Consider the following 72,089-nt stretch of genomic DNA (forward strand, 5'->3'; position numbering starts at 1 on the left):
GAAAGAGAAGAAAATAGTAGATGAGAAGAGTGAACAGACTAAATAACTAAACTTTTGGTACCTGGTAAATTGCTAGCAAGATGATAGTCTTGCTTTTTTAAAACAGGACCTTTGATGCAAGATGTGCAAAATTTGGATCTTCTGCCCCAGTGCATCTCCAGAAAAATGCTATTTATCATAAACTACTAAGAACATGTTTACATTGCTGCACATAGTGTGCCCAGACTGTTCCTCTCGCTGGTACCCATTGCTGACTGCTTTGCAGACCCACCCTCGTCATGTCTTTTCCTATCATCTGAAGTCTGTTCACATGAGAGGGGAACTTGGGATAATAGATGCAGAACCACAGTCAATTGCAGTCAAGTGCCTTCACAGAATGCAGGTTTTGGTGTCACTAAGCACAGAAGGAGGTGCGTAGTGGGGCTCTGGAGATGACAGGGACATTTGCACTCAGAAGTGCATTCCTGATCTGAACTGAAATGCTGACAACATAAGAACACCCACTGAATGCAGGTTTGTAGAAGAAAGAGACTGTTTCAGGCTGTGGACCTTACTGAGGAGCAAGAAGTAATAATTATAGAATCATAGAATCACAGAATGGTTTAGGTTGGAAGTGACCTTGAGAGATCATCTGCCTTGGGAAGTGACATCCTTCACTAGATCAAGTTGCTCAAAGCCCCATTCATCCTGACTTTGAACACTCTAGGCAGCCTGTTCCATTGTCTCACCACAGAGACTTGTAAATCACACAGACCACGTTTGATTACACATGCTGGGCAGTTATTCTGTTTTTAACTCTTCCTTCACATATGGTATGTTATTCTGATTTATCTCATGAAACCTGTGGGACTTAGCTAACTACAAAAGCCTGATTTCTTTATTTGAATCCTAACTACCTCTTTGCATCTTATGACAACTTGCATTTTATTTAAATGTCTATTAACATCTTTTTCATTGTCTTCCATTTCCAGCTTTTCAGTTTCATGATGTTTCCTTTTGTTTCTCATTTATGAGGCAGATTGAACTGAATTTTCTGGTCTAACTTCTCTGTGTTGATACTAATTTTGGATATTTTCTCCATTATCTTCCATAAGACAATATCAAAAGGAAGTTTGAAGCTCTTGCTGCTTATGCTGCATTTGAAATGGACTTGTTTCCCTGATTGAATTGATTGTACTGTATTTCCATCATTCTTTTCAATGAAATAGCATTCAGAATAGTTTTTGAACACTTCCATTGCATGGCCAGCTTAATTCTCTGAAAGTCTTTGCTAGTATTTCCTACTGAGCCCTTCCTGAGACTGTATAAAATAACTCATTTTCAGTCTTGTTTGGTATTTATTATTGAGCTGATCTTTGCTTTCCTAAGTGTGTGTGGAGGAAGATGGAGTTCCTTAAACTATGCTTGTTGCACTGGAGGCTGTACAGTAACAGCCATTGCCAGCTGACTGCCAATACCAGAACTGGCTTCCAATACCAGCCAGACTGATTTCAGAACTTATTGGCAGCAAAATATTGCTTGCTAAATTGCAAGATGTGTATGTAATTCTAAATGGTTAGTGACTAGACATGTAAATGAGATGCTGAAGTTATGATGCTGTTGCCCAGACATTGTTGCCAGAGACATTGTCTTTTCAGTTTTGTTTTTCCTCCAGTTTCAAAGCCATTTAAAGGTATCTATGTAATGTAGTCATAGAAGAGTTATTTTTCTTTTTTTCCTTTAGAGTTTAAGGAAGGTTGGACTTTATCTTTCTTGGTTCTCTACAAAGCCATAGAAGGGATGATGTGCTACATATGAGATCAAACAAATCGTGTGGGATACTATTTTTTGTGGAAGATTTTAATTCTGATGGAATTTCAGTTGCTTTTGCAAGTTATTTGTAGCAGTTCCCCTTCTTGCCATTAAAATTTGTCTAACCTTCTTGTCCACACAGGCAGCGACAAACATTTGACATTTAAATCAGCAGACCAAGTACCTATTAACTCCATAATACGGGAGCAATTGTCAAAGCAGTTGCAGCATCCCACCACTGGAGCCCATCAAGGAAAAGGCCCTTGTACTCAGATCATAGGCCAGAATGTTGCCAGTCAATACCCATGCATTTTCCTGACATCTGAATCAAGTTACAGTCCTGTAAGAGGTGCACACAGAAAGACGAACCTCTTTAATTATACATGCAAATTGGGATCCAGCAATGTCTTTGAGGTTCTATATTGCAAGCCATGTTTTTCTGAGGCTGTCAGCAGCTTTTCAGTTCAACACAGCAGCAATCTAATTAAAATGGCCATCAAAGCAGAGCTGAACTGCATTAAATGGTTCCTGTTAATGTCATATTTAATTTAGTGTTTCAGCGTTGAAGATGTTCATTACTGTCCTTTGCTAGGTTTTGAACTTCTGGACAACAAGCTTGGTAAATGTTATTTACATCTCAAGAAATATAAAGGCTGAACTGCTTGCATATCTTATAACTTAGCTGTCTTCTCACTCTCTACTTGATGTGTTGCAGTTGTGTTGCCACTTACCACTTTGTTGCTCTTCCAGAGGATCCTGAGAAACTGTGAAGGGGTGGGAGAGGGAGAGAATTGCAACAAGGGAAAATGATGCCAGCTTTCACCCTTGCTTTTTTTCTCCCTCCTTCACACTTTTTTTTTTTTTTTGTCTTATTGCAGAAGTCAATCTCTTCTGTTTTATAGACATGATGGGATGGCTGGACCTACCCATGGACCAGCAAGCAGTTTTCTTGCTGCTGGACACTAAAATTAAGGAAGGCTACATTGTAATTTTTGATAGAAATAGCCTGCTACTTCTAGAGGTCAGCTGAGATAGGGAGGGAATGTTCACCTTTGGGCACTGCAGAATTACCTTGCCATTCTTGGAGCTGTTCCTTCTTGGGGAATAGTCAATAATGAAGAAGGAACCTGACACTAGAACCCACACATACACAGAAGAGGGAGAAAAACAAAGATATTCAAAAAGGGTATCATTACCTTCTTTTCCCCTTTGCAGATGGCTGTATTTTTATTTTAAAGCTTAGATAACAATTTTGTTAGATGGACACGAGTGTGACAAATTTTGGTGTCTGTGGTGATCCAGGAAAGACGTCAGATACTGTATCAACATGACAACTGAAGAAAAACTGATTATTTTGGACAGAAATCCTAGAAACATATTTTCATTGTCCATGAAAATGACTTCTTTCTTTCACATGTCTAAATATAGTCCCCACCTAAACACAATGTTAATCAAACTAGCACCAGAAAGATTTAAATAAATTGGAGGAATTCCAGTTATGGAGAGGTGCAACAACAAAGCTCTTCTATAGAGGCTTGATTGGAGACTTTAATATAGCCACACACCAAGAAATATGTTACTAGAAGGGAATCAAACTAAATGTCTGAAGAACACAAACACAGTATAAAAGCAAGTTATAACACAGTATAACAGTCAAGTGGTTTCCCATCTGAAGGAATTGGATGAAGCTCAGTAAAGACTCAGATGAATGTTAGAAGGTAATATTTCACAGTTTGGGTACACTACATTGTCAGAATCTGTTACTCCATAAAAATCACCCAGAGTAAGACTAATCTCATTATTTCAAACAGGAGTGGAAAAAAAAAAAAAAAAAAAAAGCAAATATACAACAACAACAACAAAACCATGGCTTTCAAAAACTACATGTGTTTCTCTGAAATGGAATGAGCCTTTAATGTTGAGCAATTCAAATTTTTTATCATGACTGGGATTATATGGAATCAGTAGTTCACTGAGACTGTTTACTAAAAGAAACAAAGATTTGCTTAACTCTGATGAATCAGTTCACTTTAATATCCTAGCACAGCAAGTCAGCCTTGTAATAAGTGCAGTTTGCCTTTCCAGAACATTGAGTTTAAATGTGAACAACCCTTGGACATTTTGGCTATGTCTATACCAGTAATTGAAACAAGAATATTCCTAGAGGCTGTCATTCAATCATTTACACTATAAAATTGTTAGAGTGGCACCTTATAGCTTTAGGTCCAAAGCACAAGCATTGCTATTTTTGTTGTTTTTTTTTTTTATTATTATTTTTAGGGTGGGGAGGAGAGAGGACTGCAAAATTTTCCATGGGAGTTTGTCAGTTCAGATGAACCATTTGCAAGTATTTTGCTAGCCAAAGCAAAGGAATTGTTGCTTTCTGGCTGAATAGATCTACTGAAAGTGTTTTGTTTATTTTTATTTTTTATTTTTTCCAAGCTGCTTCAACAAACTTAGGTTAGAAGAGAGGAAGGTATTTTCTTTATTTGTGTTCATGGTAGATCTCAGAAAATTCCTGTCAGGATTCTGCAACCAAATGAAAGAAGAAATCAAAGCTGATTTTTCTCTTCATCTGATTTGATTCTCCTCTTCTGTATTCAGCTTTTTTTTCCCCCCCCTTGCCAGAAACATGTTGTTTTTTGTTTGTTTGTTTCTTTTCTCTGAACTCATTGATTAATCAGTACATTGGAGTACAATGGATTCACCCCAAATTATCCTTAGAAACAATCATTTTAGCTCCCTGCAAAAAATATCCTTCCATTTTCAGTTATAGTGTGATAATGTTCTGGAGAAATAATAAGCACACTGACTGACTAGACTATGCATTGGTTTCCATTTGTTTAGTGGTATGTTTACCTTATTTAAAACTTGATTTCAATGGGGAAAAAATAAGTTTTCCTGTCTGTAATCACAAACAACTTCAGTGAAATATCAGTACAGAAAAAGAGAGAAGTAAATGTAAGTCTCTTTTCCCTTCACAGTTTGTTTGCTTCCTGCTGTTTTTCAGTTTGCTTTTTTCTTAATCTTGTCATCTTTGGATGTGTTTGTCAAACACATATGTTCTGTAGAATTCTCTGAAATATATCATAGTTCAGATGATGCCATCCTTTTATGATTTTCTGTATGTATTTTCCCCTATTTATTTATTTATTTGCTTGTTTTTGACATGCTCCAGATAAATGACTAGTTTCTGGTCAGGTGTAGAAGAAGAAGCGGTCCCCAGTGGCATCCCATTCCAATACATCTGTCAGGAAAACTACTTTTTTGGTCAGGAAACAGTCAGAATTGGATGGCTAGTAAAAACAGATGGAAAGTAGAATTAAACTACTCTTAATGATTATCCTGTTGCAAAATCATTTCCTGGACATGTTGGGGTAATCATATTACTTCAGTTTCTTATTCTAGAGGCAGAGCAGTTGAATGCCGTAGTAGTAACGCAGTCAAGCTATGGTCAGATCCTGTCCCCAGGGTATCATAATAAGAAGGTCAGGAATGATATTTCTCACTGCAGGTAAGTAGGCAGCCAGGATTAGTGAATGAATGCAACAAGGCCCAGAAATTTCAATAATCCACTTTTCTGATATTTTTTTCTATATTTAATGCTAGGGAAAAAATAAGTTCCAACTTATCACTACCTACCAACCTTCTATTTAGCCTTCCTTAGCTCACTACAAGACATCTGCCCCACTGGGTTATTTATTCCATCTTCTTAATACATTTTTTTTAAAGACAAGACTCCTTGAATCCAGTGACTTCATTGATAAATCTGACACTTCTCTGCCCTTTGATGACTTTCTTTAGACGTATTACTGAGATAAGAGTAGCAAATATGTTAGAAAAATACAGGCAAGACTTCCTGCAAGAGATAAAGTAAGCACCGAAAAAACTATGCTGAATGCATATGTGCTGAATGCATATTCTATGTGTTTAGGTGTACAATGAAGGAAAACACAATACGGCTGAAATATTATTTAAAGTGTTATGTTGTTGTAATACAACAAAGAATTAAGTGGGAGTAATGAGACTATATTGCTGGGTGGGCTGAAGACAGGGGGCAGTAATGGAAACCAGAGCAATGTGCCCCCCTTCTACCAGTTACTGGTTACAAGGATTATTTTGCACTGCTTCTTACATCTTTTTTTTTTCTGAGGGTTTCCACATACTTTATAAACATACACAAATCAAGCTTCATAGGCGAATGGCTGTCTGTACTGTAGCCATATATATAATCTAAATGTTTTCCTTACATATGTCAAAGCAAGTTCCACAGAAACTGGCACTTTTGACACCATTTAATTTAATACTTTCCTACTCACCCAAGGAAGGGGCTTTGGTAGGTAAGAGCTCTCCTAGACCTTGGGGGTGTGGGGGGATATTGGACTCCTGAGAGTGACAATCAGTGTGCATTTGGCAGCACATAACCTGCCCTTCTGTTGTGACAGTTTCTTTGATTGTTAAATTTGGTGTGCTTGTAGGGTTGTTATTTTTTTGTGGTCATCTGAGTTTGAGATGGGATCCAGGTAGCCTGATACTCAGATGATAAAATCTCCAGCTCTCTTGAGCCTTTTCCTTTCCCTAAATAAAGCAAGAGAAGTGATGTACCCAACCTCAATGAACTGCTACTAAAAAAAAAAAAAAAAAAAAAAGGCATTTTAAACTGCGATACTCACACTCATTTGTTTTATAGTCCTACCTAATTAACCTCACACTGCTGAGTCAAGATTTTGACCAGAGCACTACCCAGTTACTGTCTGAGGGCTGTGATGTAATTAAGCATTAAGGCCCAAATTACTAGCATTGGAATGCTAGTGGAGCATGTCTTAAACTGACTGCGTGGCATGAAACCTAATAATACACATCCAGACATGGCTTATTGATGGCACATGCCTGGAAAACAGCTTCTAGAAGCTATTTTTCCCTGTGAATATAATTAGCTGAACAAAACACACACGGATAATTAGATGCTGTTACCACACAGACACAGTTAAAAAAGCTTACTGTTCAGATTTTCATGCGCCACCAATACATGTGCTGGAATCTAGTGAACATGAGTGAAGGTCACCAGAAGTCCTGCCACCAGCTTTCTTTCAATAGTGAGTACCCAAAGACACAACATCACTTGTGCTATGGAGATCCTCAAGTGACAAAACCTGTGTATCACCAGGGTGCAAAACCCAGCACCCTCAGAGTTCTCCTTGCCAGTTCCAATAGCCTAAAGCTGCTTGAAATGGGAGTAATTATCTGTAATAAGATACTGTTCTTCTCAAAGTAATTATGGTATTTCATACCAATATATGAAAGTTTTAATGAATGTCTCCCATAGTGCTAGTAAATTCCCAGCCTACTGGGTTTATACACTGCTGGAAACTTGTGTATAATTTTACATCTATTTCTTCTATAATTATTATAATTACAAATTATTTCCTGCTCTATGATTATGGGACTATTTTCCATTAGATCTGAAATAAATATGAATAATTACATAATTCCTCATTTTCCCATATAGTAAAATAATATTCTTTCTTAATAAAATTTGGAAGCTTCTTAGATAACATCTTGATTTAAGGTACTACTCACAGAGGGTTTTGGTTTTGTTTGTTTTAACTACTTAAAAAAAAAAAAAAAAGGCTGTCTTAGAAAACACAGCTGGAAGTAGAAACAGCCATTTCCAACCCCCCACTAGCATGTAACAGGGTAGTAATCCTACAAGAAACAGTAGTCTGTAGTTAATTTCCCATGGCTGCCTGAAGGGACTCATGGCCACCTCTGCTCTTCCCCTTGAGCAGGACTAGCCAAACTGGGAGAAGAAAGGTTCTTTTGGTGGAAGATAGGTCACTTCTGTGGCTAGGCTGGGAACTTTGGTACTGGGAGTTGGGAGGAGAAGGCTTTAGGATAGGATCTTCCACTAAGCTTCTGGGTATGGCTCTTATGAAGGAGACAGAGGTTTTGCTCCTTGCCCTTACCTCTGGCCATATGTGTTTTTTGTATTGAACGGTTACAGGATCAGATAGACAAACACATAGGAAAGGGCAGAAGAAAAGTGGAAAACAAATGCACTTGCTAGAGCATGATAAAACCTGCTTCTTTTATAGAAGAGTAATTCAAGGCATAATATTTAGAAAGTCAGTCTCTCTTCTCCTTTGTCTCAAACTGAGAAGTATCAGTATCAGAAGAAAATAATTTGCAAGGAGAACAGAAAATTGAAACTACAAAGAGTGAGAATACAAACAGGAAAAACTGAAATGCAACCAGCTTCAAGAGAGCTATCTAGCATTACTAAGGAAAATATTTAAGAACTTCATGCCCAATAATTCATATGACTGGAAACAGGGATTTCATCAGTAAAATAGTCCAGCTTAGTCTAGCTTTTGAATAAATTATATTAAAGTTGCATATATTCTGCCTCTTAAAACAGTAGATTTAAGGTGGAAGGAAAAATGTTAAATAACACAGTGGGAATAATATTTACATTATGAATGCATTTAATTACAGCAAAGTTGGAAATTATGCACCGAGTTTGGGAACTGACTTAATTCACAGGGCAGTGAACACAATTTAATTTATGAATTAGGATTGTTTGCAACGATGAATTAAGAAATTAGAGGCATTCACAATGGAGTGTGTGGTAGAGGGAACAGAACTAAGTGCTTCATAGTGTGGGAAGCAGAGAAGGAAAGGGGGAGGAAGACAACGGGAAAGAGTGCAAGAGCAAAAGAGGAAAAAGAGGGGCAAGAAGAGCTGTGGGGAAAAAGGCCCTAGGGAGCTAAGTAGGTATGGGTACCTACTTAGTACCATGGGTATGTGTGGTAGACTCTGTTAGGTCTGCACATGAAAATTCGTTAATGTTGAGAACTTATGGTATTTACTATCTGTTTCAGATTTGCTGTAATACCATTCAGAATACCTCTCTATACCAGGCAGGTATTGCTTCAGGTAAATGGCACACAGGGAAACCCCACTGATACGTGCTTCCTCTGAGATGAAAAGTGAAATGGGAGCTGACCGCAAGGGCAATGTAAATGTTTCCCTGGCACTACAGTGACTAAGGTAGGGAATCCTCTGTTGGGTGACTACAGCTCCCAGTATGTAGGTGGTGGTGTAGCTGCAGTACTGCAAACTGTAAAATATTGCCTCAGTTTCGACAAAAGAAGTAAAAATATATTTTGTTTATTTAATCTTCCCAGTGCATCTCAGAAGCCCTGAACTATGTGCTTGAATCCTTTATTGGTTCTGCAACAGAAGTGAACTTGCCACACTGACATACAGACAGCTGCAAGAAGGTAGGTGTTTTGCTATTTTCATAACACATAAAATGGTCTAGAAAGCTAGACATCTTGTTCAGCATTTCTGAAGGTTTCATGAGTACTCTTCAGTAAAAAAATGACTGCTCAGCCTACTACTAAATCATAGAAATGTGCTTATTTTGCTTGTTCAGTATGGAACATGCACAGATTTTTTCTCCCTCCTGTTTTTGCACAGGCTAGGTAGCCATCTAACCACATATATGGGAAATGGAGGATTAAAGGATACAGCTCTGGTAGCACATGCACAGAACTAGCATGACCGTTTGTATTTGTGAACATGGTTACCTGCAAATACATTGTGAAATGCATATTCAAAGCATTGAACCAAATGCCTTATGCCATCACAAGGCTCTGTTTAGTTGCAAAACCTCTGTCCTGCAGGACCTGACAGTGGAAGAGCCTGCATTTTTCTCTTTCAGAGAATCTCAGCTTTGATACTGAAGAGCTACTGCTTAGGTTCTAAGCATCTGGGTATTTCCCCCTCAATAGTCCCTTGGCTTCTCTGCTGCTGTGTTAAACACAGTGTTGGATTCATTGTGACAGAAATGGATTAAAATCAACATCTTTCACATATGGTACTGATAGCCTACAGTTATTTCATGACAATGAATTTCAGTCACTATGCAGGAACTGTAGTGTTTTGAGACTAACTTTCAAGAGGCTGGAAAATGCATTCACTTTGTCAATCCTTTGAACACCCGCTACTGCCACCACTAAATTGTGTTAGAGATGGGCCCTGAGTTCATATCAAAATTAGAGGCTTTTCCTACTATAGGTTGTATTGGTGGGTTGAGCTAGATATAGTCTGTACTTGTGGATTGGAAAGAGAATTTTCACAATAGGAAATGTTAGGGTACTGCTGAAATAGACAGCTCTCTGAAAGATGCTTCTGATTCACCTTTCTTAATGCAAATAGACTGAGAACATATCTGCTCATTTTCCATTTATAGCAAAATGAAGGTAATTTGTAGCCAGGTGAAACAGAATCTGGGGAGAGATTTCATACAGTACTTACCCTGAAATGCTAAATTTTTGTTTCAAATGTGGAAGATTTCAATAACACAAGGCATTTATAAATTGTGTTGTTTTTGTGCTAGTGTGTTTTGCTGCAGCTGTGCCTTTGTGATTTCAATATTTCATTCAGCTACAAGAAACAGAAAAGGGATCACACACTGAAAAATACCTATAGCATCCATCCAAATTTCTGTTTTCTCAATGCCCTTTGTATTGCAAATGCCAGTTTGTTTGTTTTTGTTTTTTTTTTTTCCTCAGGTGGAAGCATTTAGGGTGTTTATGAAGGTCATGTTTTGGGCTAGCCTTTATCTAAGTTACCTCCAGTTATTCCATCTATATTAAGCATCGGTGGTATGTTTTTATTCTTTTTCTCTTTACATTTGTTCAGTGCAGAGTTCTCTTCACTTTTTCATCCATTCAAGACATCAACTTCTTAGGCCAAGGAGGGATTTTGCTGAAATTGAGTTTGGGGGCATTTCTGAAGTGCTCTAGGGTATTAAACCAATAGAATAATTTAAGCAGTCACATCCTTGTTCTGAGGGCATGCTTACCATTGAATTGCTTTGAGTTATCATATCTTTGCACAGCTTTTGCCATCATATTATTTTGACAGACTTTTCAGGAACTTTCCCCTAAGAATTTTCTTTCAAAATATTCAGTGCTTCCTATGGCTAAAATGAGATTTAAAGAAGCAGACCTGATTTTAGTAGCAAAGTTTCATTGGGATGAGATTATGTGTAGCTATGTGCCTCCATTTCAACAACTGTCACTTTCCAGGCTAGTAATGGAAATGGGGAAGGTTTGCTTGTTTGTTTTATTTTTTTAACAGCAATGGAAGTTGTGTGTTGAGTGTCCAAGAATAGAAGGAGGTGTGGGTACAAAGGCTAAGTGGATGGGTTTTGGAGAACTCTATAGAGCAGAATGAAACAGATTTGCTGTCCCATCCAGCCTGGCCTTTTGGGAACTGCCCCTGGAGTAAGCTATCCTTAAAATCACACATAGAATTTGTCTTGAAGTGTGTTATTTGGAGCAGGTGAATGATGTGTAGGCAAGCTGTTGATAAGCAATAGGAATGATGCAGGGACCAATGCTTCAGTGCACTCTCTTGTCATATTTTATTTAGTAGTAAGCCAAGATGCCTACAAAATCAAATAACACAGTAATATGAAAATATTACTGGCACTTATGAGCATTCTTTCCAATGCCAAAGGCTTTAACTAACCCAGTAATAAGTACAGCTTCCTATGCTACAGGTTGCAAAGCCGGAACCCTGACTACAGCTCTGACCTTAAACTACAGACACTCCCTGCAAACAAGTTTGATTAAAGGGCTTGTCCCTAATCTTACACCTATTTTTTTTTCTGTCTTTTCAGGATGTGTAGAACTATTCTCTAAATTGGATGGTTGAAGTTGTCTATTTTACAGTCCCTAACCTTAATTGCATTCCTGGAACTGGCTCTGAGGGGTTCAAAGCCTACTGTAAAACAGACAATAATGTCCAATCCCAATTTGTTCTTTTCTCTGTTTTGGACATTTTTGTGATTCTTAATCATTGAAATGTAACCACAATTCTAACTTAAACTTGTATCTTTGGGTAAAAAATCTTCTACTGGAAGACAGTGGCAATAACTGTGTGAATTGTTCTTTTTGTCTTTGGAAACTCTGAAGAATCTTAAATAAGCTTTTTGAGTGTTTAGACTTTTTCAATACTAACTTTATTCCAACCATAATACTTAACTTATCATAGCCAGGGGACCAAAAAAATGAAAATGAAGTAAAAGTCCTTATCAGAATGAGCACATCTCTGTATTCTGTAGGCTGGGAACAATCCAGGAATAAAATAGGATCCTTAGGCTTTAGATTTCTTAACTGTAACCCATAGACCTAAGCTTAGTTATAGACAATGCACTGATATTAATGATAAAAGAGAACAATAGCCTACAGTAGCCTTAGCCTACAATGCTAATCTTAATTATATGATGTCTCTAATCCTACAAGAATTAACAAAAAATACCAATTCCGAGTCACAAATCTGCTCCTGTCTAACAGGACAATAGAGAATCAAACAGTGAGGGAAATCATATTTTGAAATAGAATAGAATTGAATGTCCTGGATAGGCACCAGCCTTCTTATAATCTTCAGAGATCTTACAGGATTCAGAAAGAAACAGAGCAATGGATAGAAAAGTAATAGTCTTAAGAACTGAAATGATTGTTGAATTTACAGGGCTTTGAGTGGGTAAAGTGGTAGACTTCTGTCTTTTGGAGATTAGTTGTGTGTGTGTATTCCAGGTTAGCTAAGTATGCAATTGCGTTTATCATTAAAATTGTAAACTTAAAGCTGAAAAACAAACAAACAAACAAAAACAGAAATACTGGATCATGCCAGGCCATGATGTTACAAAGCCAGATAGGGTTAATATAAACCACCCTCCTTGCTCTTGTTGAAGAACAGGGACTAGATCCATAGATACATGTTTATAAGTTTTGTTATAAAATACACATTCTAATATATTTAATATTATGTAATACATGCTGTATTGGGTTTACGTGGCAAGGTTTTGGTAGTGGGGTCTGCAGGGGTAGCCTCTGTGAGAAGTATCCAGCAGCTGCCCCATGTTAGATCAGGGCCAGTTTCAGCTGGCTCCAAAGGGACCTGCCGCTGGCCAGCGCTGAGCCAATAAACAATGCTGTTTGTGCCTCTGTGAGAGCAGTTTTAAGAAAGGGGAAATAAAACCTGCTGCACAACAGCAGCTGGGAGAATGCAAAGTGAGAACCAGCCCTGCAGATCCCAAGGTCAGTGCAGCGGGAGGGCAGGAGGTGCTCCAAGCACGCAGCAGCAGTTTCCCTTTCCCCTGTGGCCTGTGGAGAGGCCCCTGGTGGAGCAGGCTGTCCCCCTGCAGCCCATGGGTCCCACACGGAGCAGATCTCCACGCTGCAGCCCGTGGAGGAGCCCCCGGTGGAGCAGGTGGATGTGGCCTGGAGGAGGCTGCGGCCCATGGAGAGCCCCCGCAGGAGCAGGCCCCGGGCCGGAGCTGCAGCCCGTGGAGAGGAGCCCACGCAGGAGCAGGGGGTCTGGGGGGAGCTGCCGCCCGTGGGGGACCCGTGCTGGAGCAGTTTGCTCCTGGGGGATGGACCCCGTGGTACGGAGCCGTGTGGGAGCAGTTCCTGAAGAGCTGCTGCCTGTGGGCAGCCCCCGCAGGCTCAGTTCGGGCAGGACGGCATCCCGTGGGAGGGACCCCACGGGGAGCAGGGGCAGGGAGGGACCGTGAAGGCGCAGCAGAGGAGAAGCACTATACTCTGACCACAGCCGCCATGCCCCATTCCTCTACACCGTTCAGGGGGAGGAGACTGAAGAGGGTTGTTGGGAAGAAGGTGTTTTTAGTTTGCTTTAAGTTTCTCACTGCTCTAGCTCATTAGTAATAAGTAATAGATTACATTAATCTCCCTATGCTGAGTCTGTTTTGCCTGTGATGATAATCATAGAGTGATCTCCCTGTCCTTATCTCAACCCTTGGGCCCTTTTCATATATTTTCTCTTCTTTTCTCTTTGAGGAGGGGGAGTGAGAGAGTGGCATGTGGTGGAGCTCAGCTGCCCAGCTGGGTAAAACACATGCCTGTGTTATGTGTATTATATATATGTGTGTATATATATATATATATATATAAAACACATATATACATATAACATGTATATATATAAAGTACATATATAGCATTAGGACTACCAAAAAAAAAAAAAAAGCAGAAGCAGTAGCCCCGAGGTCCCACTTTAAATTCTCAGATTCTCCAGAACAAATTTCTGCAAGTCCTGCAGCAGCTTTAGATTTACTAATGTTGAGTCCAGCGTTAACCTTTTCCTGAACTTTAGACTGGAAAATGAGAGAAAGGCAATGGAAAACAAACTAAATCTCTCAGTTTTTCTTACTCTGCAAGTCTGTCCAAATACAAGGGATATTCAGGCTATTCATTTTCTATATCCACTTCTGTCCTTAAAAAATGATGTCTCTTGCCTGAAATCTTAAAAAATATCTCTGACTCCACCTTTACCAGCACTCTCCAACGCCCACCGAGTTCAGCAGAGTTCTTCAGGCTTTACAGATTTCCTAATCCTAACCCCATTCCTAACCCTAACCTGAAATTTGGATTGAGGATCATTTCCAGTGGCAGAGTAACAAAGTAAGGCTTTGTCTTAAAATGATGCACAGTTTAAGACAACTGATCTTACACTGATGCTTAACAAGTCTGCTGAAATACAGCAATAAATGTGGCTGTGGGTGCCACTAGTTTCCTAGTGCAAATCCTAAATCTAAAATTGTGTGTAACCAAGACTCCACTGTTCACACCAGAACATAAACCCGTGCTTGCTACTGATTACCAGCGTTCTTCATAACTCCTTGCATCAGGCTGAATGGGGTCTGCAGTATGGATTCCTGAAGCTTTAGATTTCCTAATGCTCTCCCTAAATTGATCCTGAAGCTCTAAGTAAAATCATAATGTGGATAGGATTGTTTTCTAAAAATTTCAAATTATCTTGATATCTAAAAATCATGAAAACCATTCACCAGGATCCTTCTTTTGAGTCCCCTCAAGGCAGGAGAAGGACAGACTGGATTTCTCCCATGTTTTGTATAATGAAAGTTTGGCTTAGTGGTTTGGCCAGAATTAGGATTCAGGAAAATAGGGTCATGTTCCCAGTATATTGCTGGATTATTAGGGTTCTTTTGGGGTTGGAGAAATAACTAAGACTTATTGCATACTTGTATAATTTCTTCAATATTCAGAGTAATAAAATTTAGGTGAATATTTTTTTAATCTGTCCTGTGGAGGTGATTGACTTTATTAACAAAATTCCCACATAGCTGCAGATGACAGATTAATAAACTGATATATTTTTAAAATTAGATCAAAATATGAAAGTAGCCAAATACATATTTATGTTCAGTGTCAGCAATTCAAATTGCTTTGACCCCAGCAAGGATAAACATCAGAGGGAGAGAAAGGATTCATCTTTTTCACAGCCTTTTTCTTTCTTTGTAATGGAGGTGTGCAGCTGTATCACCAGCCTGGGTATGACTTGCTGATGTTCTGTGCTTTTATTCTTAAAACTTCAAATCTCTTACAAATGAGGGTTTTTCTACTCATTCCTTTGTTTTTCTACTTTGCTACTCTTCTTTTCCAGAACATACCTTCTTCCATGCAGAGGTTCTTTTATTCACTTTCTTTGGATAGAGAAGCGGGCAAATGCTGCCTCGAAGGATTTAGTAGCATCTCATTTTCCTTTGACAAATGCTTTTGCATTGGCTTTCTCTTGTCAGGGAGTGTGTTGAACAGAAACTTCATTTACTGCCTGACAGCAATGATCACGTATGTCATTCTGAGCAATGGGGACAGACAGTGTTTAGAAAGAGAGAAAAATCAATGATTTCCAGGGGTGGGGGGCTCCCTCCTTTTACAAACCCCTCTTCAGTAAAATCTAAAACCATATTATGTTACCGGCAGCAATATTAATACTGCTTTTAATAATTCATTTGTGGGTTGCAATTTAAATTACTGTAACTTTTACAATATAAAATCATATGCAACCATTGGTTGTTCCTTGATGCCTTTGAATCAATAATTTAAAAGTACTTTTAAGGCTTTAATTGAGCCTCAGGGTTAAATAGTCATTATAATGTTGTCACAAGTAAGAAAGAAACATGTTATGCCATGAGATTTGTGAGTGACCGCAGATTCTTGGCTTTTTCACTTGTATTTACTGCTTATCTATATTATGTGAGGCTTTAATAGGAATTGTCACAGGGAGCGAAAATTCTGGTTATTGACTGTCTGAAAAACAGTCCTCTGAAGGGTTTGTATGAAGTCTTTAAAAAGCAGCTAAAGAACATTAAATAGTTTATAGCATGCAGATGGGTTGTGCAAAGATTTCTAAGATTAACTTCATGTAAAAAAGTCAGAAACTGTCAGTGATCAGACTGACATGTTCCTTATGTAATGCCGCTTATGTATTTCTAGTGAATAGATTACTAAAAAAAAATAAAGATACCAACACACACATGAATACATACCAGGACTCTAGTGCTACCTTTAGTTTGTACTGATAATTAAAAGAAAACACATTTACAGAATACCTATGAAGCTAGATAAACCTCTAAATTAGATGTCAGTAAATATATATATATATATATATATAGCATGACAATGTATAAACTGACTTGAAATATGTATAGGGTCTCAGTTTGATTTCACCTCAGAGTAGTTACATGATTAATATCACACAGCAAGTTAGTGGGGGAAAGAGAAATATTAATTGCATGTTCTATAGTGAGAGGATGAATTCTAAGTATATCTATAAATAATATTGATCATGAATTGTGTATTCACATATCTTTTGTTAGATCCAAAATCTACTGCTTTTTCGATAATACCTTATTGTTTAAAGGAATGCTGATTATTACAATCCTGACTTCTCAAAGGTTTAATGAGAAAGTATCTGTTTGACAATATTCCGTTCAGATTGAGAAGATGAAAATCATGAGGTTTATATTTGCTTCGATCCAAGATTCCAGTTTTAGAAATGAACTTGAAGTTTATGTGCTCTGTGCCACCGAAAGTAATTTGTCTTTTTGTGGAACAGTTGATGGCAGCACTGGTACTTTCGGTAAGGGAGAACACAGAGAAGTCTGATGTCAAATTAATGATGCTATAAATCCACTCTGTGGCAATATCATACTGGCCACCTGGCACTTTGTCTACTTTGGTTTTTGAAGCATTTTCTAAACTTTTTTTTAAAGTTGCAGCTGCTATTTCCTCACTATACCTTACAGCTGCTTCTAAACTAAGAATCAGAACCAGTTGGAAGGGACCTCTTGAGATCACTTGCTCCAGTCCCCCTGCTCAAGCAGAAACAGCTATAGCAGGTTGCCCATGGACCAGTCAGGTTTTGAATATCCCCACAGATATCAATGGATATGGATGCCTGAGGATACTTTATACATTGCACCAGTTCTAGGGAAGTTTACCCTGAGTATTATGATAACCATCATGCTCCGCCTGGCTTGTGGGATGGGTTGTCTATTATTTTGATGAAATGTAAGCACTGTCCTAACAGACAAAAACCTCATTTTGGACTGTCTCCACTTTAACCTCCTACCTCTGAGCAAGACTGTGTTTTTGCTTTCAGGGGCAACTGCAAGTCTCAGACAGCATCAGGTATGGCTTTGTATGGCTCCAGCATTTTTACTGTAAGTGTTATCTGCTCCATGTGTAGGCTGGCCCACAGGGCACCTTCAAACCTGAGAGAGCTTCCCATTTCTGTTCCTAGCAGGAACCGTGTTATGAAGGTCAGGATTTCCTTCCGAGTCTTCATCTAGTGAAGGCTTCCTCCTCAGGCTGGGCATGGGCCCATGCCCTGAAGTTTCTGATCACCCTCTCAAACAGCCACAGGGACCCAGGGCACTCCTTTCAAAGTCTCCTGGTGCAAAGGACAGAATAGGATTCACCTGGGGGCAGTTTGAATCTACACTGAGTTCAGGCTGACTATAAGAAAAAATACAGATGACAGTGGTCCAGAAATGAATAAAGATTCAGCCTTCCCAAAGTAGGATATTTGCAGCACTGACTATCTGGACTTTCCTACACAGGCAGTTTCCATCTGCCACCTGCTTGATACCGCAGGTTCTTTTCTGAGATTGATCCCATCGGGTTGTAGCTTACGGTTCCTTTTCCTGTACTGTAGGAAGGACACAGCTCCCTAACCAGATTCTGTGCACATTCCCACAATATCACCATTCAGCCAATAAAGAACCGTAGTATTCATTGCAATTAACATGTTTCCCGATTCATTGGATCATGAAGGGGCAGCAAACAGTGTGAACAAAAAGTCTGATGAAATATAACTGCATCTCACAGTGCACCTGAACTGCCTTACAACATATAGGAGTTATTACATCCACATAGACATACAATTCACCATGGTATCCAACTAAAGCTAAGATTTATGAAAACACTCCATAAGAACTTAAATATGAGAACTAAATGGGCATCATTACTCGCCCACTAAAAACACCACTTATTTCACCAGCTTGAGTTTACCAGCTTTGGAAGCATTAAAGTTTAAATTATCCTGCAGAGATAAGTATGTGGTAGCATTGTGGTTATGCAAATATCACCATTCACAGGCTCCACAGTATAGCAAAAAGAGCTGATAGGAATTTCCATTACTGTAGTAGTAGTTGTTTATTAACATGTAAAGAGGCAGTCCAGGAGCTATGAACAACATCCTTTTCTTGCAGCCAGTGTTCCCAAGCACTCAGCCATCTGCTGGACTGCCTACCTGTGATAATCACCCCTTCTCCCTGCCAAATTTTGTGCTGCACTATGCATGACATTTTAAATGATTTAATGGTCTAATTTGCATTTTTCAAATAATTTTACATGCCAATTAATTTCAGTTTATGGTTAATCTCCCCCTCCACAAATACTGTTAGGGAAAGAAAGAGATAAGTACAAACTCAGCCAGTTATGGATAAGTCGGAGAGGGTGCCTGGTGTGTAAGAGAATGGGTTGGAGGGGAAGGAGGGGGCAATAGGAAAGGTGTGCATTGGGGGGCGGGTGTCTCATCTTGGTGGGTTTGTGATAGCACCAGAATATGCAGGAATGTTATGGTTTGTGTGCATAGCTGACAGGCAGCAGGGAGTAGAGAAGAGTGCTGTACCTGTGCCCTGCTCTCCTGGGTGGTGCTGGGCCATCTGGGCCGTCTGGAGTAGCTTCACAGGTCATGGGAGCAGTGGGAGTCAGAGTGATTTGCTGGTTTGTTTCTTTTTTGCCAAAGTTTGGCTAAACCCATCCTCTATGTCCGTCCTGCCCACCTTCCAGCTGCTGCCACTGCTGAGTGCCTGGGTCCCATCAAAGGCATCCAGGAGGTCAGGGAGGGGTGTCTGGAGGCAGCAACGCCTGCCAGGAGCTGGGCTGGGTGCTGGGCCATGGAGACCCTGGGCAGAGTGGCACCAGTGAGCAAAACATAAAGGACAGAGCCCGGAGCATAAACTCCTGTCCCTAGACTTAAATGTCAAATAAAGGGGAAGGGAAGGGAGAAAGACAGAAATACGTCCTTGCATCATTTTGGTACCGTTTATATGATACTGTAGATACCCAAAGCACTGTATTAACTGGACATCCGTAGCTAAGCCTTTATAAAGGCTCATCTTTCTTCATAAAAGTCTTCCCAAATGATGCAATTAAGCCTTCAATATTAAAAGCTTTTGACAGATTTAAATAGCAAATTGCACCTCAGGGGACAACCGCTCCAATCAAAAAGCTCCAGCATTGGTCGCTTTGGGTGGTCGTCCACCTGAATGTCCTCATTTCCCATCAGCAGCCCTGACAGACCATGCGTCCCCCCGTACTGTTGTCATCTCAGCCTCTTCTGCTGCTGTGGGAGAGGTGTCAGGCTGTAGGAAGGGTTTCCCAAAAAAGCTGACAGAGGATTTGCAATATGAAACATGATGATTAAATGCACAAAATGGTGCAAGCCTTCAGTATTTTTAAAGTCTTTGGGGAAGTCATTGCTGTCATTACTTTTTGTGATTAAAAATGGCCTAGAGTTGCTCTCTTCAAAGCTGATTTTTCATGTTACTTAAATGTTTGTTTTTATCCATTGTGCTAAAATGTCTGTTGCTAAAAATTAAGGAGACATTCTCAAGGCTGGCAGATTTAGAGTATGACATTTTCTATGTTGAATGCACTTCAAAGTCCTTGCAACATCCCATACTGATTGATTTTTGTCAAGACCAGTCAATTCTTTTTTATTTTATCAGTCCTTCTGAAAACCAAACCATGTGTGCATGATGTGTGTGCCTGTTTTACAAAGAAATTATACTTTATTACCAATCTTTCACACTATCACCAGGGAAAAATAGCATAGATTTATAGAGGAATTTAAATGTACTTATCAACATTCCTGCAGAGAAAAGTAGATATGCAAGGTTTATTTTTGTTTAAAAGTGTGAACTCATTTTTTGTTACTGTTGTGTATTATATGCAAAATAGATTTTTAATGGTTTTGACCATTTGCCTCTAACATAATATCTAACAGCTTTTGCAGATGAAATGGGTGCCTGGCACCCATAAATTGCTAAATCTGTAGCAATTTACAGCCATCTCCCACAGTGAATTAAATCATGATCAAAGTTGTAATTTAATTTGGGAAAATGTTGAAGCCCTTCCACTTCTTCCTTGAGGGGAAAATATGCACAATTCTGCAGCTTAGACCAAGGCTTTAAACATGTATGGCTGTTGTTGAGACTTCAAAAATGAAGTAAGGAGAACATGTGGTTCATAATTCTTGGTCTTCTCCTCTGCCTGAGAATAATTTTTCCATCATAACATTGTGCAAGACAAATGAAAAGTCTCTTAATCAAGGTGTTGGACTAATGCCAGTAGCCTCTTAGGAACATTTACAAGAAGTTGTCACCGAAATGTGACCTCCATTGATACCCTGAAGCCCCTTAACCTATATGAAGTCCCAAAAGGAGTTGTCAAAATGAATATCCATACAAAATACACAAGGACTTGGAGTGATGCCCAAGCTGTTTTTCTGTATTTCACACCCTTCATATTTTTATTAGAGAATAGAAAATCAGGAAAGTCAAAAGTGTGAAATGTATACTCATACAGAATATGAATGATGTTTGCAAAACATTCTTCTTAGCTATAGAATCGACAGTCCTATTTAAAACCAAAATAAATCTACATCACTCTAATGTCATTTCTAGTGCTGAAGGAACCTGTGCCTTTTCCATCCCATCAGATATTGTCATATTTCTATAATTATGCATGGGGGGATATGAAAACACAACTACTTTGTGAAAGAGAAGAGTATAAGTTAAATAAAGATATTGAATACGTCTGTTTAATGCTACCAGAATGCTCTTAGGTCTTTAGCATAAGAGTAATAAATTTGTATAGGCACTTAAAGTGCAGCACTTATGTAGTGACAGAGCACTTACAACATCCTTACAACACTTCTGTGAGGAAAGGAAACCACCTCACTCCTTTCATAGTGCATGGAAGGAGAGAGAAAAACCCTTATTCGCTCAGAAGCCCATGAAGACCTCGAGCCTCAAAAAGATTTGGACTCAGATTTCCCAAATCCGAGGTTAGCAGCCTAACTTCTTTGCTATCTTTACTCTCTGTTCAGTTTATCAACAAAATTACATTTCTTTTTCCTACCAGTAATGCAATAAGACAATTATTTGTATTATTGTCATAATAATGCAAATATGATTACACAATATTGTATTCTTGTATAAAATGGCATTATTTTATTATTGTATTACTGTATAAAATTGTATTATTGCCATAGTAATACAATTATTTATATTAGTTGCACAGAAAGAAGACCTTAAACAGGGAACATGCCAATGAAATCCAAGTATTGAATTGTTTATTGATTCTCAAAGCTTCTTAGAAATTTTTGGGACCCTAAGCAATCTTTTGGATTGCCTGCTTGCATTGGTGAAAATGCTGTCCTTCTCTCCTGTATTTTGTAACTTATTTGATTGAGCCGTCTGTAGAAAACACAACAAAACAAAAGACAAACTACTCTGTTAGAGCTTTGTCATTTCCAAACCCATCTGACAAAGGTGGCAGGAGCAGACAGGATGCAAAGGACCAAGGCTCAAAGACAGAAATGTGAATATGAGTGAAAGGCTTGAGGACTTGTGAGTACTAAGCAAAATGAGGAAAAAAAATAGAATGGTTAAAAGGCAGAATAGTTAGCGACAAAGCAGCAGACAGTATGAAGCAGCAGAGGAATGGTTCAGGGCAGAAGAAACCCTTCAGACATCAAAAAAAGAGCTTCTTCCAGGAGCAGGAAAGATCTCAAGGAACAGGAACCCTAGGTAAGAAAAAAACAATAATAACTGGGCTAAGTCCTGCTACTAATGGCCAAAAGGACCCCCACTGAGTATGAAGGAAGAAAATGAAGCTGGTATTGAAAACTTCTTTGATGGTAGGCAGCTGGGTAGTTGTCTCTTCCTCTCATGTGTCACTGTTGAGCATGTCCTGAGCACCAGTGAGGTCAGGTTCTTGAACAGAGGACACTGATTCCCTAATGTGACACATGGAAAACACACAAGCTCTTTTCCTTTCCCTGACAGCACAGGTGTTGCAGCAGCTGCCCACAGCGTTCCCTTCCTAAACTCACTGACTGCCTGTTGCTGGCTACCTGGCTCAAAAACAAACAAATTGTTTCCCAAGCTACGAGGTTTGATTTCCATTCTCATCCTTTAACTCCAGTGTCTCAAAAACATCTTTCCTTAGTCTTTAAAGGCATTATGTTGTCCAAGCTCTGCTTCCATTCCCCTGATTCCTCTTATTATTATATTTTTTTATTTATTTACAAGCCCATTTTCCCTGCTTTTAAACAAATCTCTTAATTTACCATTCTTATTCCTTTTTTTTCCCCCCCGTAATGTATTATGTTCTAATGAAATTTCCAATAGCACAAATAAGACTTCCTTTACTTCATTCTTCCTCATATCTCCAATTAAATTATTTGTCACAGCAGATGATCTTTACCTTCCCAATCACTGGTAGACATCCCAGCTTTCTTAAGTTCATCCTAAGCCAATGCATACATCATTTATTTCACTTTTCTCATTTCATTCAAAGTCTATACTGTCATTCCACAAAGCCATTTGTATAACAGCTTTGTAAAATGGGAAATGTCATCAGTACCTCTGCATTTGCATATATTTGCACTAAGTATATGAAGAATGGCAGAAGTAAAGTGAATCTTTAATATATGTGTACTGATATGTTTCATTAAATTTTCACCCCGTTTCTCTTCTTCCTCCAGTGCTTCCTCAGGATCCCTAATGTGTCATGATTTGACTTAATTTTAAGCTTAGCAGATGCATCCTGCTGAGGCGTATGTCCATATTTTAGAGACAGAGAATATGACTTATTGTTAGAAGTATGATACTTTAAAAAACAAACTGCAGAGGCATATGGACTCTGCAGTTTGTTCAGCAACATTATTATGTACATTCAGTATGCACCTAATAGAACTCTTTTAGTGTAACTGCCTTAGCGTGATCAACTGTAGGCATGGCACTGGATAACGCATAAATTCTGCCTGTATTCATCAACATCCACACTGAGGTCGTATCTCTCTTCTGAATTTTCTTGGTATCTTTCTCAATTCTTGTTATGGAAAACCACTTGAATTTTCAGCTCTTTCTGTGAAATAAATAAATAAAAATTGATGTTTCCTAGAAATACCTATACATGCTGAACTGAACTTTATTCTTGTTCCATATAAGTGAACATTGTAGCCTCAATTCTACAAACCTTAAGTAGTATCTTGAACAAAACGGAAGTGAACAGATCTAACTAGAAATATTATATTGCTAACTGTTTCCTTAACACCTGTGGGGATGTATCCACAAAAACTATGAAGATGTCTGCCTTCATGGGCAGGGAAGAGAAAGGAGCTTCTTCCATGGAGGCACCTGGTATTCTGAAGGAGGTCTCCCACTTCATTAACTATAGGGCAGGAGTGGAGAGATTAGCTTTGCGTGGCTACATCTGAGGGCTATGAGTTTCTGATGGTTATGATTTTTAACCATTGTTAGAATCCCACCTCCTCACCCGTTAATGAGGCAGTCAATTGGTTTAAAGCAGGTTCTTACCTCTCACTATTTCCCATTTGCTGCCTGAGCACCAGCAAAACAGAGTCTGAGTGCACTGGTGGTCAACGGCAGTTACAAAGCAGCTTATGAGTTTTAGAAATACAGATCTAAAGAACAAACTCCTCTGTTCTGTGATTCCACTGCATTTTTGATTATTGTAAGAAGTAAGATATTTGATCTTTGATTTCAACACAAACTTTGCCTGGGCAAAGACTCAGGGGGCCTGACCCAAGCAATTTCAGATGAATTTGGGTCTAAAGAGGACCACAGACAGGAACATATACAAATACATTTGTCTCTTTCCTGCTCTGATTTCAGATATTCTCTTTAAATCCATGATGACAGAAAGCCTAGCCGCAATCATTTAAAAATTTTTTGAGGGACCTTTCCTTATAAATCCCATAATTATTACGCCATAAAGCATGTGTTCCTTCCTATTTCTTAGAAACAGTTTGATATATTTCAGAATAATAAGCAAACCATCCACTGCAGCTTGTCAAACTTCCGCAACCCACTTTTAAAGAAAGAAGTAAGAAGCAGACAAAAGGTCTAGACTACCACATAGCTACCCCTGGGAATAACACTTACTGTGATAAGGAGTTGTTGAGAAACTCTATTACACCCCTTCATCTTTCTATATTCCTGCTGATTGATAACTCCTTTTTGAAAGGTATCACTTTCCCAATTCATCATGCATTTAACAAGCACTTTGCAATTATTGCAGAATTTTAGTGTTTTAACCAGTGAACCATGAATTGCTAAATTAAGAGGGGGGGGGAGGGGAACAACACAACGACATTGAAAATATGTGTTTATATTGTTTCTCAGTAACTTTTATTGGCTTATATTGCTGGACTCATTCTGCATGCAAATAGCTAGGTCTCTGAGTGTCATTAAATGTTAAACTAGGATCTGGCCTTGCAGTCCATTCCATCCGGTCCTGTGCTATGTTCAAGCAACTCCTTCTGAAAACAGGAGACTTCTATGTGCTTGTAACTTGTGCACTGAGAATTGCAGAACTCCCAACTGTGATCTCTCCAGATCTTAATTTCCAGTCTGAGGAGTAAAAATAATAAATTTATTTCTTGCCCTCTTTGTTGTCACTGCAAGATTTCAGGCAAGATGATGAGTTGGAGAGTATGCATGATCATGTATACAAATCACTGCCTGAGAATTCTCTAAGCATGTGGGTGCTACTGCCATGGAAGTCATTAATAAAGAAATAAGTCAGTAAAGCAGAACAGCAAGTTCAGAATGATAAGAAATATTTTCCAATGAAACAAAAAGTGTGATTTTTTCTTGTTGTTGTTTATAGTGCAGCAAAGTAATTCTGCATTTGCTGCTTTCTGATTTACATGCAATTATTCACTATATGAGAATTGAAATAAATTGCTTAAGTTCTACTTAGAAAATCACACTGGAACATATCTCACTAAAGGCTCATCTATCCTTTCTCATGTGCAAGTCTCTAGACACCTGACTTCAGTTCTGGACCATCTGCTAACCTCTGTCCAAATATCTTAAGTTTATCCTTTTTCCCGACCTTTTAGAATTTACATAATAAGCCCATCAACAAATATGGGGTTAGATAACCGTATAATTGAAATGTTATTTTTTTTCCTTGAATCTTGCTATCGCCATAGAGCTAGTAGCAGCTGACAGCATGATTAGTAGGTTATGCACAGTTTTGATTAGCACCAAGTATATTTTAATAGACAAGTCAGAAGCAATCTGGAAATGTTTGTTGATAAAGATAATTGGGAAGATAAATTCAAGCATGACTAAAGGGAACATGTGATCATCAAAAGTATGTTTCCTGTAGTCAGTTTTAAATGAGTTAATTCCACACACTGTTCTTAAATGAATCACGAACATTGCCCAAACTGGACTTATACAAATGACCTATGATTCCAGAGCATTTACAACCTGGCTTATTCTTTAGCTGGGAAAATGTCATTGAAAATCCCAAGTGAGTGGGAAGGTGAAAGACCAAACTGTTTGTTATACTGGTAGCATCAATTTCCAATGTTTTCCCCTTGTTGTCCAGTCTGTTCAGCTGTTCAGTGATACCATTTTGAGTTTCTTCTTTCCTTGTTCATCCTTCTCAGTATTTCAGTGCCTTTTTACAGGTGAGAGTACTTAATACCCCTTTCTATAATGTTGTACTTGACTCACAAAGCTCAGTGGCAATTGCAGTGTGCTGTTTCTGAAAGCACTGCTAATCCTCAAAGTATTATCTTGTTTGGGATGCTACAGGGCAGAATGCTGATCCTCAGCTCAGTCTTGACTTTCAAAAAACCCAGAATCCTTTTTCTACAATCTTTCACATCTGTAATCTGTCAGCAGACACCTCTAATCAGCTTCCTTCTTCAGATAGGAAGGGATACCAGTCAGTTCCATGTGAAGACTATTTTCAGGTTAATGCTTTTTCTTTACAGATACTGCTAGCATCCATCCATCATTTTTTCTAAAGCACTGCATGGCCAGCAGCCTTCAGTGTATTTGGCTGTGCCACAGACTCTGGCCACCTCAGATGCTCAGTCTTGCATAAACCAAAAGAAATAGTTAAGATTTCCATTTCAGATTCCAGGCTAGGTTTAAAGAATTAGTATGTGAAACTTTTGCAGGCTCCTTTAGACACTCCATCTGAACTTCTGATGGTGAGATATATTTTTGTTTATTTCATGGCTCAAAAGAGTTTTCCCTTTTCCCTTGCTTTATCTTTTGAACAGCAAATTCTTCTTCAAAAGTCTATGCATGTCCTACGTCCTTCAATTTGTCTACAAAATAAAAAATCTCCTTGTGCAGATTTCCCCTCCCCAAATTAAAACAACTCACAAAAACAATCAGCAGCACAGAATCACAGAATGGCTAAGGTTGGCAGGGGCCGCTGCAGATCATCTGGTCCAACTCCCCTGTTCAAGCAGGGCCACCCAGAGCAGGTTTCCTGGGACCATGTCCAGATGGCTTTTAAAGATCTCCAAGGTGGGAGACTCCACAACCTCTCTGGGCAACGTGTACCAGTGCTCTATCACCCGCACAGCACAGAAGTGCTTCCTCATGTTCGGAGGAAACCTCCTGTGCTTCAGTTTGCACCCATTGCCTCTTGTCCTGGCACTGTCCTGTCACATCAGTCATTGACACCACGCTCCGAACAAAAGGAAAGACAAATACAAATTTTGTGAATTATTAGTGTTTTCCTTTTCCTTTTTATTTTAATTGATGCACAATTGCCAACTGTCAGTTTGGGGGAACAAATTTTACATGGATGCAAGGAAAATGCTGAGAAAAGACTGTTTAGGATACATTTTCATCATGGTGATATAATTTTGCTTATCTATCATTCAAAAATTAGGGTCATTCAATAATACTACTTCCAACTCGCCCTACAGACCTGATGCTATATGTGGACTTAGGAACATGTTGCTTCTCTTGCATTAGTGTAAAGCAGAAGAGATATCAGTAAAGTCAATGAACTGATGCTAGTGACAGTAAAAGGAAAATTATTCCCTTATTCTTAGTAGTTGATTAGTTTAAACACCTTGGAGAACAGCTAGGAGGTATTTCACACACTAATAAGCCTGTCATTAATACTGATCCTGAGGCTGTTAAAACTTCGGTAAAATATTTTCAGCTCTTAAAAGCACCAGCATCATTTCATTTGAGAAGAAAGTTCTAGCATCAGTATATATATTGTTTCATTGTGATTTCTGTTTTCGTGTACTTATAGGAGCAGTATAATGAAAAGCCTTCCAAGAGATAAAAACTAAGAAATGAGCCTTTTAAATCACTAATCAAAATGAAAAACAACATCAGTGAAAGAGGATGAGTGCAAGTATTTATTATATCACATCCTTTGTCTGACTTATGAAGTGACACTGCAGATCTATATTTTTTTTCAATGTCTTTTTCCAGGCTTAGCTCAAGTTTGCAGGGGACATAGATCTTCCTTTGCCTCTCACAAAATACAACAGATATTGAATATAAGTGTCCATCTTTGTGACTGCAACCAGATAGGAGTTTTTTAGGGGCAATCCACTCGTGACTGACCGATTTCAGTAGTTTAGTAGGCAGGACTCAGGTGGGATGAGGAGGGTGGAAAAAAAAGTAACACAGTCCCAAGCAGACTTTCCCCCTCATCTCTCTGAGGCACTGTTTGGCAAATGTGCCTCTGCTCTTGCCAGAGCTTGCTACCTAGGGATTACGAAAAACAGTGGCCTTTGGCATTTAAAAAAATATTTACTTTCTGATCACTTGCATTTTACTCAAAGTTTGTCCATAAATAATTAGCCACAGTTTCTACCATATTTTTTAATATTCACATTATTTATATATTTAATATATTTTTTAAATTCATATATAAAAGAGAGAGATTTTGATAAGACATCTACATGCAAGCAATTGCGAGAATACTTAACCAGCACATCTGTCTAAAATAATACAGTGCCACATCTCTCATTTTGTCCTTTCCATCTTCGTATGCTTGTGTCTTTTAATATTTACTCCACTTCTCTTTCTTGGCATTTTTAAACATGTGTCTGCTATGCGTGGTTAGGGCTCCATTCATATTTTGGGAAACGCAGTAATGGGAAAGTTCTCATCTAGCTAACAATCAGTTTGTTATATGAAAGTTCTTAATAACATCCCGTTTTAAACCCTTGTGCATTTGCTAGAACTGTAGTTACTCACAACCCAGTTTCAGCACAATCTTTATTCAAAACCAGTAAGTCAAGCATTATTTAAATAATTTTCTTATCTCTTTCCTTGTCTTTGATTGCTTTTGGCTCTATGATACTCTTTAAAAGGTGAACGATAATGGTGAAAGAAAAATTCCTGGAAAGAAGCACTTGGTGGAGGGGGAAATTGGGAGTAAAGGGTACAGCCTAAAGGGTAGCCTTACTAGTAATACAGGAAATCCAGAAAGTACAAACATGGCATACATTCCTAAGCTGAAATCTGGCACAATCACAGGTGCACTTCAGACATTGCAGCTTCCCAGTCCTGGTTTTGAGCCTACCATGTAACTAACTTCACTTAACCAGGGTATGTTAAAAAGATACATATCTGTGACAGCAAAAAGTGATGGTCTTCATCAGTAGATGCAGATATGTTATTAGTTATTGATAGAAGGCACATTGATTGAGTCAACTAGATGTTCTTCAGAGGAATCATAAATTCTTTGTGTTCCTCTCCTTCTCTTCTGGTATAGGGCTGAAGGAAGTTTTCTCTAGGCCATTTAATTATTCTGACAGTATATGCTTGGAGGCCTGCTAGTTCACGAACATCTAAGTCTGATTTATGGTGCATGACATCACTAGTGTTAGATGGAAGAATAAAGTGAAAAGGTGCTTCACATCATAGTACTGTTAAAATTTATATAATGGAATTAATACAGTTCCACTTTTTTTTTGTTTGTTTGTTTGTTCTCTCTTTGACTGTGTAGATTAGCACAAAAAGCTGCCTGAAAACTGCATTAGAATGGGTTTTTGTGGATTTTCTTTTACATAAGATTCATGTAAAATCAGCAACTGCCACAATATAGCATAGTCTCTCCTATCCCAGGTATGCAGAGATCATTGTTACTTCTCAAATTTGGTGATACAATATGGCATTTTTGGTATGGTCAAAACTTTATAAGATCATTGCAGTTAACCAGTCTGACATCTCACATGATAAATACAATAGAATTTCAATGAGAATTTCCTGTCTAAGCATAAAGTTTCTGGCTGAGCTACAGCAGGATGTTTGGGAAAAGTCTATACGTTAATCACCTCCTTCTAGTGCTAGGTTAAAAAGAGCCTAATGCTCAAAAACAATAAATAATTAAGCTGTTTTTTAAACAGCTGTGAGTTTTAGGAATTAGTGACAGAGGCTGACCTAACTTCTGAATAAGCTGAGAATACCCATTTGACAGAACCAGAAAGACAGCATTTCTAAAGTGAACTAGGCACTAAATGCTAACTGATCATTATAGCTACCAATTTGCTGTGGGGTTCTGGAAATCAATTTTCTCAGAATGCTGAAATAGTGAGAGCTAGTTTTGCTTATGACACATTAAGGGTCAATGGGACACATGCTTTAAATGCCATAAGTGCTTCTGAAAGAAAGCATTTTTTAATAACTCTAGTTGTTAATGGCATTTTGATGCAGAGGGTTGAGGCATCAAATTCGTATCAAGATCGAGAAGTAGCTCTGTTGTCAACCTCCTGCATCTCTGTAATACACCTGTATGAAAATTCATCTTAAAGGCTTCTGCTACAGTAAAGAGAACTTAAAATATGACTAAAATATTGTTTTTAAGAAAAATGGGTTACTGCCATTACACTGAAGATAAAAGTGTAACTTCCAGACAGTGTAGGAAATACACTCCACACATGCTTTCTAAGACACATGTGAGAAAGGAACTGCCTGACCGCTGAAACCAAGAGAAGAAATTCTAGTTAATAACCAACTGGAAGAGCTTTTTTAATTATTATTATTTATTTTTAAAACTGTAGTCCAAAAAGACTGGGAAACATGGCATCATAAGCAAAGCTAATCAGAGAAGTGATACACGATATGTTCCTGAAAACTGAAAAAGGAATAATCACAAACACAAGGAGAAATGAGCAAAAACATGGTTAAAAATTCTTCTGTTGGAGGAATGCCCAATAAAACATGGAGCAGAACTGAATAAAAGGATGTCGACTGATCATTCCCCAAAACGTATGGATAATAACCAATGCTGTTGTTAACAACAGGAGATAAATACTTTATGCATTGTGGAGTTTTGAATAATGCTGTGAAAAAACAGGAGTTTGAATAGTCACTCTTAAGTGTTGACCATCAGCTTCTCATTTTCCTATTTAAAAGGAGATCTCTTGCAGCAGTAAAGAGATCTCTTATTTAAGAACCAAACTTCATTGGGAGGCATCATATTTTAGAAAATATTATCATATTACTTCTCCTGTTCCTCTACTGTCAGCTTTGTAGAGACTTTGACTTCTACTTCCAATCAATGAAACAAACTGTACTGCAAACCATAGGGAATCCACAGTCATGTATCCAAACTATATACATAGGAAGTAGAAGAACTTATTTTTCTTATGTCTTTCTCCTAACAGTAACACAAGTGATATTGCTGACTGTAATCACATGTAATAATATACAAGTCACACACTCCAGTGCTGAACCTACATTCTCAAAATGGAACAGTATATAGCAGCTTATATCTCTGTACATAAATAGTAGCATTAATTCTTTAAAGCTCAAATCTTATAAATGGGGTTAATTTTCCACCACTTTGGCTATACTAGTATTACTAATTTGATTTAATTCATCAACTGAAGTGGATGAAGAAACTATGAAAGAGTTCAGAACAGCGCCCTGGCATGTAAATGTCATATCAACACCAGAAAAAGACTACTTTAAGAATAAAATTGGAGGCTACAGAGGAAGGCAAATGAATAAACAAACAAAATCCATGCAATTTTTTTTCACGAGCAGCAGAACTAAACAAACCTTCTTTCCAATAGATTTCTGACCTCAGTTACCACCTGTATTTTTCCTGCAATAGTCTGAGCTCAATGTATAGCAGTAAGTGAATAAAGGACATAATACTAACAGTCCAGAGATGAGAATGATAGCAGATTGGCTCTTTTGTTGGTTTATTATGTTTTTCTTCAAATGAGGTACCACCTCAAATCTTGCTTCAACTCATTCTTCCAACCTATGCTTGCATTTCTCATTCTGATCAGCAGTGAAAGCTGTGCCTTAAATTTCATAAACCACAATCTGATTCCCTTTTGAAACATCTTTTTTAAACATTTAAACATATGTAGCTGTAGAGGCCAGCAAAGTGATCTTGCAAAAGTGATCTATCAATTGTTTATAAATAAAATTACCTCTTCCATTTGCATTAATTTCTTGCAATATAAAATGGAAATGTTTGGTGTTTTCCTATCTTTTTGTAGTATTCAGGATCAAGGATACATTCTGAGGCTTAAGATTCTGAAACAGCTTCTGCTTTTATTTCAATTTTTCTACAAATGAATCAGAAAAAAAAATCATAAGAATTTCACTATGTTTTGTATATGTTACTTCTCTCTTTTATGTCAATTTAATTTTTTTTTTCCTCAATGCAGATACTCCTTAATCAGCGTAATCTAGGTCGACCTAACCTGTTGCTCTTGAGATGTCTGCTACACACTGATGTAAATTTGATATAAGTACAGAAGTTGTGGACTGTGGTGGGGAGCAAAGGAAAAAGCTGCATGTCATGCTAGAGAATTCTAAAAAATACCTAAAAAAAACTTGCTGAAAAATTTAAATGAGGAAGTACTGGATATGGTAAAGTGGTATCCTAGTTTACAAACAGCTTCCAGGTCATTTCCAATAACTGCTATTCAGACATCACAGTTTAACCCAATGTAAAATCACAGCACTTCCATCTAGCACTAGGTGTTCATATCTTCTGAAAAATTTGAATCATTTTGCTCTTGTAAAAACCTATCTCTCTCATAAAATATGTATGCATTTTCAGTGTTGACTTGGATGTGTACAGCTCCTCCTCCGTTCTGAGTGTTCTCGTCTTCCTACATGCTGTACAGGTTGCTATCCCAATAAGGATGGTCATCTGGGAAGGGAATAAGTGGCTGCAGGACCTTCATTGTAAGATACATAGTTGAGCTGAACAGCTGGAGAAAATGTAGCTAATTAAATCAAATGCTTTAGCCAAAGGGAGTCGTATTATGCTCTCTAGAGGTAACTATAGAGGCGAGCAATGCACATTAGAAATACAATTCAGAGTTCACACAGAACAGCAGCCTATTTTAAAAGAAAAGAAAAACAAACAAACAAAAAACACACAAAAGGAACAACAAGCTTCTCGTTCTCATAAAAACAAAATTCACTAGGAGAACAAGAGCTTGAGAACCAATTTTTTTTTAATTTTTTTTTTACATTATTTGAAGACTTGACTCCTGACTTTACATAGGTTCTCAAGATTATTATTATTTTTTTTTTTTACATATTTGGAAATCACTTTTCTACCAGAATGACTCAGCTTTTCCTATGTGCAGAAAATCGTAACTGCTTTACAGCTCACAGTTAACCATAACAATTTAGGCCAGTTGAGGACTAAAAGGAAAACAGTTACCAAAACCTCAGTTCAACTCTGAAGCTAGAATTCAGTTATTTCACAGCTGGGATCAGGGTGGCAGATGCACAAAACTGACTTATGCCATTGTCATATTGTAGGTGACCAGTGTGCCTCAAGAAATGCTTTTGTCAAGCACTGGGCTGCACATGTCAATTGGTTTTGCAGAAGTTCATTGAAGCCTAACTGCCACATTTCCTCTATGTCCGCACAAAAGGATAATAACATCATAGTACCTCACCCATTCCTTGGATGTGCAGACACGAGTCCTCCAAAATTAGAACACATTTCTCAAATAAAACCAGATAATCATATAGTAGTCTCCAGAGATTATCTTCTTATGTAAGAGGAAACAGTAAAAGAAGAAAAAAAAGTTAGTAGATCATCACAGTACTTAATTACATCTGAATATAACGTTTTTTGCTTCCTAAAATCTTGTGGTGAAGATAAAGCAAAAGGAAGGAGTTATGTATACCGAAAAGATTTTTGAAAGCATTCCTTCCTTTCTGGTGAGTCAACCAACCCTTTATGACCCTTCTTCTGAGGGAAAGTGGGTTTACCAACACTCCGTCTCCTTCACCAGCAGTTACTTTTTGTGTTTCTTATGTTGGTGGCAGGTATAGCAATTCATCATTTGAGGTAGCAATTTACTTTTAATTAAAAAACATCTTTTTGGATAATCCAGTTAACTTTCAGTTTTTCTGTATTTGCAAACTAATTTCCTTCAAATTTCAAGCACTTTTTGTATTGCATAGCAGACAATTCATATAAACTGTTTAATTTAATGGGGCTTTGGAGGAGTGAGTAATTACAAGGGTGACACGTTCTGTTGGGAGAGATAAATCCTCATGAAAATTCTAACTCTGCATACACACAGTCTGTCCCAAATTCTAAGGTAAATCTTCATTGCAGCATTACCCTTCTCCTTTTTTTTTTTTTTCCAAATGTCTCCTAACATCCTGATACAAAAGCCTTATCTTCTCATTGCCTATAATTATACTGGTGAACTTTAAACCAAGCTAAATTCTGAGAAGAATAATTCAATGTTCTGTAGCCTTCTAACATAATCCTACTATTCCACAGCTCGTATTTGCTGATCCTGCTGTTTACACAATTCCTTTGCAACATAATATCCAGGCTATTTAAAATACCTGCATCCTATCTGCACTTTATTCCATTTAACCTCTTCCTTTTCACACTTCCCAGCTCACCTCATCTAAGTGATACCAGCTGCCTATCCAAGAGGCATTTGGACAAAGCTCTCAGACACGTGGTCTGATTTTTTGGGTGTTCTTTTGGGGACCCAGGAGCTGGACTCAATGATCCTTGTGGGTCCCTTCCAACTCATGATATTTTATGATTCTATGATTCTATCCCCAACAGTGATTCCAGACAACTTCATCAGATGGTAACAAAAGAGTATAAATCTGGGAGCTTTATCAGGAGAATGAACAGAATGGGGACATCGGACAGCACTCTGCATAATGAGATCAGCTGGGTGGCTGGCACATAGGAAAATATTTAAGATATACTTAACTGCAGCATCGGCCAGACAATCATCCTATTCTGTAGACCAAAAGAGATTCATTTCCTCGTTATCTGCTCTCCGAATTATTCCAGTTCATTAAGCAAACTCCACATTTAAGACTCTCCTAGCAATTAATAAGAGTATGTTTAGTGACGTGCTGTGCAGATACCAGCTCAGGACCAGGAGGAAGTGTAGCTACATCAGCACCAAGTTCCACCAGGGCTCATTACTTTCTCAGCAGTTTAATTTAGCCTGGGCACAGCACCACCCTCCCTTGACTACTCTGCTTTTAGCTCCATGACTAACTTGGCTGTCTTTCAATGTTGCACTGCAGAATACAACCAGACCCTAAGTCCCCAATTCTTCTGCTTGATAGGATGAGCAAAAAGAGAATCCTATCTTCTCCTTCCCTCCCAGCTTCTCCTTCCAGTACAGAAATGACTCTGCGGGATTCTCTTCATATGCCTCCATCTCCTTTTCTCTTAAGCTGCAGAGCTCCACGTGGCTAGGGCTGTGTGCACTGTGTACAAAACACACCACCACAGGTAGGAAAACATCACAGGTTGCTTCCAAGCACGGAATGAGAAAGTCATGATGAGGCAGTATGGGATGAACACAAGAGGTGGAGATGCTGCAAGAGGGCAGACAAGAGAGAGTAATTTAACTGTTCAAAACCATCTAACTTTGTAGCTGATTTCTATGCACTGAACATACTGGGACCCTGAGACTGGCATCATTAGGGTGCCTTCCAAATAGTGTTGCCAGCAGGTCAAGGGAGGTGATCCTCCCCCTCTACTCTGCCCCGGTGAGGCCACACTTGGAGTATTGTGTCCACTCCTGGGTTTCCCTGTACAAGGGGGACATAGAACTACTGGAATGAGTCTAGAGGAGGGCTATGATGATGAATAGAGGACCTGTCACACGAGGACAGGCTGAGAGAAATGGGCCTGTTTAGCCTGGAAAAGAGAAGACTGAGGGGAGACCTCATCAATGTGTATAAGTATCTGAGGGGATGGTGTTGAGAGGATGGAGCCAGTCTCTTTTCAGTTGTGCCCAGTGACAGGATGAGAGGCAACAGGCACAAACTGAAGCACAGGAGGTTCCGGATGAATGTGAGAGGGCACTTCTTTACTCTGAGGGTGACAGAGCACTGGCACAGTGCCTCCCAGAGAGGTTGTGGAGTCTCCTTTTCTGGAGATATTCAAAACCCGCCTGGATGCCATCCTGCGCAATGTGCTCTAGGTGATCCTGCTCAACAGGGGGGGTTGGACTAGGTGATCTTCAGAGGTCCCTGCCAACTCAGCCACTCTGTGATTCTGTGATTTTGTGATCCTTACACTAAAATCTAGCCTTTGTCATTAGCTCCTCAGTAAGGCAACACATCTCTTTTTGCCTTGATTCTCTTTATGCTACAGGAACCCATTTATTTACAGAACTCCATCCTAATTCTCGCATACATAACCCTGAAACAAAACTAGTGCGGACAGCACTAAAATCTCCCCAGCTCGTCTTTCAAAACAGTTGGACAAGACAGAGTCAAAAAGTAGAATGATTTTTGATCCAGACAGAGTGGAAACCATGTCTAAATTAAAGATTAGCTGTTGGTGATTGTTCCTATTGTGTGCAATCTCTTCCCAAATAGCAACCTGTTGTGCTTTCATTTGTATTGCTAAGTCCTTCTGACTAGCTGCTACAACTCTCACTAAGACTCTAGGGCTTAGAGAATTTCTTTTGATCTGTTATGAAACAGATAAACTTGAAATTAAAATATGGATTTTTTATTTTCTCGAGGGTGGAGAAAATGTCTGATAAATCCTTTAGCTGAAGTCTTCACATATCAATCAAAACAGCAGAAGGAAATTTCTGCCCATATAGACGAGAGCATGTTTATTCTAATAACTTCATCCAAGGCCAGCTATGGAAACTCTGTGACTTAGACAACTGGAGGAAAGTGATTGTTACAAAAATCCCCAGAAAAGTCTTCTCCACCACAAGTCAGAGAAACCCAGTTTAATTTCCATTTACTTAATTTCAGGGGCCATCCTCCAAGTTGCTGTCCTTTTACAGTTCTTTTCAGTCCACAGGAAGAATGAAGGCAAATGCAGAAAATGTAACCATACTGCAGATGCCAGCATGGTGGCCAGACAATTTCTAGCAATCGTTACCAGAGCTGAGCTCATCTTCAGTCAAACCGCATCACCAGACAGCATGTGCATCTTGCTGTCTCCCCGCTACCCTGCCTGCACATAAAATGTATGACCTTATAACACCTTTACCGTGGGCTCAGATAACATATTTCATCTTGCAGCAGGCTCAGTCTAAATGAGTGTGCACACCTGTGACTGCAGTGGTTGCTTGCTGCAGCCACTCAGTCACTCTGTAGTCACTTGTCCATATCAAATGGCTTATCTACACAGCCATTTTTTCTGGAGCAGATGTTTTTCATCGACTTTCTGCATGAACACCTTTGTTAAGATTGTCTATATATTTAATTTAATTTTAATTAAAATTAGATTAAATTAATATAGATTAGATTAGATTAGATTAATTAGACTAGATCAATCTAATTTTTAAAAGGCAGTTTTATTCTAGCATAAAAATATTGAAATGGAGTTAGCAAACATCATCGTTCAAGCACTACTCAGAAAATGACTGTGATCACCGTTCACCTTTTATTGCTTTAGCCACGCTGCTAAATCTAGGCACGTACTATCAGTATTCCCAGTTCATGTTAATGAGGAAAATTTATTCTCCTCACACTAAACTCCTTTCAAGAATTCTTTGTGTAGAAAAACTTAAACATAGCACTCACACTCATTAGGCCAATAGGGCTCATAACATAATGAGGGTTTCGCTTGGGAGTCTAGTTTGAAAATGAAAGGTATTGTTCAGATGTTCTTGTGGAACTGTTTCTCCAGAAGAAACATGAAGCTACCATAATTTGAATATATACTACATGTATGAATTAATCTCATCTACACTAGAATTTTCCAAGTACGGTCAGCGCAGCAATGAGTGCAGGCATCTTTCCACACACTGTTTGCCTTGCAAATGTGAATTACAGACTAGAGCCTTCTACCATGATGGAGCACTTACAGATGTACCTTTCAGTACTTAAGGTTGTAGCTAGATTCCCTGCAGAAACCATGATGAATGACAGAAGAAAAAAAAAAAGTGTGACAATGGGAGATACATTTAGGTAAAAGGGAGACTTGAGCTGTGCCAGAATCTGGCTCCTCAGGCACATCATTTGGAACATTTTCCCAAAGGAAATATTAGGCACAGAACAATGATTCAATGGTTTCTGAAGACCAAAGGTTGCTCAAACAGATAAAGGAGTAGAAAACACACGCAGAGATAGATATTCAAATATGTACTTTCTTCATGCCATTCCTCATGACGTGTCACATACCTTCAGTGAAATTTAGTAGTATTGTTCTTTCCCAAGAGCTGTTTGTGAATTGTAACAATACAGTCCTTGGGACTTTGACATTGTAATTTATAGCTGTGACAGTAATAGGGATGTTATATATTAAGATCCCACGAAGTCTACATTCCTCTAGACGGGCTGTGTAGGAAAGGGGCCAAGAAATTATATTGGAAACTTAAAAAAATATGAATTTTCTTTTGAACCGTCAGCAAAATTGGGTTTGATGTTGTTCCAGCTAAAATCTGTGGGAGTTTTGTCACTGACATCAATGGGAGCAGAATCAAGCACAGTTTGTCATGGAGATTAGTATGCAAAACCAAGAGATGTGTGCAGCAAAAAATTCTACTGTCCCTTGTGAAAAGACCTCTACTGGCTTTTGGATGCATTTGTTGTTTTTAATACTTTTCTACATGAAAAAGAGAAGAGCTAAAATTCAGGAACATGATATTGTTTGATAATCTCCAAAGGATATAATTCTACTTTCAGTAGAACAGATTTGACTATTCTCCGCACTCAAGGAAGTCAGATGGTCCCAGAAAGGCTTTGCTTGCAATTATGCTCTCCGCTAAGATGAAACGAAAGCAGAGTGCCAAGTCAGATCAGCTCTTTCAAAGGGCTTGAGACTAGATGCTTTGGTTCTTGCTCACAGAAATGCTGTTCAGTCACACAAAGTTTGAGAAAGGATTTTTTTCATGCTTAATATTGAAGGATTAGGCTGCAAAAGAAAGGAAACTGATCCCAAGGGTCAGAAATTATTTCACAGTGTTTTTCTGTTAATTAGCAATTATTATTGCTAAAAGAATTTTAAAAATGAACCCTTCATACTGAACAGCATGTACACCTTCAAGATGGTCAGAGTCAGGGAATGTTATAGCACTTAGGTAGTTATCCTTTACAGTAAGGGATTCTTAACATGGAAAGAGAGGAGCTCTTTTAATAAAACTTTTCAGACATTGTTCTGAACAAATGGCCTCTATTTTTACGCTCATGCTGCAGAAAAGGAAAGGAAGTCACAGGGATATTGGCAACATTTCCAAGGTAAAGCCATTAGGAAGTTACCGTTAAGGTGACATGGATGCCAGCGCATGTCCCTGCCTTTCCAGGCAGTCCTGCTTCAGCAGTTATTGAATGCAACACTTCCTGCACTGTTATTGAATAGATGAATATTGCACTTTCATCTTCATAGCAAAGCCATCACAGCCCTTAAGCTCAATGCACAATCCTCAAAGTGAGAGTCTTGCACTGATGTCAGCAGATGGGCTGAATGTGCAGTGACCACACAACCTCAACACAAAGCAAGTTATTGTTCAGCTCTGAGAGCACAATTCTGCCATCAATGTTTAATCAAGTTACAAGGCAAGATGTGTGTCTTATGTCTTCAGTGGTTTTCCAGGTCTGTGACAAATACTCTGCACAGATTTACAGGGCTCTTTGCCATTGTTCTCTTTCTCACATTTTATATTTCTATATATCATCTTTACTTCACTTAAATTTCTGCTGTCTCCATATGATCCTCCTGGCATTGTCATAGAGGAATAAATACAGTGTAATTTAAAAACAAAAGAAAACTGATAAAAGGAGAGGAAGAGAAATGTTTTTATGGATAATAGAACCAGTCTCAGAGAGAGAAAAGTTAGAGCTAACAAAGTTTAGAAACCTGTAAAACATGCTCTAAATTGCTGTTCTTTCTACAGTAATGGAATACATTTAATATCAAAATCTCCTTACAAGATGTGAGAATAAATACCTGATTTGGAGGAATTCTTATTGCCATTCAGGATAAAATGCCATTTTTTTTTCACCCTTGCACAGTACATTAGTCTTAAAACCTTTGTTGACCTAAATAATGTGTTTTTTTGTTTGTTTGTTTGTTTGTTGTCTTGAACTAATGCAATTCTAGGGAGCAAATTCTACAGCCTGAAAAGGAGGAAGGTCCCAGTAACAGTTTTCCTTCTAAAAATAAAAGCTCTTGCAACCTGATGTGTTTGAGTCAGTAGTAGAGGACACAAACTAAGGCAGCACAGACAAAGATTGATACATATACAAGATAAAATTGATTGCAAAAGAAATTGTGAAAATCTTTTTTTGTAATTGACACATAGTGAACATGAGAATTTATCCAGCTATGGTTATGCCATGTGACCTTGCAATGAAGAATTTATTCATTCATCATTTTTTTGTTTGTAATATATGTGTGCCGTAAAATTACTGCTATAACACCAAGTTTGTGTGCGTTCTTTTAAGTTATGTCAACTATCTGTCTTAATGGTTTGCCATTTTCATTTTGCAGCCTGACATTCCTATCATGTATGGTGGCTCTTCTTTGGCCCACAGGAGAATTTAACTTTTAGGACAAGCTGGAAAAATTAGGAATTTCTCAGTTTTAAATGTCTACATTCAGAGTTTAAATTTTCCAGATTTATTTCTTCATGCTAGCCCAGAGTTTTCCTTAAATTACTCCATTCAACAAGTGTTTAATACATGATCAGAACTAGCAGCCCAAGCCATGTGCTTATTTTCCCTGCCTATAGTTGTCAAGATACAAGGGTCTGAAATCAGTTGCATTAGTTTCTACCTCCCTCTTCTAGTGCAGTGCCAAGCTCCTCTCCGATTTTCAGATCCCATGGTTTCAATTTAAGGAACTGATGGGAAACTGTGGTGCTACTAGCACAACAGGGGATCAGGAGACAATAGAAAAGGAAGAGCAAAAATCACCCTAGTGCTGAAGCCTATTAGGGTCTAGGCTAATAGGGTCTGTGCCCCTATTTCCCTCATGCGAGCAAATGCAGAAAAATGTCCTATGACATGAAATCCCAATTGCATGAAATTGGAAAACAAGTTCCTCAGATCTCCTTCACCTCAGGGCTGTTTTCAGTTCCTAAAATAACCTACCCCTATAATTCTCTATTACAAAAAATAGCACAACTCCTTTGAGCAGTTTCTAGGGTGGAAAAAAAAAAAAGTGCCTAAAAATTGTTTGGGTCATTACTTAGTTTTCCAGATAAAACTCTGGTGATCCTTGTTCCTCCGCTTTCTGGGCTGTCATCTATAGGGTCTTCTGATGCTCCATGGTTTCTCTGTCCTTGCAAACCCCCTTGGAAAGGACCATATAAGCCGGTGAGTGAACATTGACTGGAACTGGTAGCAGGGAGAAAACACCCAGCTATGACTGAATAGCAAAAGCCATCAACAGCACAGCCTGCCACCTGCCCTGCAAGTTCTGTGAACACAGAAAAATGATGAGAAGCAACTTGCTGTCCAGAGAAGACAAAGGTGAGTTTGTGAGGAAGAAGCAAGGATTTCAGAGTTTGGCCATTATGTCAATTGAAGCCACATAAATATTTTGATATATAACAGATACTCTGCAGTATCTCTCAGTAATGCTATTGTTAACAGTGAGCCACTAATTATTATTATTACTTGTAGTCATTATTTTAAATAACTTCAACATGAAATTCCTAGTTTTATTAGCTCCACATATGAAAAAATAGATAATGAATAATTTGTATTCAGAATTCTCCGTCTCAACAATACCCATAAAAAATCTTATGAGAATAAGATAGAATACTAATTTTATTTTTGTGTACATTTACTTCGAAAGTATTGATGTTAGAATAGGCATGTATGCTGTATGGTCAACTGAGATTTTTATAGTTTAAAGATTTTTTAAGTGCCGATGCAGGGCTAGATTTCCACTGTTTTTCACTGTAATTTCTTCTCACCATATTCATATTAAAATGGGAAATGAAAAAAAAAAAAAACCAACACTACTTTTCTTTTTCATTTCCAATTTTAATGGTATTTTTTCAGTTAATCCCCTGAGTTCCTTTGGTACCAGAATTTTATCCTTTCTACTGTCTTTTCAAGGTAGTAATTGGGAGTGAAAGGTAAGCTTTTCCTTTGGGTTTGGATTCAGCATAAATATGAAAAAAAAAAAAAAGAAAAAAAAAAAAAAGAATAGCAAAATAAAGCAAATAGCAGAATGACTTATTTTACTAAGGATAAATATTCTACTAGAAATATTGCATGGCTGAACTGAAAATCAGATCTGCTGTGGTGGATCTAAAATTCATTGGAGAAAAAAAAAAGTATTTTGTTGTACAGTGTTATAGAAAATGGTACAGTATTAGACATGTAGCACAATAAAACAAAACAAGGGGAAGAACATTACAAATTTTGAAAAAAACGTGATTAGTAATTGGTACATGACTGATGCTGCTTGCTTTCACAGAGCAGCAATCATGGGTTTCCTGCTGACTCTTCCTGAGCCTGGCACTGGCACAGAGGTCCTTGCATTTCCATAAAGAATCACTGAAGCCAGTAGATGATGGTATGAAGAACTTACACCAGATGAAGCTGGAGCAGCTACCATCTACAGTTATCTCTTACAGTAGTTAAAGAGTGCTGCAAGACATTTTAAGTTCTTTGAAACACTTAAGGGTAAGAAGATGGCACTATTAAGGACAGGAGTTTTGCTGAAGCAAGAGAACCAAGCACTGAAAATGCTTGCCAAAAACTGATGAAATATTAAAGGTAATTCCAAACAATTTTTATGCTTCCCAGTTTTATTTGCATAGTTAGCAAGAGTAGAAGAAGGAAAGCGTAAAAATCATATTTCATGGTTTGAATGTGACTGACACTTCGGAAGAATACCTTTAAAAATATATTGTCTTCTGCAACATAGCACTGACTTGGCTGACAACCTCAAATCTTACTGGATATCTACATAAAGAAAGAGATGGACAAATAATGTAAGAAAGAGAATGATATGGTTAAGTATTACCTCAAGAATTTAAGAAGTATTGGTAGGAAAAGCTCTGAGTTCATTCAACGGCACATCTGAACTTGTTTCATGATAGACAAGAGACGCCTACCATATTGCTATCCTATCCTTGTGCAAAATAGCTCCCTTTCCTCCCTCCCTATCATCAACAGCAGAGGTATTTAAAATAAATAAGTATGATGTGTGTTTCAGTTAACTAAATCATACATTTTCTTTCTTTTCCTACTTCCATTTTTCCATTTCTGGATTACTTTCTTCCTGTCTGTTATCTTATTTTTCCAGTTCCTTTCTTCATTTACATTTAACTAGGTAAACTATTCTGTTTTAATAATACCTCTCTCTTTTTATGTCATCTGCTGCTAGCTTACCCTTTTGTTCATTCCAGCTCTTGCCTTCCTCTCTTTTCTTTCCATCCTCTTTATTTCAGCATTATCTGGCTCTGTTTCTTCAGCTTTGTTTATGTCCCATTATTTGTCAAACTCATCCCAGCCTCATCTCTATCTTAAATGTTTACACATAACACTTTATAAGTTCCCGACATGCTCTGTGAGCACGTTTTTTCCAAGACTGAGAGGAGATTTTTTATTTATTTTTTTGAACAAGGTGATTAGTATAAGTACTAGAGTAAGAGCCTCTTGCTGCCTTTTGATCATGTAGGGCTATTAGTGAGACTCTCCTGTGCAGATGGTTGCCCTGACTAAATATGAAACTGTCATATCTACAACAGCAAATATTACCAAGTGACCAGGGAAAGGACCCACATTTACTTCTCTCACTTGAGCTCCAAAATCAAAGACCTGGTCTAGATTTCCTCTCTTTATACAATGTCAGCTGTTAATTTAACAGGCTCCAAAAATGTCAGCTGGACAGCTGTGCAGGCACAGGAAAGCAAAATCCTAGAGCTTTTGGCAAAAATCTCCCTGCTGTTTTTCTAATCTATTTTCACAACGAAAAGATTTGACGAAAAAAATGAAACAAAGTCTGAGCTTTTTTTGACAGTAACAGAATTCCATTTTTGGGGGGGAAAGAGCAGTCTGACTACTGTCTTTGCAAGCTTTGGAGCTCCACTTTGACCTCACAAGGCTTGAGCACTTTGTCAAGGCCTCCCAGGCCTCTCTCAGGTTCCCAGAGTAGTGATGGGTGTTTGAACTGATGAGGCACCTGGCAGCAAGCATTGCAAGAGTCAGTGGGTGGCAATGTAGCACTGGTGCCATTTTGCATACATCAGGGAGGAGCAAGGGGAGGAAGATCTGTAGCTAACAAACAAAACACTCCTGGAGGGTTAGTATTCTTTGCTCTCGTCCTTTGCAAGTCTTGTAGGAGAGGCTTCAGGCCTTGAGAAAGACCAGTTTTTCTGTGGCTGAAGAGCACAAGCAGAGTATGTCTCCACTGCTGTCAGAAGTGTTAACCTTACCTTCCTCATTGCATTTTATTCAAGGACAGGCACACCTCAGGTTGGATGCACACTACATGCTGGGCAGTGAGACTTGTCTGTTCATATATCTCTAACAGAATCCTGTAGAAGCTGCCTGCATATTTCCTTCTGTATTAGCTGCAATTTTAAATAACTCTGAATTTCAATATAAAAGCTTTAGCTTTTAATTTGAGATTTTTTTCCCCCCAAAGCTTGGGAAAAAAACAAAAACAAAAACAAAAAAAACACACCTGATTTACCCTGGGGAGCAGTGCATGGTTTATTATTAATTACCATTTCTTGAAACTGAAAATAATCTCTTGAGTTTAGAATTAAGAAGGTGAATTGTAACAATGCTAGTAACAGCCACACAAACTGCAGTATGCTGAGCCAAGCCTGCACTATATTTAAAGATCTGTGCAAATACTGTGCATCCTTATTTGTGGTTCTGGAGTTGGCAGTGAAATAAAGGACATATTGGCTTCTCAGATATTTTGTTACGGGCAACGGCTGATGTCCTACTATTTATTCTGATGGCATCTTTTTTGCATATTTTTAAGTCTTATCTTTTCTGCAGCCTAAAAACATGATTGTTGCAAAGGAGGACAAAACAAGGTGTTACAATTTTGCCAGTGGATTCTTGAACTCAGACAATATCTCCAGTGTCCTGCTGCTTTCCAAGGACCATGAGTGATGCAACTCACTGGAAAATATTGCACATATAGTCTGCATTTCCAGTTACCAACTGGTCCATGCTGTTTAGTGGTAGTGTATTACAGTAATAGACACTGTGAGAATACTCCATTATCCCTACTTAATGGCAGCAGAAAGCTGTAGGATTTTCCATATGTCTTAAAATTACAATTAATACACACATATATAAAGTTTAAAATAAATAATTTATTAATGCAATCCAGACACAAACTATTCACAAAGAATTTTCAGTTGCTTAGGAAGAAAAATATAAATAACTGACCTTTAACTAATGTTACTCTGAATGAGCTCTGAGAGATCTCTCAACATCTCTCAGCTATCAATCTGTCAAGGAAATGTCTCAACTTTCTCCTTGGGAACCTTTTTCTTAGGTACAACCTACATCTTGCGGATTGCCTTTAGGGAAGATCATGGTAGTCTGGGAGTCTATTTAATTTACATACACAGGCTTCTTTGAGGGGCCAGACGAGATTTAAATTTCTCCAGCGTGCATGCTGTCATACAAGAGTCCTATGAGTATAAATTAGTTGGGTTGCTGAACACAAGTTTTTTTCTGAAGGATTATCTCCCGCTCTTAGATTTTTTGACTTGGTGATGCCACTGGGCATGGCGGGATAGAATGACTGCAGATCCATAATGCAGGTGGAATCTCATAACCATGATTCTCAGGCTGATGTATTCTTACAGCACACTAGCTAACATATAGGGCAATGTAGGTCATAAAAAATGGAGTGGGATTCTTTGCTTCTTCTCATGTCTAATCAGATAATTAGTAAAACATAAAAATCACCACTGAAATAAGGAGAATTTTTTTTTCACATTTCTGAGGTGTCTCAAGTTGTTTCCAGCATCTAGAATATATGAATATTTCTGATTCAATGCATATGATAGCATCATATTATTTGTCTGTTTTATCTTTTCCCATGTTACTTCCACCCCAGGCATATCTTTGTGTCATTTTTGTCATTAAACATTTCAAATGTTCCACTTGCCATCAATTCAAGTCTGTCTCTCATTTCAGCAGATTGGATGTAAAATTTCTTCAGAAGACAGAAAGAACACTCAGGTAAGTATCTGACTTCTGGCTGGCAGGACGCAGTGGAAAAAGAAGCAAAAGGGCAATGCAGACATATACAAGGGTTGAAGAAGAACTCTATTAAATATTTGTTCGGACCAGGAAGGTGCAAATCTGGGGGCTGCTGTTGTTTCAACCACAAATTCTAGTCTCCATACTAATCTCCAGTCATAGGTTTTCAAGACTCAACTGGATCAAACCCTGATTCCGTCTGAGCTCCTTGCTGATCCTACTTTTGGCAGGAGTTTGGAGTAGAGACTTCCTGTGATCCTTTGCAACCTGAATAACCCTAGGAATCTGTGAATAAGACAAAAAAAAATAATAAAAAAAAATCCTTCAATTTCTAGTGGAGATTAAATTTGGGGTTTATAAGAGGAATTAGTAATCAAATAAAAAGATCTGAAGTTTAATCTTCCTCCTTTCTATCCAATAATGTTGTTCTCATCTTCACACCTCCTGTTCCTAACTCTCAAAACCATTCTCCTAGGTATGCACCTTGATGCCAATTTAACACACATTCCCAGCTTATCCCTTCTTGGTGGGTTTCACCTCAGCCTTGCCTGGCTCCTGGATGACTCTTTACTGACACTGGAGTAGGCAAGGTTTTCTTATTGGAGGTCAAATCAGAAGGTAGAATTGGCCAGACAAAGTGATAAAAACATCACAAGAGTAGAAAGTCCATGCTGCTTCCCCTCATAGACTTTCTCATGCCTCTCAGACATTTCCAAAGAAGTGACTTTTGCTTTGACAAACGTATATATATATATATATATTTTGAATGGCTTAAATTATTTTTAAAGAATTTGCCATTTGTGAAACTTATTATTGGGAATAATTAGTTAGTTAGCTTAAATACAAAACAGATGGTACAGAGCAAAAGTGTAAAATATTTTCACCAAACAAGATTTCATTCTTCACAACAGCTTTTTCAAAGGAGAATTCATGGCCTGAATTTTTCAGCATTATCTGGTGTTTGAAGACCTTAGATTAAGCAGTTTACAAGGAACTTGGTTTCCCAAAGGCCAGGTCTTTTCAGCATGACTAGCAAATAAGAGGTACAGAGAGAATTGGGTATTTTAACAATGAAGTTTCAAAATTTTACCTAAATCATAACGGAGCTTGGAGTTTGAAACGGGAGTCACTGACCTTCAGTTTTTGTTTTGCTTTGTTTGTTTGTTTGTTTTTCAAAGTGTAGCCTATGTCCCCCCCTAGACAAAGGTTTTCAGACACACTGTAGCATAGTTTGGCATAGTCAAGCAACTAAAAGGGAAAGACCTGGTGTTAGGAGTCGAGGGGTTTGTGTCCAGTCTTCTCACTGTAAATAAGAACTTCCAGAGTCTGGCCTCAGTTTCAGTGCATCACTTCAGAAAACATTTCTGAAAGGAAGCTAAAATCAACACTGGAAATGAATTGTCTGGGAACTGAAGAATAATGAAGAGAGCTGCAGATACGAGGAAGCTTTCTCAGGTATTTTTTGGCATATGAGAATTTCTCCCTGCTTCTGATTTTTCAAAGAAAAGGATCTAAAAAAGCTAGATAAGGAATCAGATATATATGAGGACATAAGAGCATGGCAAAGAGGTGATTAATGCTTCTCCTGTGCTTCAAAGGGAAATGATAACTCCAAACTCCTGCTTTTCAGCCTTATTATTTACACTTTCTGTGACAAACTGTTTCTCATGAATGAATTGGCTCTTTCTGTTCCATGGAAACAATGAACAGTGAAAGTGTTCTACATCTTGCAATAACTCTTTTTATCATTCAAGAACAGCAGCTCCAATGTGAATCAAATAGTCTGTCTGATCATCAAATACTGCCACCTTCAATGCTGCCTTTCTTTATCAGAGACACTTCCTTACCCCATGAAAGCCTTTGTAAACCCAGACAACAAAACCTGTTAAATATTTATGGAGTTTTGATAACAAAAATAAAAATAAATAAATAAAAATCTGCATCAGTTTTGATGTTGTTTTAAAGGTTTTTGATCAATCGGGCTCAGGTAGCTGTGAGCTCAAAGTCTGTGATCAATGGTAGAATATCTGACGTATGTCCTGGTTTCGATAATAGATCCCCAAATTGGTTCAGCAATGCATTTAGTTGTTTAAACATTCATGCTTGTTCCCCCCCAAGCAAGCTTTAATATATTTAATTTGAAGGGGTAAGCAAACTCATAAACTTTCTCCACAACCTCAAGCACCATGCCATTACTATGTTCTCTTGACAGTTTCATGCTGTCATTCTGCAAGATATATTACCCAGATGTAAGTTAATTATTAGTTGGAAGAAAAAATTATGATATGCTGTGAAGCTTCACATGAACTGTTGCTTGGAGAAGCAAAATAAAATTAAAAAAAAAAAAAAGTAGAGAGAATAAGTAAATGTTAAGCCTTGGGCATTACATTTACATTTGTGAGATCCTCTACAGTTTACTGCTCCAGCTTGTTTTCTGAAAATTGCCTTGGGTTTATTTTAGCTAAAATACAATGTAATGTCTATAGCATTAATTTGTTTAAAGTGTCCCTTACCCTGCAACTATTCAAGTATAAAAGTGGGTGCCCCATAGCAAAACTCAGTCCATGTGAATGGCTCAGAGCCATCCCAATGCAGCTGTAAAACCCATATGTGTACAATACGCTACCTGTCCCCATTCATCAAAAGCTACATCAAGTCTTCACCATAACTAGCTACTCAGTTTTCTGTGTCTGATGGTGTAGCCAGGATTACAACATGTCCTTGCAAGAAGGAGGAAGATGGCCATGGGCAGTTTCAGGCCTTGATAGTCCGTATCAGAGCAGCCACACAGTCCTCTGGGAGCTGCTCCAGGGGCAGAAAGTTCTGGATGACATCCATTAATTATTCTTTTTTTTTTTTTATTGCTACATGTGATGCCAGAAGTGGTATGTTAACATGACTACTTATAAGCCAGAAGTAAAGACAACAGAGTAGATCAGTAGCTGAGCTGAGACTAAGATCTCCTGTCTGTTAATACAACACCCCTTTACGTAATTCACCACTTAAGTGTTCATTGGCAATTAGTAACCATTAGTGAATGTTGACTTCAGTGCACCACATTAGTATTATACTGGGGAATAACTCTGCTATTCCTGTGCTATTTATAGTTTCAGAGATCCTGCTGTCTCTCTTCAGTGCAAACTCATGAACTAAGAAGCAGCATTTTTTTAAATGCGATTTTTCAGCATCAGTACTCTCTCCAGTTGAACTGGAATGGCTTAAAGAGTGATATGTATAGAAAAGAAAAATAAATAAAATGAGAAAATGGCTTAATCATAAAAACAAAGTTCTTTGCTTATTTTAGGTTGACAGGAAAGCACTGACTTAGAGAATTACTGCAGAGCATCTTATGTTTCTACTAAAAATTTCAAAGAAAGAAGAATTGTTTGCACATTGAAATTATTTTAAATATTTAACAGAGTGTTTGTTCTTAAAGAAAGCAGAACACCTAAATGAAGATTGACTTAACGGCAATGAAAAATTAAATTTAGCCTTGAGTTGTTAGAAATTAATTTCTTCCACTTTACTCACTAAAGACAAGCATTCCATCCCAAAATGTTCCCATTACCTTCCTTACATTACCTTTTAGTAAAATTTATTTTTGAACAGCTCTCATAAGTACAGAAGAAAACTGGATTTAGAATTTGAAAGTTGGAGAAATCTCTTCTGAGACAGCTCTCCAAAAAAAAAAAAAAATTATAAGGTGGGAAAGCACTACTAATATTCCCAAAAGATTTATTTCCATGAGTAATTTTTATAAACTGTGAACAGATTTTGCTGGAGCAAAATCATAAGGAGAACAATTTTAAACGTGGTGCCTTGGGAACTATATATGTAAATCCTGTTGTTTGCTAACAGGATTTGTCAACAGAAGTCCCCATGCACTGTGTTACAGACTGAGTGCTGAGAGGATTAAAACAAGGTGAATGTTTCTTTTTCAAGCCTTTTTATTTGCATTCCCTTTCTTCCCTCTCAGTATTCAAGATGACACCATCTTCACAGCTAGAGGGAGCTGGCTTCTAACGAGGTACTTGGAAGCTGTACTTGGTAAGTGGATGAGATTTCTTACTCTGACATAAAACCTGATACAGCAGTTATTTGTTTGTTAAATCTAGAGCAACCTTAGGAAGCCAGAGAGTTACTCTGGAACTCCATAAATTCAATAAGGAAAATCAGAGGGACCCATGACTATCAACTAGCAGTTGAAAGAGGCCAATCTAGAACAACATAGAAAGAAGTAATTTCAATGTGCAATAGACCTGTTAGAGCAGCTCCAGAGGAGGATGATGAGAAGGCTTGGAGTACCGCCTCTATGAAGAAAGCATGAGAAAGTTGGGGTTATTTAGCCTAGAAAAGATAAGTCACTGAGGAGACCTTATAGCAGCCTTCTAGTACCTGAAAGGGACCTACAGGAAAGCTGGGGAGGGACCCTATCTGGGAGTGTTGTGACAGGACAAGAAGTAATGGTTTTAAGCTAAAAAAGGGTAGATTTAGATTGGCTATTCAGAAGAAGTTCTTCATGATGAGGGTGGTGAGGCATTGGAACAGTTCCTATTCCTAGAACTGTTCAAGGCCAGGCTGGGGGGGCTTGTGGGAGGTGTCTAGTGGGAGGTGTCCCTGGTCAGGTGGGAGGTCTCCCTGCCCATGGCATGGGGATTAGAACGGGATGGTCTTTAATGTCCCTTACAACATAAACAGTTTTGTGATTCTGTGACTCTATGATCCTGTGAACATGAAACCAGCATGAGAAAAGAAGTTAACCTGAACCTCTCCCTGGCAATGCTTCACCTTGGATTAGCTGGGGAAGTGAAGCTGTCCTCCTTACCCTTGGTAACAATGACAGGAAGAGGAAGGAAGGGTTGTGCAGGGCTCTTTCTGCCCAAAGCTCTGGCACCGCATATGTGCTGTTGTATAGTGACAGCTGCAGCCAGACCCAGCTGCTGAGATGTGCCTGTTTGCTGCTACCTTGTGAAGGAAATGCCTCTCACCGGTGAATGGTTTAGTAATTCCTCAGTGATCTATCTGGGTTTAAAAAAATATATAAGGTGCCCATTATTAGGCCTGAGTGCTCTACAACATTTGAAAAATGCATTTTATAAATCAAGAGTTGAAGCAGAAGGGAAAATTTACCCATCTGCCAAAAGCCAGTGCCAAGTCGATGTACCATTTACTTCCTCAAAAGAAGTTTAAGTGAGACCTAGGGTTCCATACTGGCCTTACCGAAAAGGATGAGCTTCAAGATCATTCAGATGGAAAATAATCACCTTAGAAATGAATGCTATAGTAAAAGAAAAGAAGAAGTTTCTTGCCACTATGAAATAAGTAACACACACACACACACACCAGCTAGTATTGTGGTGATAAATGGCTGCAGAGTGTTAGAAAAAGAGGCAGCGTATTTCTGCAGTATCACAGCCAGGAAATTGAACAACATGTTAGTTTGAAAAAGATGCTGCATTCCAAGCAGAAACAGTCTGCATATTCAGAAAAATGAAACAACCTAACCATGTTAAACTCCTTTGAAATGTAATTTAATGCTTCTTCAGTAATTCCAAGGGAAATAAAAGATTTATTTTGAATTCTCTTTCTAAATGCCATCTAGCTGTATCCATGATAGCTGCTTCTAGCAAAAACAGGCAGAAACAATGTTGGAGTGGTAGAGAGTGGTCTTTATTCTAGTATGCTCCCTGTCCTTAGGACAACTTTACCTTTGCTCTTGTCCTCATGTACTCATTTCCATGAACGAAAAAATGCCACTACTCGGAACTAGTAGCATCTTATATCAAGTTAGGATCGGCATAAAGGATTGTTTCACAAGGTGTCAGGGTGATAAAGGATCACAGAACAGCAAAAAGCAATCAAGGCTATGGAGATGAGAAGCAGCAGACAGGCTCCACTTACTGACTTGTGGTTAAATGTTAATGGCTGAAGGCTTCATTACTATTTTTTTATGTATATATGCATATATAAATATTTATATATATACACACATTTTTGGAAGCTTTTTGTGTTAGACATCCAGCTCAAATGGGGCTGCTCAGTGTTTCTGACAGATTCTTCATCTGCATAGTGTCATCTACATAATTAGTCATATTTGAGGGATGATGGCTGGTTTTAATCTGCTTTTCTTGACTGTATTTTCAAATAATTATATTGGGCACATCTCTGAAGTTCTTATAAAAAAAAAAAAAGCCTATAAATAATAGATCTTTCACTTGACTCTAAACAGTAACACATTATTCAACAGGGTCCTACTTGTTTTTCTAAAACTCAAGAGAAAGCTCCTAGGGAACTAACTTCAGAAAACTGTGAAGGTGCAGATGGACTAGTGCCATGGACTCCGGCATGAGACTGAGCACCAGCACAAGGACCCACTCCTAGGCTCTGCCACAGTCCACCCTGGCAAATAAATGTGTTTCTGAGCAGTCTCTCAGCACTGCCCACCCCCTGTTCAGGTTACCTGAAACTCAGAGCCCCTCACTGCACCAAGGAGCTATCACAGGATTTAGCTGTAGGAAACAGAGGAAGGAAAACAGAGAGTCTCAAAGCCAAGCTGTACCTGTGGTGCTGCATAAATGTTTGGGAGCAAATGAAAATGTGAGTTGTGAGAGTTGAAAGAAAAGCTTTGAAGTCATTCGTAGACTGTGTCCAGACAATTAAAAAGAGGGACTCAAGTGGATCGGAGAGAAAACACTAGTCAAGTCAGCAGTTTCCAAAATTCACACATCACTTTGCAAACTATTGTTGATCTGCTACAAGCATGAGCATGTCCAGGGCAAAATTAGATGTGCAAAAGCATACATGTCAGATTACCTTTTTTTTTTTTCTCACAAACCTGCAACTTTTTATATGTAGTTAAGTGTCTGCATTCTTCTCTCTCTCTCTCTCTTTTTTCCCAATAATAATTTGCAAACAAGACAAGGATTAGGAAAATAAAAAGCGAAGATGAAATCTATAACATATGAAAAGTAACATAATATTCATTTCAGCTTGGGACCTGATAGCTTTGCAGCTACAAGATGCACTGACTCATTATGCTTCATGTCTGAAAAGACCATACAGAACCACAAGAATATGACAACCATTATAAAGCAGTTCATGAACTTTGTTAGACTTAATAATTCAAATAAAATTGTAACCCACAAATGCTTATTTGAAATTTACCCCCAAATTTTTGACATTAGGGCTAGCAATGTCATTAATACAAGCTTTATTTTTAGACTTCTGATGCTGTTTTTGCCATCCTGATTAGAAATACCACAAGAATTGGTCTTCTCACACTGTTCTGGTGTGACTTTTTTTTGGTCTGTCTGGTAAGAGGAATCTGAAAGGGGAAACAAATATATATATATTTTTTTTCTGTCTTCAGAATAAGGTGCATATGTGGTTTTGGCTGATTCTTATGTTTTTGAACCTACTTTTTCTCACTGCATTTCTCACTGCAGGCAGTAATTTTCAGTTTCCTCTGTGCATTTAATACCTGCTATACATCTATCACTTGATCGTTGATGCATTAGTTATACGTATAACCAACTTTTCTTCACATGAACAGGGAATACAGGGCCATAGATATACACATGTAAAAAGCCTCCTTTAAAACTATCCATAGCTTTAAAATAAAAACAGTGGCAAATGCCAAGAAAGGCTTGCCATGGCTGGTTGACTACATCAGAGCATGGTGTTCTGTAATTTGCTATCAATATTGTAGGGAGGCAAAGCTCCTCTTCCCATGCCCTGATTCAGCAAGCTACGTACTACTTTCAGAAATAGGATAGGCAACATTCCATAGGCCTGAGAAAGCAAGTATATTAATAGGAAAAAGTCACCTTGAAAATGTCTGTGAAAGATCTCACGGTCTTATGGCATGGACAAGCTGCTAACAATTTTTCATAAACAAGTAATATCCAAAGTATGGTCTCACAGCTGATGCTGCACTTGAAATGAAAGTCACAGCAAGGCCATTGAAGGACAGCAAGCGTTCTGCCAGTGTGAGACGGTAGGCTGCTGTTACTGCACACATAACTGAGAGACGCAGAAGGTTTGTTTATAAGATCATTCCTCACAAGATTTTCCTCGGTGGACCATATGTAAAAATCCTGCAAATAAGCCAAAGTATCTCTCCCTTAACATTTTAGAAAAGTGAAACATGATCTGGAACCTAATCAATTCTTATAAGAGAACAAAATCCAGCCAGGAGATACATCCCCAAAAACAAACAAACAAAAAAGACCACAACCAACTAGTCTTTTCTGGTAATAGGGATGGCTCAGCAGCTGTGCTGCAGTGGTACCATCTTCATCTAAAAATTTTCTCAGTGTATGAAGAAGCTGATTCCTTTTGGCTGATTACATGCCCCCCATGAGAGAAGCAATCTTCAAGTCAGTCATACAGAACACCCCTTCTGGAGTCTTTTTTCTTCTACGAGCTTTTTAAACAGTTTATTTTATCCCATCCTGCTTCATAGTTTAACATTTCTGTTAGGAAAGTGCTCCACAGTTTTGTGGATCTCACGTTCAGATATTTAACTGCTCATTCTGATTTTACAGACAGCTGGCATTATTACAAATGTTCAAGATGAAATTCCTATAAGTTTTGAGATTAGGAAATTTAAAAAAAAAGCTTCAAATTCCCTAATCATAGAGTCATAAAATCCTGGAATGGTTGAGATTGGAAGGGACCTTAAAGACCATGTCGTTCCAACCCCCCCATGCCATGCACAAGGACACCTTCAACCAGACCAGGTTGCCCAAAGCCCCACCCAACCTAGCCTTGAATACTTCCAGCGATGGGGCATCCACAGTTTCTCTAGGCAACCTGTTCCAGTGACTGCTTCAGTGACTGTTCAAGTGATATATCCTACGTCCCTTTAATAAAAAAAATATATTTACCCCAGTGATCCTCTCACAAAACATCTGAAGATGTAGCCTTCAGATAAAGCATTCCTCATTAAACTCTGTGAAGATATTCCCAGAAATACAAGAAATCTCGTAAACATTTTCTTACTGTTTCCTTCCAGCTTGGAGAACAAGTATGCACATGTTATTATGGTTTCAGGTATGAATTGAGGTTACAGGTTCCTAAATATTTCTGGGCACTGGATGAAATCATAGATTCTAACATACCTCAAAACCATCCAGATTTCAGGCATTGGGGCACACAAAGTTAGTTCATTATGAAATGAAAGCTTTGCTCACACAGTGGGACTGTCTTTCTTCAGATACAGTATATCCAAGGTTCCTACATTTTTGCCTGTAATGTCAAGGCCTGACACCATGTGTGTTAGCTAGACAGGGACCTGATGTATTGTGCCTGTTCCAATTCATTCCACTCTTACTGTGGGATTGAATCCTTTCCAGGTACTTAAAACATCTGTGAAGTCTAACACGTTTATGAAGCGGGGACATCTCTCAGCAGAGGTTAGATTTTCGGCAGAGACACTGTCAGCAAGTTTCTGGAGCTGCAGTATATGTTCTTTACATTTCAACAAGCATAGCTTCATTGCAAACCCAAAGGTGCATGAAGTAAAATCCTGAGGTCCAAAGGAAGGTCCCTTCCCAAAAAAGAGTGACGTTGGACTTTGATGATGCCTCTCATCCTGCTGGAACATTAACAGGTTGCAGCTTGGATGAAGCAGAACTACTCTCTCCGCTAATATATTGCTCTCACCCAGGTGACAGTGACACTAATTTAAGGAGAATTGTTGTCAGATGTAGCTATTAACATGCTGCATATTTAAATACTGGTTTCTGTTCAAGATCTACCTTTGACTCTCTTTGACAGGCACATTCTGGTGTGGATTTCTATGCTATTAGAGATATTATCTGCTCATATAAATAATGCACATTCATTTCCTCAGTAAGAAAATCTCACATGAAATTAACTAAATAAAAACATCAACTCCACAGTAAGGTAATACAGATCATTGTTAATTACATCATGGTAATTGAATATGAGCACTAAACTACACAGAAATTTGGCTTTTAATATAAGAATATATTGTAATTTAATCATACAAAATTGCTAAATGAAATAAGGTCATAAATACCTGGAAATGAAAAAAAAAATAAGAAAACTTTCCTGGGAAGAACAAAACAAAACAAAATAGAACACCAACACACAAATTAACTACTTTGCTTTTATTTGTTACACAGAGGAACTGAGGAGGCTTTCTCTGAGAAATATGGATGACTTTTATTTGGGGACATCTGGTATGCACTGTGCAAAGAGTAAGCATACAGCAGTCAGGTCTTAAATGATAGAAACAGACTTGCTGAATTAACAGTATTTTTTGGGGGTCTTTGTTTAAAACTCACTGTTGGTGAGTTTCACTAAGGACAAGTCACTTTTCCTAAATCATGGCTTGGACCACATGTGTAGAGATCTTCCATTGCCTGTTTTTCTTGTAGAGAGCACTCTGTGTAGAGCTTATATATTCAAACAATTGCTTAAAATGGCAAATTTATTTTTATACCCAAGCTAAGGATGTCAGTAACTAATTATGTTTGATTTTGATGGAGAGGTACTCGATAGAATGTATTAAGAGATAACTTCTGAGAACGCCAAGCACAGAATTATTCAAAGCCTGTGCTGATGTTGCAACACAAAACGATGTGATAGCAGAAAGTGTTCATGCCAAGTCTGTAGAGGGAGTACTGTGAGCTAACAGCAGGAAACTGAAATCACACCATATTCACAAGACATGTTAGCTATAAAAAAGGCATTATATCCAACATCTCCCATCTGGACATCTGAATTCTAGGCATAAAAGGTTCAAAGCACTTTACACAGCACATTGCACATGTTTACCTAGAATTGTCATAGGGTTTTTTCATTCAATAACAATAATAACTCCAGCAATAGCTTGAAAAAGAAGGGTTTCATCTGCAGCTGTCTTTAAGGCTGTTTATTTTTTGCAAAAATAGCTTCATTCTTTTCTCTTCTATTTTCCCTACCATTCAGTTTATCTTTCATGTTCCCTTCACTCCTGTCTTCTATCTCAATCCCTCTTTGCTGTTTCCCTGAACAATTCCTTCAGCATGTGGCTCCTTTTTTTCTTCTTGTGCCTTAAGCCATGACGTTGTAGAGACTTTACTCCTAAGCCCTTTTCCCTTCACATTCCCTTTCAGATGGCTGCAGGCAGACAACTGATCCTGTTTTGCCTCCTCTTCCTTTGCAAGACAGACACAACTAGAATTACTCCCAGCTGTCATCTATGGACTTCTCAAAACTTCTTCACAGTTCAGAGGCTGGAAACAGCTGAAAGTACCTATTAAAAGCCATCTGACCCCATGAATCACCAAAACACTAGAGACGCTGACAAAAAGCCTGGAGTGTACAGCATCAATGACTAAAAATCGAAAAACCCTTATCACTTTTAAGTTTTTACAGCTTATACCAGTGTGGACTGTAATTTATGAAAGCAGAAAGTCTTTTGACTACAGGTTCTCCCCTGCCTCACAGTTTATTTGGGAAACCGAGAGAATCTAGATTCCAGCTCCTCTTCCTAGGTTAGTCACCAACACTGTATTTGCTGAAGCTTGTTGCCTCTCTTTTCTAGAATATTTAACCACAGACAAAGTAAGGTGTCTTATGTAAAGAAAATGGGGAGATGGCAGTAAATCTGCAGTGGCCAGAGTGTTACTCTGCCTTTGCCTGCCTGGGCAGCAACGGGCAAACAGCAGTTACCAAATGCTATTGTTCAGGACTTGGGTAAATTATGTCATTCCCAGAAACTGGCATGCCATTTGTGCAGTAGTTAGATTTTTCTCCCCTATGAACACCTCACAAAGTAGGTTTTCATGGGTCTGATCCAGTAATGGCAATTTTGTACAAATTTAGTTTAGTTCAATGTCTTGCAAATTACTTGATTGAAATGCAATTGCCACTACTCTCCAGAGAACTGAATTATGCTAATAAGAAATAGTCTTAGTTTTCTAGTGCTTTATTCAAGATATAAAATAGAAATTCAATCTCCCACAGCCTTTTTTATTTATCAATAAAGTTATTCTAGTCCTTGCAAATTGTACACTGTGAACTCTCCAAAATTTAAACTTATTTTAAGGCTTCTCTGCACATGGAATTCACTTCTAAGGATTATTAAAAAAAAAAAAAAAAAGAAAGAAAAAAAAAAGAAACTGCAAATGACATTGATCATTTCTAGCATTCGCTGAAGATAAAAAGCTTCTGCTAGAGTTGGTGCGAAATCAACCACAGGACTACAAAAAGTAAAGTACTTTGGTGTAACGGGAAATTGATTTCCCACAGTATTTAGTAATGTATATTGATATCCAATAATGAAACTCACACAGATGCATGCGTTAACATCCTAGATATATTCGGGAAGATTTCTCTAAAGAGAGAAATAAAGATAACTGAATGCAAAGATGGAAAAAATTCAGATTTCTTTTGATGTTCTTTGAATTCCTTTAATGAATATTTTAATAATGTTTTCAATAATACAAGAAATGCAAAACTAATCATGGTCAAGCTGTTGCCAAGTATCAGAATATAAAAAGAAGGAACTAAACAAACTAATCCTTCAGATATATTCAGGACTAAACAGCAAAGAATTAAATTAACTCCCAGCTTTGTGAATCCCATTCCTTTGTGGAACCGTCTAATGTGATCCCTTTGGCTAGGGAAATTCAAATTCAAAGTTCAAATTTTTGCAATGCCAAATTTTGGGTGAATTTTTGGGAATCTCTGCAATAAAGACATCCTTCTAATAAATGATTATCACATATTGCACCTTTTCCCCCAAAAAGTAATACACTGATAGAAAATCTATATTTTTCATCATTTTGTCACATATTTTGAAGTATTGCTCATATAAATTGCCTTTATAAAAAACGCCATAATGATTTGCTCTTCTTATTTAAAAGTGAAAAGTGACATGAAGTGACAACCTGGACCAGCTCTCACAAAAGAAGAAAGGGGGTCTTCCTCTCCCACTCCTTAGAATATTACATTTCTCAGTTCTGTCTAAGAAAAGCCAAATGTTCATGAGTAAAAACAAAACCAGAAAATAGATGTAAATGTTGTAAATGCAATCCATAGTAGACTGCACTGTAATACAATTTTACAATGTATTTATGCTTTGATTCATTACAGGTGATTTTATTTATTTATTTAATGTCCTGGTAACTATCTAGTACCTATTTTGGAATTTTTTATAGTTTTACACAAATCTATCAACTAAATAACATAATAAAACTTCATTAAAACATAAAGCATACTGTTTTCTTAATATATACATATTATTTATTAACATAGATATTTATTAATATCTTTATTTCCTATGGTGTTATATTACACCGTTTGTATCTCTATATCTCCTTCAGAGATCTGTGCTCATTGTGTTACCCAAGATGATTAAAATGACTGATTTGAGGCATGGTTGATTTATGTGTGATATTCAGCAAAGCTAGACAGATATACTGTTTTGCTCTGTGCTGTTATGTTTACACAGAAAAAATATACAAATACACCAAATATGAACTAATCAGAAGCATTTGTTCTCTATTTTCTAGAAGAATAAAAGGTGCATTAAAACTTTTTGAAATAATATTCCCTTGCTTCCCCTGCTTTTTTAATTGTTCCCCTGCTTTTAGAACTTTTTTTTTTTTTTTTCAGGAAGAAGTGATCAGTAGAAACTGTCAGCAGACATGACATGAATCCATTTCTTGAAATGTGACCATTTTCCCTGTGAAGCCCAAGGAAGATTATCAACAGATCTTTTGGTAATAAATATCCAACAGCTTGTAATATTCTGTTACAAACCACAGCCTGATGCTCCTTAGTGACTAAATAAACCCAACTTTTCATATGTATGAAATCTTCTCATTCACTCTAATTCAATAATTATCTCATTTTAATCTTAAAAAAAAAAACACAAACAACAAAAAAACCAACAGAACAACAGTAGACTGTTCCATCAAAATCTTTAAATGCACATCTTTTACCATATTACCTATTGAGCTTCTTAGTTTTCTTTCCCAGGTTAAAGTAGTTCCTCGCATTTTTACAAGAAATAAACCAAATGCAATTCATAAAGAAAAATAATGCACAAGTCCTTAGGAAAAGCTTGCTTGGAAATGGGAAAGGACATGTGCAAGCTAACCTTATCACGTGCATTAGTGACACACATTCAGACTGGCAATTATGATCACATAGATTAGTCTGAGTGTCACGGACCAAAAGATCACACAAGCCATTTTGTCAGAAAATGGAGCTGACAAGAAGGGATGTATTGATTAGTATTTCTTAGGCTTTGAAAAAGAAGGGGTCTCGGTTAAAATATAAGATAAACTCTAATGTCAAAACCCAATTTGTCTTCTGTTAATTATTGCCCTGTATTTTTATTGCTTATAAACAAATTCCTTTTAAATGCCAGGACAAAGTAGAATTTTAAATGTTCATCTCCAATTATTTTGTTCATTTTCTGACAAGCCAGCATGGTATGGGAAACCTTATAAGCAGAGGTAGAATATAACAGCAAAAATAAAGCTTCTTTCGTTTGCAAATTATAACACAGTATTTTATGCAGAATCAATGACTTACAGTGCTTAAAAAAAGAGTAAATGGACAACAGACATTTTACGCTTGATTCTCACAGAACACAAAATTCACAGACAAATTACACACACTGGATAAAGGTGGCTCAGAGATCAAAGCAAACAAATTCATGCCTCCACTCTGTTTAATTAAAGACAGCTAAGTAATTATTAATAAACCTGTCTGCTGAGCATAGGTGTTGAAATAAGTATGTTCTATATATATGTGGTGCGAGTGGGAGCTTGGGCATATAGAATTTGAGAAACATAAACTGTATCAAGAATCACACAGGACCAGCTCATACAACATACCTTACCAGCACACTGCTGTTGTGCCACCACAGCATGTCTGCTCTCATAGCTTATATTGAGCAGGGTACAGGATGTAAATATATGAAATTTACTGATGCATGGCCATGAGAAATTGGTGTAGAGTGGGAGCCTTTTGAATGACTTCGTAGAAAATAAGAATGCTGTTGTAAACAGCAGTAAACTTCTGATACTCAGGGAAAGCTCAGGGTGGATATCAGGAAAAGGTTTTTCACCAAGAGGGTGGTCGGGCACTGGGACAGGCTCCCCAGGGAAGTGGTCATGGCACTGAGCCAGACAGAGTTCAAGAAGCATTTGGACAACGCTCTCAGACACAGGGTCTGGTGGTTTTTTTGTTTGTTTGTGTTTTTTGTTTTTTTTGGGGGTGTTTTTTTGGGTGGTCCTTTGGGGACTGAGGAGTTGGACCCAATGATCCTTGTGGGTCCCTTCTAATCTATGATTGTATGATTCTATGATTTTCCATGAACAAACCTCCAGGCATTTACTGACAGCAATGAATTAGACATTTTGATAAGATACTGTTTTCCTTATTTCAGAGAGGAGAACCAAAGCACAGGCAGATTTGAACATTCAGTAACAAAAATCCTTGGTTATTGCATGTTTATGCTATGTACCCCAATCTGCATTGCCTGAAAAATGAACCGTAAGTTTAATTTGCAACCTATCCCAATTTCATAGAGTTCGACCTATCCTTTACTTATTGCATCTAAAACATCAGCTACACTGGTCTATCTGGTAAAGACTTGCAATAAAAAATTTGTGCCATGGCTTCTATCATTGTCCTCCTCAGATATCGTTAAAATAAATAAATAAATAAAACAAAAAGTGAAAAAAATGAATGATTGAGAAACACAAGAAAATAAGCATGTCAGAAAACATTGGTTTCTGAACCAATGCTAAGAAATCTCAGCTCTCTTTCATTTCCTACCCTCAACAGATAATTTATTTGGGAGACTGATATCTTCCTAAAAGAAGATGTGAGAGGCTGAAAGTGAACATTCTTGAGGCTACAGAGTGGGCAACAGTATCCACCTTTCAAGTAATTCTGATTCTGCAGTTTCAGCATAAAACTTTCTTTGTGATGTGTATATGATGCGTAAGCAGAAAGGATCTTGAACCTTATCTTCTGATGTCCCGTGTACTTCAAGAAAGAGGCAACATGAAGGAGGTGGCCACTGAAACAGGGCAGAGTGTCAATTGTTGCTATCCAATCCATTTTTTGTTCGAAAAGGAAGGAAACCCAAGTCTTTGTTACAAATCTTTGTTTCAGAAGACCAAAGAACAGCAGTTTTACACTAATCTTTGAATGCCCTTCTGGTTCCAGGAAAACAAACAAATAAATAAATAAATAAAGACAAAACAATGATTATCCATAACAAAACTCTTTCTCTCTGGTTTCATGAAACTTATGAGTTATCTGGAAAGTTGCCGGACAAATTGGGTTACGAACGGGTTTATACATTTTGGGTAGAGCTATATTATATAGATGGATAGCAGGTTTATATATGGTACAGGTTTTAACTCCTTAGAAGAGAAATTTAAGAAGCCTTTTGGTAGGTCAGATGTCCCACCTAAGTAATCTCACCTAGGTCCAGCACGCTGCTCAGTACTAGAAGTGAAGTACAATAAAAGAAAATATCTGAGGAGGAAGAGAAAAAACAGACAGGAGCAGGCAACACCTGCTAAGAGAGAATGTTAATGAAAGCACTGAGGATGAATCATAAATTGAACAACTTATTGTCAAAAGATTAAGCCAGAAAATCAGGTGTTCAGTGGAGCAAATCAGGACCTCTGTGATAAGAGTGGATAATCTAAAATATGTCAATGCAAGGTGGAGAGGGAGAAAAGACTAACCCAAGAAGATGGACATTGTTCATTTCAACTGTCAGGGTGAGTAAGTGAAAATAAAAGAAGTTTTCAGCTTCACAGGAAGCTCTTTCAAGTTCCTGACTGAAGGAAGAAATACTTTGTTACCTGGAAAGGTGGCCTTTTCAGGGTCTTGCCTCTTGGTCACTTGCATGAGCAGACTGAGGGAGAATTTTAAAAGCCTCCTGAAATCTTATATGTCCCTCTATTCTAAGCATTGTCAGTCAGTTATTTTCAGAGAAGTAACTAATGGAACAAATGTTGGATCCTTAATTAAACAATTTACTCTCTGCTAATCTGGTAATGCTTTGCAGCTATAAATGATGACTTTGGATGCAAAGCACTGCAGACAGATCTGAAATGTGTGCCTATTCCTACAGTCTTTGGCATCCTGTATGCTCATATAGGATTATTAATCTTTGTCAGGAAGGTCAGAAGCAGCACATAGTGATTGATGATAAGTTGCAGAGGTTTCAGATAACTGAGCTCCAAGGATCGTAGTTGAAACCTATTAGATGGCTATTAATGCCTCCTTTGCCCTTGCTGTAACCCATTCTGTCTGCAGATGAATGTCCCAGAATTGCTGGCTTTTCAGCTTGTAATGATATTCACCACCCACCTCTCCTCAACAGGATTTAAGACCATTTGTATTGCCAGTTGGGCATTAATGAAAAGGTATCAACAGGTCAAGAAAAGCTACATCTACAGTCTTTCCCTGTCCACAATTCACCATGGAAGGTAACCTCCTCTGAAACAAGCTCACAAAAAGCAAGCTGCATTGTGTAAAAAAGGATGATAATACATTCAGTGTCAAAAGTGTACAAAAAGGAAGAAGACTCTTACTTAGTGAAATCTGTGCTGGATATTTTTTCTGCTGTGAGATCATTTTAATCAGAGATATTTTGCTTCTTGTTTTCACAGTCTTCATCCTTGACTGCCTAATTGAAACAAACATACAAGAAAAAAAAACAAACCACAAAACACCTTTTTTTTTTTCAGTCTAAAATTAGAGATGCATCTTGTTTAACTGAATGATGCTGTGTCAAAACCAGGTTAGGAAAAACTGTTTCAGCCTGTCAGTGCAGCAGACACACTTGTAGAAAAACTCCAGTGCGGCTGCTCACTCTGCTAGGATTAGAATGAAACAAATAGGCATCTTCTTTCTTTGGAAAGTGTCTGTGATGGATCTGAACACTTGTTCTTTAAACTAGAATGCTGTCTCTGTCTCTGCTTTCAAATGGTCACTGGAGTTTCAGAGTAGGAAAGCACTGTAAGCTCGGCTGATCTTTTCTTCTTGAGCAGAATGTCCATGCTAGCACAGGTTGTGTTTGATGGGTGTCCAGTACAAGTTCTCTAAAGGGTATTAGGGAAGAAATGCAAAAGTGACTAGACATTTAGGCAGATATCTTGTAAAGACAGATAGCTTGTTAGTTTGAGTCTATTTTACACCCTGTAAGACAACTTTACAGGTTTGAAAATGGTGTAATTCAATATGTGTCTGGCTGCCTGGGCACACCTGTAATATAACAGAGATGCCTATAGATTAGAAGTTATTTATTGACAGGGATATGTGGGCAACATGATTCTATATTCATTATGTGCATGTCAGTATGTGAGATGTATACTTCTATAATGTCATGAAACCTGTTCATTAGGGATAAGGCAATACAAGACTCACCAGAGGTCTCATAAAGACAAAAGCATTTTCTCAGCTGGATAACTAACTGTTTTGCTATATGCACATTGCAATTCTGCAATTCTTGTGAGCTTCACCAGTAGTAAGAAAGCTGAGACCATAAATCACAGTTTCATAGAATCACAGAATGATTTGGGTTGGAAGGGACCTTAAAGATCATCTAGTTCCAACACCCCAGTGGTCATAAACCACCATCAGTAAATCATTAAATGGTTAAACCCACCATCCTTTAACTTTGTTGTAGTCATACTAGTCCAGAGTAGGGTTTTGGTCAATGTCACACTCAGAAATTTTTATATAGGTACCAGAACTGGAACTTGTAAAAGCCAAGATAAAGAAGAGTTGGGAATAAGTGCAGTGTGGGTCTGATTTTCCCCTTGCTCTTAACTTAGAGAAGACAGCCCTGAAGCTTCATACTCTTGACTCTGTTTCACTGTATCCTCTTTACATAGGTAAAGACAACTATATAAGGTAATAGAGAATTAAGACTTAGCGTCTTCCGAACACTAGGCCCTACTAATGTATCATAAACCAACATGGAAAGTTGATTTTACTGAGGCCACAGCAAAACTCCTGTTGATGAAAAAGGGCAAACATTTAATTTCCAGAGGTTTATCCTGGATTTTGTTTTCTCATGGCAGCAGAGGAGGATAATAAAGCTTGTAGGAAAATGGCAATTAATGCACTGGGAAAAAAGACTTTAAAGGTCAAACTGGTGTTTCTAGTTTGGAATAATGTTGATGAAATGAGCATTGTCATGATCAGCTTGGTTAGAAGGAAAATTTACTCTTTGAAATGGAGCTGATTAAATAATACTGGAACGCAAAATGAAAAATTACTGAAATATTTAATATGATTAGATTTCTTTTTGTGAGAAAAAATAATGGATGTTCTTTAAAGCATTCCCTTTGGAAGTGGCAGCAACACTCATGTTTCTAACAGCAACAAAATGAAATGCCAACAGAACAACAATACTATAGTAAATTTAAAAGGTTTTCCAGATTTTGCAAAGATTTGCATATTTTGTACTATGATTTAAACAGGAAAAATATCAAAATTATTTCAGAGACTTGCAGAAAGGTTAAAAATAACTTGGTACAGAAAAAGTTAAACATCTAACTCAGAAAGAATTGTATAATAGAGTTAAATTATTCCACTTTATGAAGATCTATAAAACAGAGAAGGAAGCAGCTAGAAATATATGACATAGAATAAAGCACATAAGGTGAAGAAATAGGTCATCATTTGAAGATAAATAAACCAGCAAGGAAGAAGAATGAAACTGCGCTGAAAAACAGCAACAAAAAAGCATGCCAAAACAAGGAGAGAGGTAGTTTAGGGAACTACAGTATGAACAGACTCTTCAGCTCAGACACCTTTAAGGTCATCACAGAACTGAGCAAGGTCACCCTACCAGCCCTGGTGGGCATTTACATGCATAAAGAAATATTATAAGGCAGTTCAGCAGGGTCTAGAGAGATGACCTTTACTGCAGTAATGTTTCTACAGTAGTTCTCTTTAAAACAGTAATTTCACAAAATGGTTTCCTAGAGGAAAAGGAAGAAAAAAAAACAAAAAAACTCCTCTCATGGCATTAGCTTCTCTTGGGTTTGAATGTTATGTATTAATAAAAGGCATGCAATATATATACTTAAGTATTTGGTACTTTCCTGGTGTTGTTTTTCCAGATAGGCAGTTACAGCTGTTGCCTGGAGATGCCCCAAATGGGTAGAATGAGCTGACCTCACAAGCGTGAACAGCTCAAAAAGTGACCCAGTTCAAATGAGAAACAATGATCATCAGCAAGGCAGTTTCCCTAACAAAATGACCTACACTGCACAAAAGTTTGAGACTTCTATTTCCTAACATTGCAATAATCAGTGAGAACTAGAAACTCCATTAAACCTTTTTTTTCCCCTAGTTTAATAACACCAACAAAGGAAACACAGTGAAATTTGTCTAATAAGAAAAAAGACCTCCAGCAACAACAATTCATCCCCATTAAGTTAAATTCCCAACTGCCACAAGATGCCATTTAGTACCTTAGATGGCTCCCATTGCTCTCAAATTGCTTTACTTCACTACATTAGTCTGCTGATCCACTAAAGATTTAAAGGTAACAGGTATGGCATTGTCAAAGGCACCACATGACATTTCCTCATACTCAGCTAAATACGGTTATACTGGAGAAACCCAGTGCTGTTATCAAGTTCCCGCAGTGACTACTGGCAGCCTGCACAAGGCAGGAGTAGAAAGAGAGCCTTGAAGGGGTCTTTGCTGAGCCAAATGACTAAGGCTGTTTGGGCAAATGCAAAGAATTAGCTCCTCGGTGCCAGAGACAAAATTTGACCATGCTAAGAGCCTGCTTAATGCACGGCTGCTGAGGCTCACTTCATGGCAGAAAGTTTCCCCTGGAGACTGATACAAAGAATGCATCATTAGTCAAAACTCACCTGTCATTGTACAGGGAGTAGAGAGGGGGAAGAAAAGCAGATGTTAATTAGAACATAATAGGTAGTGAACCCAAAGATATTTTTTTTAATTATATTTTAAAATATATTTTAAAATATCTTCATTTGCTTGATTTTACATTACTATTATAAGCCATGCTTTTGCTTTTCCATGACCTGTTTTTGTTTGGTACCCTATTTTTTGTGCATCTGGATGACTCTTGCAGTCAATTCCCAGCTAGCCAATTGACTAACATTAGCAATAGAATTCCCTGGTGAAAAACTGCCCCAACCCTAGAATTTACCTAAACAAAGAATCAACAGAACTATGGATGTAGAACTTCTGGGTACAATGCAGTGTAGTTGAGCAATTGCAATAGGCAATTGCACAATTATTTGACTTTTTTAATGAACTATTTAAATGTTAAGATTGAACAGAAAATAATGTTAGAATCTCCAAGCCTTTAGAACAGAATATACTGCACTGATGACAGTAGAGTGATGAATATAAATATTACAGGTGTAGATGCAAAGGGGATAATTATATAAAATTAATAATAAATATATATATATATCCACTCCTTGTAGCAAGCAACAAAAACATATTTGTGAGTGCAGTGCTACACATACTGTTGTTGCCAATTATTTGGGCTATGACCTAGTACCTAGCTTCAATAAAAGACAATGATAAATTAGAAAGTGAGTATCTCTTCTCTACAGGCTGATGTTCTACTCTCAGAGGTTAGTCAGATCATAAAAAGAATAGTTTCCTAATCTTCTGATTGCAATACAGTTATCTCAACATTCTTGATTTCATTAATGTTCACAACCTAGATGGAATGCAAATAAATAAATAAATATCTGTGTTTACCTCAATATTTTACATCAGAGATGAAAGGGCATACTGCAAATGGCAATGTGAATTCTGGAGCAAGGATGACATAGAACACAGAGGGTCAGTTTTAGTGATAAAATCACAGACTTCAAGAATGAAGTAGGTTTACAAGGTGGATCTGAGTACATACATTGTTTTTATAGCCAGATGTGATGAGAAAATATTGTAGGTCTGTCTTTTTCAATTACATATTCTGTCTGCTTATGTTTGAGCTCAGACACCATAAAAGGCAAACCTGAGCCCTGGAAAACTGCACAATTTCTCTTCTGTTACAGCCGATGATCAAGGACTGAAAAGCACATTCCCTGCATTTGTATTTTTTTCTTTTTTTCTTTTTCTTTATTTTGCTGCTAATCTCTAGTTGAGAGCTTACACAGCCCAGCAGAGGTATTATACCTCTCCTCCTTTGGCATTCACCTTTTGTTGTTCCTTACAGCTGTGCAAAATAGATCTCGTGTGGAAATATTGTGAGCAAGACAATATTTTTAAACTCCTTTTCAGCTGCTTTTCTGTAAAACTGGAGATGACACCACTAACAACAAACAGACAACAGGAGGTTCCTAATCCTGAAGTGCCATCCCACTGAGATATTCATGGAAATGTGAAGGTTATGGGTATTGGATGAAAAACTTTCTGAAAAACATTAAAACTTTGGTAGAACACAGTTAAATTCAGCCAAGCCAGTTATAGCTGTGTGTCTTGAAGACAGAGTCTATGTTAGTATTTTGAGGCTACCTATAAACTATATGTTCATAAATTTGGAAATTGCTGCCAAGAGATGCTAAGCACATGCCCAAGCTTCACTGCAAGAGCTGGCATTAAGATTTTTGGACTAAAGCAGAAAGACTTCTTTTTTTCTTTCCCACACCACAGTGACTTGTGCTGCTGCAGAATGATCTCAAGGACCCTACTAGGCTCTGTTATCTCAAGCAATTGCCCTGATTGCTCATCCCTAAAACTAACTTTGCAGCCAAATACTACGGCTAATCTCTCTATCTTGCTGCTGACCCAGGGGCAGAGAAAGCTGATCATTTTTGCTGTGATTATAGAAGAAGAAAGAAAAGAAAAGAAAAGAAAAGAAAAGAAAAGAAAAGAAAAGAAAAGAAAAGAAAAGAAAAGAAAAGAAAAGAAAAGAAAAGAAAAGAAAAGAAAAGAAAAGAAAAGAAAAGAAAAGAAAAGAAAAGAAAAGAAAAGAAAAGAAAAGAAAAGAAAAGAAAAGAAAAGAAAAGAAAAGAGAGAAAGAGAAAGAAAGAGAGAGAAAGAGAGAGAAAGAGAGAGAGAAAGAAAGAGAGAAAGAAAGAAAGAAAGAAAGAAAGAAAGAAAGAAAGAAAGAAAGAAAGAGAGAAAGAGAGAAAGAGAGAGAGAGAGAGAGAGAAAGAGAGAGAGAGAGAAAGAAAGAAAGAAAGAAAGAAAGAAAGAAAGAAAGAAAGAAAGAAAGAAAGAAAGAAAAAGAAAGAGAGAAGAATTCCAATAGCCTGTGTATCACTGAAATGGCTTACTGCTTGCAGAAAGCCCTGAATATCATACCAGCAAAAATATGACCTTCCTGCCCAAATAATGACATACTCAGAGGCAGTTCTTCTTACAGGGCAGTGGGAACAGTATGTTATGAGTGATGAAAGTCTTCAAGGACACTTTGTTTGAAATGGTGCTATGTACTTTCTCTGCCCTAGTACAGACACACTACTTATCACTTTAATTGAATAAAGTGACTTATTCCTACAGATAAACCTCCACATTGGCATTCCTGAAAGGCTGTGAAAGACACAGGGATAAAAGACAAGTAAGTCTGTACTGTCTGCAGTGTTATGTCAATATCTTTTAATGCACGTGTTACTCTAACACCCCTGCTATGGTAGCATGTTGTGAGACAAAGTGTCTTTCTGAGGTACCTGGACATACTGCCTCCTACATAGAAAACCTTTTTCTTCTTTATGGGACAGAGCTTCAGCAGGTTTAAAATACATTTGGTTAGGGTTCAGACAGAGACATAGTGATTTCCAGAACTTTAATATCTAATCCAACCATTATTCTGTTCTTCCTTTTTTTGTTTGTTTTGTACATTTGAGTATAGTTGTCCTGCATGTCTTAACGACTCACTTCTTTGTGAGGATGAAAGGAAACTCTTCTTCCTGTTTAGCATACCTGAATTCCACCATGCAGAAAGGCTTGGACTTCAGCAGGAAGAGCAGCCAGTGCCCTCTGTCAGCACATGCCATAATTTAATGGAGAGGAGAAGAGGAGAGGGGAGGAGAGGGGAGGGAAGTTAGTGATTAAGAAAACTAAATTACTCAGACGTGGAAACAGACCTGTAATACAAAAAAAAAAGAAAGATAAAAAAAGAAAAAAATGAAAAAAAAAAAAGCCTATCCAGCAATTGTGTGCTAATTGTGTCAGATCTGTTTTTTTGTTTGTTTGTTTCTTTGTTTGTTGTTACCTGGAAATCCGTATCTAGACAGAGAGATATATCAGACAAAATCCATATAGCTGCATAACCACAAGCCCATAAGATGTCTCACTATCTAACCAGAACAAAAGATGATACATAATGAAGGAGTTGAAGGATGCCCATTTGCAGGAAATACAGACCAAAAGAGAAAACTTATGAACAAACAAAAATAAATAAATTAGCTTTCTGTAGGAATCTTTGTTTGTTTGATTGGCTGAAATTGCTTAACGATATTAACCCTTGTGAAAACCTGAATTAGAACTTCTTTTCTGATGTTAGAGAAATTCCCCAGCAACTCCATTCAGTGGGAGAAGGTGCATATTTTCTTCTATCAAAGCCTATACATGGGGCTAACATGTTGCCCTGTATCACACTTTAATTTTAACATTTTGGTTTTTATCAAGTATTTTTCTATCAGTGGGTATTGCTCTACTCTTGAAGAATACCACAGGGAAGGAATGAAAGGACCATCTCTCTGCACTATCCCATCACTCTTTGTAAAGTCCATGAGTCATCACTAAAGTGCAGAGGAAACTGAAATGCTTCAACAGTAAAGCAAGAAATGGTGTTAAGGCCTTATTGTCCCTGTTATCTGTGCCTACCAAAATAGTTCCTAGGGAAATCATCTTGAGTCCTCTGTAGGTCCTGTTTGCCTGGACACACACACAAACTAGCTGGGGAAAGATGGTTCTTTCTCTACTCATCCCAACATATATTTCTAATTTAAACACCCAGCCCCACCTCTCTAGGAGGTGTGGTCTCCCAATCAGGGTAGATGTTTTTAGAAATCCTCTGTCAACTTTATAGCCATAATAGTTGCATTGCATTTGTTGTCTCCTTGGAGAGACACCTTTGGAGCAAGGTGGAAGACTTACCTGAAGTCATCGTGGAAGCTTCAAAGCTGGTTCGGGGACATAGTCACTCACCCAAACATCATACATCATCAGCTTCCATTTTGTTTGCTAATGAAGCAGTCTGCATGCAAAACAAGAAATGTGGCTGATGGACTTCACTTGAGTGATTTCTCATTCAATTATAGGGGCAGCTATGAAGAGTTATTATTCAGTCCTCTACAGCAAGACTGAAGTTTCCATGGTTTTCAGGTGAATTGTGACAAGAACACAAATATTTCAGCAATGCATACTGACATAAAGAAACAAATAATTAGGACCAGACTCCTAAGGACCAATCTGAAAAGCAGAGGAATACTTCCTTTTTGTCAAGCATGCACTTCATTCCTTCCTGCACTTTCTCTCCTTCATTCCCTGCTGTACTTATTCATTACAACAAACAATTATTATAGTATTGTCATATGTATCATGCCCCAATAATGTGGCTTCAACTCAAGAGAGAAAAGAAACTGAAAATTCTCAGTGAGTACTGAATTCTTCAGAGAGAATGTGTGGTTGCTTTCTGAACAATAATTTTCTGATATGCATGAAACAAATATTTATTAGCATACATTTGTTAATGGCACATTAATCACATTTAATTATTCCTACTCTGTATATAACCACCACTTTGCATGTGCAAATGAACATTCGGGCTAGAATGAAATGAATTGTCATAAGCACGAAACGATAACACCACTCAAGGTTAGTCTAAGATTCATACAGCATTTTGATTCCTCTGCCAGTGCTCTGGAATCTATTTCCTTCTCTTTAGTGTCTATTGAAAAAAGCTACATTTGGGCCATGGTCAAATCCTGGCCAAATAAATTAGAAGTTATTAAATGACAACAAATGAACTGATATGCCTACAGCATAAAACGTAAATTGTTACACTTCTCTCTCATTCATTCCAAGAAGACGGGTAACAACAGGAGAATATTTTTTAATTAAAATCAGAAATCTCACTATGCCTTGCACTTCCCACTATGCCTGTCACTTATTGTGTCAAATCCATCAGGGGCCTGCTTGCCTTGAGATGGTAGGCAGGTAGGCAGGGGTG

The 72,089-nt window shown here is 37.9% G+C and overlaps 1 long non-coding RNA gene across 1 annotated transcript; it reads left to right on the plus strand.

Annotated features, from left to right (window-relative positions):
- The first annotated feature begins 12,120 nt into the window (after nucleotides 1–12,120).
- On the plus strand, nucleotides 12,121–47,780 carry LOC310897287. Its single transcript, XR_014582188.1, has 4 exons — nucleotides 12,121–12,908; nucleotides 40,956–41,176; nucleotides 42,135–42,436; nucleotides 45,836–47,780. It is a non-coding gene; the product is annotated as an uncharacterized lncRNA (long non-coding RNA).
- The last annotated feature ends 24,309 nt before the right edge of the window (nucleotides 47,781–72,089 follow it).

This window comes from Anser anser, assembly GCF_964211835.1.
Source record: "Anser anser genome assembly, chromosome: 3".
NCBI classification, from domain to species: domain Eukaryota; kingdom Metazoa; phylum Chordata; class Aves; order Anseriformes; family Anatidae; genus Anser; species Anser anser.